Raw genomic sequence first — 72,089 nt, 5'->3', positions numbered from 1 at the left:
CTGTGTGGTGTCTTGCACATTGCCACAATCCTATTGTAGCTCTCATTGTTGAGAGGTAGAACATGTTTTACTTCCTCTTGGATCTGGTCTGACCTTATACCTGCTTTGGGCGTAAAATGTAATGGAAGTAACCTCATGCAAATTCCAAGCCTGGGCTTCCAGAAGCTTTGCATGCTTCAGCTCATTGTTTTGGAGACCTATTCAGCTACCAAGTGGATAAGACCCACCTAACCTACTGGAGGATGACAGGTCATGTAGAACAGAAATGAGTCCTCCTAGTTAAGCCATCCCAGAACAGCCAGACCCCAGCCCACCAAGCAGCTGAGCCCATGAAAGTGAAAGTGAAGACGTTCAGTCGTGTCCAACTCTTTGCAACCCCATGGACTATAGCCTATCAGGCTCCTCCATCCATGGGATTTTCCAGGCAAGAGTGCTGGAGTGGATTGCCATTTGCTTCTTCAGGGGATCTTCCTGACCCAGGAATTGAACCCGGGTCTCCCACATTGCAGGCAGATGCTTTACCCTCTGAGCCACCAGGGAAGCCTGCATATGTATGAGTAATCAGCCCAGATCAGCTATATCCAGCCCATATATAATTTATTTATTTTAAGGAATTGGCTTATGTGAGGATGAGGCTGCACAATTTGAAATCTGCAGAGCAGGCTGGTAGGCTGAAGACCCAGGGAAGAGGTGATGCTGTCACTCTACTCCAAAGGTAGTCTGGAGGTAGAATTCCCTCCTCCTCTGAACTCAGTGTTTTTTCTCTTAAGGTCTTCAACTGATTGGATGATGCCCACACACTCTATGTGCTTTACTCAGTATCTGCTAATTTAATGTTAATGTTCAGTTCAGTTCACTTGCTCAGTGGTGTCCAACTCTTTACGACCCCATGGACTGCAGCACACCAGGCTTCCTTGTCCATCACAAATTCCTGGAGCCTACTCAAACTCATGTCCATCTCATCAGTGATGCCATCCAACCATCACATCCTCTGTTGCCCCCTTCTCCTCCTGCCTTCAATCTTTCCCAGCATCAAGGTCTTTTCCAATGAGTCAGCTCTTTGTATCAGGTGGCCAAAGTATTGGGGTTTCAGCTTCATCATCAGTCGTTCCAGTGAATATTCAAGATGGATTTCCTTTAGGACTGACTGGTTGGCTCTCCTTGCAGTCCAAGGGACTCTCTGAGGGTCCAACACCACAATTCAAAAGCATCAATTCTTTGGCACTCGGTTTTCTTTATAGTCCAACTCTCACATCCACACATGACTCCTGGAAAAACCATAGCTTTGACTAGACAGACCTTTGTTGGTAAAGTAATGTCTCTGCTTTTTAATATGCTGTCTAGGTTGGTCATAGCTTTTCTTCCAAGGAGCAAGTGTCTTTTAATTTCATGGCTGCAGTCATGATCTGCAGTGATTTTGGAGCCCAAGGAAATAAAGTCTGTCACTGTTTCCATTGTGTCCCCATCTATTTCCCATGAAGTGATGGGACTGGATGCCGTGATCTTAGTTTTCTGAATGTTGAGCTTTAAGCCAACTTTTTCACTCTCCTCTTTCACTTTCATCAAGAAGCTCTTTAGTTTTTCTTCACTTTCTGCCATAAGGGTGGTGTCATCTGCATATCTGAGGTTATTGATATTTCTCACTGGCAATCTTGATTCCAGCGTGTGCTTCATCCAGTCCCGCATTTTGCAAGATGTACTCTGCATATAAGTTAAATAATCTGGGTGACAATATACAGCCTTGACATACTCCTTTCCTGATTTGGAACCACTCTGTTGTTCCATGTCCAGTTCTAACAGTTGCTTCCTGACCTGCACACAGATTTCTCAGGAGGCAGAGAACCTCTGCCTTTTCTAAATCCAGCTTGAACATCTGGAAGTTCATGGTTCATGTACTGTTGAAGCCTAGCTTGAAGGATTTTGAGCATTACCTCGCTAGCATGTGAAATGAGTGTCATTGTGTGGTATTTTGAACATTCTTTGGCATTACCTGTCTTTGGGATTGGAAAGAAGAATGACCTTTTTGAGTCCTATGCCTGCTGCTGAGTTTCTCAAATTTGCTGGCATATTGAGTGCAGGACTTTCACACCATCATCTTTTAGGATTCAAAATAGCTCAGCTGAAATTCCATCACCTTCACTACCTTGGTTCATAGTTATGTTTCCTAAGGCTCACTTGGCTTCACTCTCCAGGATGAGTGATCACAACATCGTGGTTACCCATGTCATTAAACCTTTGTATAGTTCTTCTGTGTATTCTTGCCACCTCTTCTTAATATCTTCTGCTTCCATTAGGTCCATACCATTTCTGTCCTTTATTGTGCCCATCTTTACATGAAAAGTTCCCTTGGTATTTATAATTTTCTTAAAGAGACCTCTAGTCTTTCTTATTCTATTTTTCCCCCTCAATTTCATTGCATTGATCACTTAAGAAGGCTTTCTTATCTCTCCTTGCTATTCTTTGGAATTCTGCATTCAGATGCGTATGTCTTTTCTTTTCTCTGCCTTTCACGTCTGTTCTTTTCTCAGCTGTTTGTAAGTCCTCCTCAGACAACTGTTTTGCCTTTTTGCATTTCTTTTTCTTGGGGATGATTTTGATCACCACTTCCTGTACAATGTCACAAACCTGCATCCATCTATAGTTCTTCAGGCACTCTGTCTATCAGATCTAATCCCTTGAATCTATTTGTCACTTCTATTTGTATAATCAAAGGATTTGATTTAGGTCATACCTGAATGACCAAGAATCATTGTTCAGGAGTGAATGTAGGCAAATAGTTGCCTTTCTTAAAGCAGGTTTTGGGTGCCATGTGGAAAATTCTTTAAGTGTTCTTCTATTGCTCATTAAGTAAATATTAATTAACTTCCTTACCTATTATATGTTAGGCCCCATGCTATACATTCCCTCTCAACATTAATCTCTATTCTCCAGGTATAAAACTAAACTAGAGCATCTTTTTCTCATAGGAGTTCAGCCTCTTCTTATAGCAATTTGCTGTTTTTTATGTTCTATCTCTATTTTGTATGTTTACGTACTTTCAATAGAATAATATGTATTGGCTGTTCTCTTGGAAGAAATTATTCTTTTTTCCCCCACTCCAAGAAACAGTGTAGTATTGAGCTGGTCCAGCACAGTCCTTCTTGCCAAATCTTTGTTGCTTCATTTTGTTCACAGATCTCTTGAGGCAACGATTACAAGCAGTGCATTGTTTGTGTTTCTGCCTTTTGGCAGCAAAGAAGAGCTTAAAAACACTCCAAGACAGGTATTTCCCATGCTGTGAAACAAAAGAGCAACTAGATGAAAGTGCTACTCGCTTAAGATCTGCAAAACTTTCCAACTACAGCTGAATCTTGGCATTTTGACTCGCCTTCAGTTCTGAAACAAGGGAATCAGCCTTTCTCTTTGTAAATTTATCATTTAACTGTGAAGATTCTAAATGCATGCTACTACCTTTGAAGATAACTGCATATTGTGTGTAGTCATTCAGTCATGTCCAAGTCTTTGTGACCCCCATGGACTGTAGCCAACCAGGCTCCTCTGTCCATGGGATTTTTCAGGTAAGAATACTGGAGTGGGCTGCCATTTCCTTCCCCAGAGGATCTTCCTGACCCAAGGATTGAATCTGTGTCTCCTGCATCTCCTGTATTGGCAGGCAGGTTCTTTACCACTGAGCCACCTGGGAAAAACTATATACTAGAGAGTAAATATAATCCTAATAAGTACCATTTACAGGAGGCTTAAAGGTATATTAACGTTTAAGCCGTTAAAATGCTTAAACGCCATTTACAGGTTGGCATTCTTGGTAGCTCAGACAGAACTCCGCCTGCAGTGTGGGAGACCTGGATTCAACTCTTGGGTTGGGAAGATCCCCTGGAGGAGGGCATGGCAACCCACTCCAGCATTCTCGCCTGGAGAATCCCCATGGACAGAGGAGCCTGGAGGGCTACAGTCCACGGGGGTCACGAAGAGTTGGACACGACTGAGTGACTAAGCGTAGCACAGCACTCAGGTAGTAAGCGGAAGACTGGACATGAACACTGGTGTCTATGTGACTCCAGAGCCCATGGTCTTGAACCTGCTTTAGAAAGCCTGACATGGTTAATAAGCCAGTGCACTGTTTACAGAGTGACGAAGCAGTACTAGTTCAGTGACTGAGTGCAGGTCCCAGACCAAGACTGCTAAGTCACTTCAGTCATGTCCGACTCTGTGCGACCCCATAGACGGCAGCCCACCAGGCTCCCCCGTCCCTGGGATTCTCCAGGCAAGAACACTGGGGTGGGTTGCTGTTTCCTTCTCCAATGCATGAAAGTGAAAAGTGAAAGTGAAGTTGCTCAGTCGTGTCCGACCCTTAGCAACCCCGTGGACTGCAGCCTACCAGGCTCCTCCATCCATGGGATTTTCCAGGCAAGAGTGCTGGAGTGGGGTGCCATTGCTTTCTCCAAGACAGAGACTGCCTCGGATCAAATATTTGCTTCTTTACTTACTAGCTGTTATTTAATTGCTCTGTGTCTCAGTTTCTTCTTCTTGAAAATGAGGATAATAGTATTGCCTTCTCCCTAGGGTTATTACAGAGACTAAATGAGTTAATATATGTGAAATGCTAAGAATACCACTTGGCACATACAAAATGCTGCTGCTGCTGCTGCTGCTAAGTCGCTTCAGTCATGTCCGACTCTGTGCGACCCCATGGACAGCAGCCCACCAGGCTCCCCCGTCCCTGTGTTATCTATTCTTACACAAACGTATGAAGCTTTTCCATCAGTCTGTCAACTTTTGGGTTTCCTGCGCAGCTAAATCAATAATATTACATTTAGTTGCTAATGACTTTTATTTTTTCTTTTTCTTTTTTTTTTACTTTACAATACTGTATTGGTTTAGCTAATGACTTTTAGATTAAAGTTGTTTCTACATGACACTAAGGATAAAAAAAAAAGTCAATTTGGAAACATGTCAAGCCAGTTGCCAACTCAGTGAAAATATTAGTCAGAATCATTATTTGGTCTCGAGGAACAAAAGCAGAAACTCTTTTTGTAACAGAGCTTTTAAAAATCTTTCCATTGGTTGGATGATTTTTATATTGAAGGCAAACTTCAATTTATTAAGAAGAAAAAGAAAGGAAAATTCGTGGGCAGGGAAGTCAAGACTTGCAGTGTGGTTCCATACCATTCCCTCTCTAACATGAAGTAGTCAAAATGGTGGGAGAGGGTCGAGGATGGTCTTTTCCCAGGAGCTTCTGAGGGTGTGTGGGTATCTCAGGCAAATCATCAGTTGTTCCATAATTCAGTTTTTCTTGTTGTAATTAGTGAATAGACGTTCCTTACTTAACTGCCCCTTGAGAAGGTCTCAAGTGTACTGGTGAATGTTTTGATGTATAGAATAGAAATGCAGCATCAGTCAGGGCTTTCATCTGTTTTAGAATGTCCCACATAATTACAGATGTTTCACAGTATTAAATGTATACACTTTAAATGTTGCAATTTTAATAAATTGTCTTAATATTCTATAAACTTTGGAAAATATAGAGAAGCAAGAAGAATAAGATAAAAATCATGTGTAATCCCCCCATACAATATCAGTACCGTTGTCTCCAGTAAAATGTTATTGTTTTAAGATGTTTGCATGCCCTAGTGATGTCTGAAGATGAAGGATGAAATGAAAATATGATTATTCATGTCAGTCCCAAGAAAGGTGTTATATGATACTTGATACAATTTATCCTAGCTTTAAAAAATATGTTAATCTGAGCTGAAATAATGGTAGAATTTATTAAGAATTCATCTGAGAGTTATAAGTCAAAACAAGGCTGTGCTATCAAACAGTTTAAATCACAATAATGTGAAGATGAATTGCAATTATACAGCAAAATCATGATGGTGTTATTTTTTGTCGGGCAGTATTTCTCGTTGGGGTGTTGGGGTGGGGTTGCTAAGGTTGGTGAGTGTTTTGGCTGCACCGGGTCTTTGTGGCTGCATGTGGGCTTTCTCTAGTTGCGGCAAGTGGGGGCTACTCTCTAGCTGTGGTGCGTGAGCTTCTCATTGCAGTGGCTTCTCTTGTTGTGGAGTGCTGGCTCTAGGAGTGCAGACTCAGTAGTTGGGGCACACAAGTTTAGTTGCCATGAGGCATGTGAGAGCTTCCTGGACCAGGGAGGGACTGAAACTGTGTCTCCTGCATTGACTCCTAACTACTAGCCCACCACAGAAGTTCCTAGAGTTGGTGATTTTTGAGGACTAGCAACCTTGTGAAAGGGCTTCCCTGGTGGCTCAGATGGTAAAGAATCTGCCTGCAATGCAAGAGACCCAGGTTCTATCTCGGGTTGGGACAATCCCCTGGAGAAGCTAATGGCAACCTACTCTGGTATTCTTGCCTGGAAAATTCCAGGGACAGAGGAGCCTGGTGGGCTACACCACGGTGTTGCAAAGAGTCAGACACACAGAAACACACACACACACACACACACACACACACACACACTCAACCCTGTGAAAAGCAGAGGTATTAAGCTCAAAGATGGCTCCAGAGTTTAGGTGCCCCTGGGGGACCATCTCACAGCACTTGGGGAAATGTCTAACCACCTCCGTGGTATAACCCAAGCTTTGACATAAAAGATGAGTTGTGCTTCCCACTAATGGATGGAAATGTCAGCATTGGCTGCCCAAGTGGAAATAGCAGTGAAGTCATGGTTATCATCTGCAGCCACATCTATCCTGGTGCCTAAGTAATTCTCAATAAACTCTTCTCCTGGGCTAAACAAATGACCATAATTGTGTTTCAGATTAGTTTTCTGAAAAAGAACTCACTTCATGTCTTTTTCCCACAGGCTAAAACTCCCCTGGGAGTCCTTGGAGAAGTTTAACAAACTAAGATTTAGAATGAGGCAGGATGGTACCAAACCTTCCCCTTTGGGGGAGCCTGTGACAAAGCTGGTAATGCCAGCTGGCAGGTACAGCTCCTGTCTGCCTTCCCAGTACAGGCCAAGCCATTTACTTCCCAGAGTCATAACAGTCCAGCCCGTCCATTATGTATCTAGGATGTCTTGGGAGTTCATGGCCACTGTGCTCTTTGCAGCATGCTTCATGTCCATGATCTGGGATGTCTGAGATGCTCTCATAGGCAAATAAATTACAGTGTCAAGTTAATGGTCTGTACCTGAGGAGGATGAGCTGGAAGGTCAGTGCAACAGGTGTGGGCTGTCATTGGATTCAGTGGGTTATGCTTCCTTACACAGTGCCTTGACATCAGCACATAAATTTCTGAATACTGGAGGTAATAAAAGACAACCTACAGCTTTTTGTTTGTTGAGGGAGAGGACAAGTAGACCGTGAACATATTTTTCTGCCTCTTCTTCTTCCAGTCATCCTGACACATGGAAGGAAGAAGGTAGAGACAGTCGGCAAACAAGAGCATGGTCTTCTATCCTGGTTGACTGTTTTGTTGTGTGTCTTTAGCCTGCTTTTCTATTTACTTTTATGAACTACAGACAGGGTCTTAGGAACCATCTGGTAGCAAGTTGAAAGCACCTAAGATAATAGCTGGTTTAAAACTCAGTTGATCGACAGAGAGTCAGGTTCTAACTTGCCTCTGAGCAACTGATGATCAGCCTGTAGAACTGGGTCTACTGACCTCCAGACATTGAATTTTTCATCATGTCATCCCATTTTTCTGAGATTCTGAACAGGAATGGATTTATTTTTCTGTTCAGTTATAGTATTCTTCGGTTCTGTGACACCGCATTGGTAGTTAGATTTTCTCTGTGTTTGTCCATTGTTCTCCCAAGTTCAGCAAACATCTTAATGCCCATTACTTTGAACACTCTGTTGGATAGATTATCTTTCTGCATTTCATTAAGGATTTTTCCCTGAGGTTTTATCTTGTTCTTTCATTTGGAATATAGTCCTTTGTTTCTTCATTTTGCTTAACTCTTTGTGTTGGTTTCTTTGCGTTAGATAAAACAGCCACCTCTCCGAGTCTTGAAGAAGTGGTCTCATGTGGGAGGCGAATCTTATGTTTCATCTCTGCCCTAGCTCTCAGCCATCTCTCAAATCTTTGTGATTGTCCAAGCAGCCGGTCTTATTTTTAATAGCTCTTAGGAAATGAGGGTGTGCCAAGACCTGTTAAGTGTCCCAAAGGGGAGGCTTTCAGGCAACACCTAGCTTCAGATTGATTGGAATCTGAATCAATCTGGAATCTGCTAGACCCTCCGGCAACAACTTTTAAAGTATCCAAATGTATTCAGTCCAGTGGGACTGCATGCATAATAACCACTGGCCACTGCAGTCAGACAATATGGAGGTATCTTCTGGGTGACTTAAAAAAATCCGACAAGTATATAAGCTCCTTTCTGGGAGATACAGGTGAGCTTAGTGAGGCCACGGGAGAGAACAGAAATGGTGGCAACTGGCCCTCACTGTCCAAGAGCGCCTCTGTAGGCCTCTCTGCTGTATGTTGCGGTTTAGTCCCTAAGTCATGTCTGACTCTTTTGTGACCCCATAGACAGTAGCCCTCCAGGCTCCTCTGTCCATGGGATTCTCCAGGCAAATATACTGGAGTGGGTTGCCATGCCCTCCTTCAGGGGATATTCCTGACCCAGGAATCAAACCCGCATCTCTTGCATTGGCAGGCAGATTCTTTACCACTGAGCTACCAGGGAAGCCCAGGCCTCTAGATGGGTGCCAAACCTGAAGCCTTCCCCTCAGGCCAAAGCTCCCAGAGGAGCAACTGGCCTCTTTCACAGAAAGACTGGGGGTGTGTTTCAGTCTGCGGTCTGTGCAGCACCCCGGGGTGGTAGCCCTCCCACAACTGTCTCTCCAATAGTTACAAATCTGTGGCACCCAAGAGCACAGGCCTCCCTGGGCTCCAGACCCAGGAGATCAAAGGGCGCCCCCTGGGCAGCAGCCACAAGACCCCGGGTGCCAGGGGTGAAACCCCCTCTGGGCTATCCTGTACTCTGGAGTGCGGCAGAGGGAGAGCATGGAGAGGGTCCCGTTGGCCAGGGTAAGGTGGGAGAGTACGGATGCGCCCACAGTGGGAGTCAGCAAAGAGGGAGCAAATCAACAGCACCTGCGGGAAAAGCAAAAGCTGATGCCTCTCGGGCAGCAGGCCTGCAGACGCGTGCTCAATTAGCCGCTCTTGCCCCTCAGGCTGAAGCATGAGGATTAGCACATGAGGCTCATTCAGGTCAAGTCTGGACACCTCAGGATGGGCCGCTTCTGCACTGAGCTCTGGGCAGGTGAGCCCCAGCCCTCGAGCCTTTTAAGAGCCGTTTCTCAAATTGTTTTTGCCTTGTGGATCTTGTGGACTTGAACTCTGTTGGCTTTCAAAGCTAGATGTTTGGGGAGCTTATCTTTCAGGTGCAGGTCCTAGAAGTTGGGCTGAGTGACGTGGGGTTTACACTTGGCTGCCTGGGAAGAAGCTCCAGGTTTTGCACTGTGCTGGGGGGTGGGGTTTAGGATGAGGTGGTATCCCAGCCTCTAGCTGCCCAGGATCCTCCAACATGGCCATCTTGAGCTGGAACCTGCGAGGTCATACATTAACTTATATTCATCCATGTATTCATTCTTATGCCTTGAAACCTTCAAGGAATCTACTATTAAGAAGTTTTTCATAAGGTAATTAAGGGAACTAGGTAAATCTGAGAGTTCAAAGGTCATGAAAGTATTTTTGTAGATATCTTTTTTTGACTCTGCTGGGTCTTCATTGCCATGTGCGGGCTTTCTCTAGTTGTGGCAAGCAGGGTCTACTCTTTGTTGCGGTGCTTTGTTGTGGTGTGAGCTTCTCACTGTGGTGGCTTCCCTTGTTGTGGAGCTTGGGCTCTAGAGTACGTGGGCTCAGTAGTTGGTGGCACAAGGATTTAGTTGCCCCGTGGAATGTGGGATCCTTCCAGACCAGGGATCGAACCTGTATCCCTGGCATCAGCAAGTAGATTCTTAACCACAGGACCACCATCCAAGTCCTTGTGTAAATATCTTATTGGAAGAATCATCTCACGAGGAATTAAAGAAATCTAGGATATTTTGGTGGAGAAGGCAGTGGCATCTCACTCCAGTACTCTTGCCTGGAAAATCCCATGGACAGAGGAGCCTGGTAGGCTGCAGTCCATAGGGTTGCTAAGAGTCAGACACGAATGAGCAACTTCACTTTCACTTTTCAGTTTCCTGCATTGGAGAAGGAAATGGGAACCCACTCCAGTGTTCTTGCCTGGAGCATCCCAGGGATGGTGGGAGCCTGGTGGGCTGCCGTCTATTGGGTCGCACAGAGTCAGACACGACTGAAGCGACTTAACAGCAGCAGCAGCAGGATATTTTGGTGTCTGTCTCTAACTTTTTGAGACTGATTTTATAGGAGATAATTTTATCCCTTTGGGAAGCATTTTCAGAGGGAGAAGCTTGGAGGTGGAGAGGTTCAACTGGATGCATGTTTTACTCTCTTTTAATAACTGTTGCTATGATACACAAGCTGGTGTTCATTGGCATTCACTTGTACATCTTCGTGGAGAACAAGTTTTTGTATTTCTCTGACAGTTTATTCTAGAGCAAGTAAAAGCAATACTGGTTTCCTGAAGCAATTCTTAAGTCAACCCTTTTGTGTTATACAGGGCAACACTTTGTTATTAGAGAGGTTTGTGGAATACTGGGGTTCTTAATTAGCCTTACTAAAACACACACACACACTTTATTCCTCCAATGTATGTTGGGGAATAGTATCCACAAAATAACCTTTATAGTGAACCCGACTTCCTGAGCTCTGCTAATGCTGGCAGATCACATCTGGATAGAGACCAGACCGGCGACGAGATGTCTCCCTCTCAATTCATGCAGTGAACTGCTTCATTGGAGGGGAAGGATGGTGGCAGCAAGATGGGGTAGAAGGACCTGTGTTTTAAAAAGTCAACCAGAAAAGAGCAAGAAGTAGAAGCAAAGAGAAACAGCTACTAATCTTCTGAGTAGTTTGCTTTCTGGGGAAAAAGTTAACAGCTGTGTAAGTTTTATGGTCCTGTCCACACACTCAGAGGGCTTGCTGTTTCTGGCGTTTGACGAGATTTGCATGCCCACGGTTCACTTGAGCTCTGCGATTCTGTCATTTACAGCAGACGTTGGAAAGAATCTGGCCCTCCTGGTGAAATCGTTTTGGTATCTAGATTCATCAGGTATACAGACAATAATTTCTGAAAGGATGCCTATGTAATGTGTTGATGGGGGAACTGAAAGGCTGAGCTGTCTGAGAAAGACTCAAAGGCAGAATCCTGGGAGGTGCTGAGTGTTAGCTCAGTCTGCTGGTTGGTACTTTTCATTCATTTCTCTCTAGCACGTGGTGTATTTGCTTTTGCTTTGTCAGAGAATTTGGTGCCAAGTGTGGGAAGCAATTATTAGGGTTGGTGACAATCCACATATGTGGAATTTTGAGGGCTTTTATGGATTTTATAGATTTGGTGCAGCTCCACAGCAAACTATAAAATCACTATTGCAGCTCAGAAGGTTGTAAAAGTTAAAATACAAATATCTGAATTACGGGGCCCAGGAAAGCATGCAAGCAGCAGTTTAGTCACCACATTCATCAACATCAGATAGCGTTCTAGTGATTCACTTGGGTAAATATTTTTAGCAGCTTTTTGCCATAATAATTCCTTGAAATAGACTGATAATTTTATTTTCACACTTGGTGATAACATATGGACCAAGGTTATGTAGGGCTTCCCAGATGGTGCAGTGCTACAGAATCTGCCTGCTGATGCAGGTGACCCAGGAGATTCAGGTTCGATCCCTGGGTTTGGAAGAATCTTTGGAGAAGGAAATGGCAACCCACTCCAGTATTCTTCCATGGAAAATTCCATGGACAGAGAAGCCTGGCAGGGTACAGTCCATGGGATTGCAGAGTTGGGCACCCCTGAGCACACAAGCAGACAAGGTTTCTAAAAGGGTAAGTAGAGTGAGATCTTTACTTTTGAGATAAAGAAGTTGGTGTATTTTATTAGTTATATTATTACTAGTTACATTATTTTACATATTTTACTAGTTACATTATTTTTTGGTCCTTATTTTGTTCTACTTTTGAATTTGAAGTCTGTTACATATTGATAGAAATGGGTTAAAAGTATCAAATTCTGCCATGCGTCTATACATTTTTGTTCAATACATTTTGGGACACTTTTAGTTGGCATATTAAAGTTTATAAATATTATGTCTTTAGTATTAGCTTAACTTTAACATAATACAATGATCTCTTAACTTAAAATACTTTTAAGATTGTGTTGCCTGAAGCGATATTGCCAAATCTGCTTTCCTTTGATATAAGCTTGATTAGTTAAAATATACTCAGTCTTCAATTCATTCTATTTCAGCTTTCTATATGTTTCTAGTAAGCAGCATCTTATTGGGCTGTGCTGTTGGATTTTATTTTAATTCAAATAAGACACTGCAAATGGAGGTAGAGGAATTTAGGCCTTTAACATCCAGCGCAAGTTTAAGGTGTTTAAACTCATGATTGCCTGTGGTCTTTCCTCTGTTGTGGCTTTGTAGATAGAGACTGGGAGCAAAGCTAAGAGAGGTAGGAATGGGGCTGGGACTTCTCTGAGCTCCACGTGGAGTCTTAATTGTGATTAGCAAGGGGCCAGGTGCTCGTTTGTTTTGTCTGCAGGATTATTACACACGCGTCACGTTATGTTCACGCTCTTGTACTTTCTTACTCACTTCACACCTTCACATCTCACATACTCTCACATGTTTTACATTTTCTAGCTCCAGAGCATTTAAAACTTAGCACTGAGGGGTGACTGACACTTCCCGTGTAACCTGCTGAGCAATGTTAAATGACTGCTGGAGATCAAACCCTTTGAGACCCCAGATTCAGAGAAGTGGAGAGCGATCGGGGAGCTGATACCTCGGAGAACACCAAGCATGTCTGGGTCTATCATCTTGGCAGCAGAGGCTGAGATGCTGTCATGTGCACAAAGCAAGCTGAACACTTATTTCCTTCCTCATTTCTGTAACCAGTAAGCAGTGCTTCATCACTACCAGCTATTCCATGGACTAAAACGTTTTATTTCTGTGTAATAAGCCAGACATTGCACATTTTAGGTTACATATTTTAAAAAATAATATTCATCTGTCTCAAGGGGGTACCTGTTCATTTTTACTGAGGGTAATTGTACCAACAATAGTAGCTACCATTTGCTGAGTTTCTTCAACATGCCCACCACAACACTGCACTTAGGGTACATTATCACCAGCTCTTATAATCTAGGACAAGTTTTTATTTCCAGCTGATAGGTGAGGAAACTGAAGCTCATACAGCTAACAGACATCAGAGCACCCAGTGTTTGGCTTCAAGTCTTAGGTCTTCCTTGTTCAAGGAGGGTCCCATCTGGGTCACTCTCTGTCATGGACCAGGTTAGGACACAGCATGGGTTAGAGAATCTGCCCTATTGGGGAAGCCTTTCTCCTCTCCTTTTCCCCATGGGGAAAGCACTAGAACTGATAAGTAGCATGGGTTTGTGGTCTCAAAAAGTGAAAGTGTTAGTAGCTCAATCATGTCTGACTCTTCGGGACCCCATGGACTGTAGCCCTCCAGGATCCTCTGTTCACGGGATTCTCCAGACAAGAATACTGGAGTGGGCTGTCATTTCCTTCTCCAGGGGATCTTCCCGACCCAGGGATCAAACCCAGGTCTCCTGCATTGCACGCAGATTCTTTACCATCTGCGCCACCAGGGAAGCCTGTTTGTGATCTATTTTTGCCTTTCTAATAGAGACTGAGAGCAAACCTGTAGACGAGGATTAATCAGACTCGAGGGCCCAGCAGTCTGGAGGCTGGTGTCATCTGTTTACAAGAGTTGCTGGAGGCCATTAACGGCACCTGGAGATCTTGGACCTGCGGGACATTGCTATGGGGGGAGGGGATGAGACCATTGGCTCTTGGGAAGCTGAACTTGGATGTAGCTGCTCCTTCCAGGGAGAAAGCGGACAGGAGAGTGGTCTCGGCAAGGTGCTGTCCAGGCAAGGCTGAGGGAGCAGCTGGGGCCACTTTGGGCCAATTTGCTTTGAGCACCACACTCTTTCTACAATATCACACTGTTTTCATGTTGTTTGGTAGGTTTTATTTTTTAATATCTCAGTGGGAGAATGTGTGTTTTGTGAAAGAAATGACCAACCAGTAGAAGGCCTTTCATTTGTAATAAATCTTTGCCAGGTTTGAGTGAATGGCCTCCGAGGAAGGACTATTTAGAATAGAACTGGACAAAGTGCTAAATAATATACTGTCCAGCAAATCTACTGCCCTCAAGGGAGGGAATCGAATGACTCAGTATGGGTTTTCCATCTTCAGTTTCAGTAACCTGATGTCAGGATCCAACTGCAGAACATTCGGGCTGCCTCAGCATGCTCCCCGTGTCCCAGGTTCCTCTTCTCATGATCGCTTTTCCTCTGTGATGTCAACCCCAAGGAGCTTAACGAGTACACGCACAGAAGTCTTTCTAATAGTGTTGTGAAGTGAGGGGAGTATAGTGACATGCCAGAGAAATAAAACTGAATTTGGACCACACAGAGATCAGCCATTAACACCAAGGACTGAGTTTTAGTGGTTGCTTTTCTCCCTAGTTGTATTGAGAAATAGTTAACATTCATCACTATATAAATTTAAGGCATAAAACATGATGGTTTGATTTACATATAGTGTGAAATGATTACCCTAGTAGGTTAACATCCATATTCTCCTACAGACACAATAAAAAAAAAAAATCCCTCTTTATAGTAGAACTTAGAACTTATTCTCTTAAAGACTTTCCTATAAATCTTACAGCTTTAATCTTATAGCTGCTATTGTCACCATGTAGTGCGTTAGATTCCTAGGACTTGTTTATCTTATAATTGAGAGTTTTTACTTTCTGACACATTTCCTTTAATTCTTCCACTCTGCCTCTACTAATCACAAATCTGATCTTTGTATCTATGAGCTTATTTTTTTTTTAGGTCCCACATTATTTTTTGTTTGTTTGTTTTTACTTAGTTATCACCATCATTAGGTTTTGATGCAAGTGGAAATTTACAATAAAATGAAAACAAATAGCATCAAGGATCACATACAATTCTATGATAAAGTGATTTGTAATTCAGGCAATGTATTGCTTGAGGCTCACATCTTGATTTCCTACTCCAGTTGCTGGTGATGCTATTTAAGTAAGCAGAAAATACACAGATGAAGAGAAAAATAACTATCACTAGGCTAAAAAATTAAGATCATTATAAGAATATAAATAACAAATTTATAACATATTGCAATACAAATAAACAGTATTTTTAGTATAAAAGCTGCATTTGCATTGTTTAGTAACAAATATGATTAAAATACATCAGAAACATGTTAAAGTTGTATGAGTCACATATATACAGTGTCACAGTTCACACGAAGGTTCACTGAGACTAAACCATCTGAAGGACATGTGTCCTGATCTGAAACTATCAAAGGCCTTTCAAGCAAACTTCCTGGTTCAGGAAAGATGCTCAAAAAGCTGCCCCATCTAGGTCCATCTGACTTGACTCCACTTTTGGTTTTCAAAATAAGCTATAATCTTCTAAAAGGGATCATAACTTAGACTGATGTAAACAGATACTGAACAAGAAGGAACTTTCCCATTGGCATTAAGTGATCTTGTATGTTACTTGTCTTTCTGTATTATCCCTGGTGGCTCAGCGGTAAAGAATCCGCCAGCAATGCAGGAAATGTGGGTTCATTCCCTAGGTCTGGAAGATCCCCTGGAGAAGGGAATGGCAATCCACTCCAGTGTTCTTGCTTGGAGAATTCTATGGATACAGCCTGGCAGGCTATAGTCCATGGGGTCACAAAGAGACAGATACGATTGAGCAACACACACACACACATTATTTCATTTAGCATAAGGCCTTCAAGGTTATTGTTGTAAATGGAGTATTTCCTCATTTTCTGTGACTGAATTATATATATCTCATAACTTCCTTATACATTCATCAACTAGCCCTTAAGGTGTTTCCAAGTCTCGGCTATTGTAAATAATGCTGCTATAAAGGTGCTGTGCTAAGTCTTTCAGTTGTGTCCAGCTCTGCGAACCCACGGACTATAGTTGGCTAAGCTCCTCTGTCCCTGAGGATTCTCCAGGAAAGAATACTGGAATGGGTTGCCACACCCTCCTCCAGGGAATCTTCCCAACCCAGGAACTGAACCCAGGTCTCCCGCATTGCAGGCAGATTCTTGACCTTCTGAGCCACCAGGGAAGCCCATGAATACTGGAGTGGGTAGCCTATCCCTTCTCCAGGGAATCTTCCTGACCCAGAAATCGAACTGGGGCCTCCTGCATTGGAGGTGGATTCTTTACCAGTTCAGCTACTAGGGAAGCCCCGCTGCTATGGATATGGGGGTACAAATATTTTTTTTGAGTTAGTTTTTTTAAATTTCTTTAAATATATTCCCAGAAGCGGAACTTCTAGATCATATGGTAGTTCTACTGTTAATTTTTAAAGGATACCTCATGTTGTTTTCCAGAGGGATCCCTTGTGGCTCAGATGGTAAAGAGTCTGCCTGCAGTGCGGGAGACCTGGGTTCAATCCCTGGGTCAGGAAGATCCCGTGGAGAAGGAAATGGCAATCCACTCCAGTACTCTTGCCTGGAAAATCCCATGGATGGAAGAGGCCACGTGGTCGCAAAGAGTTGGACACGACTTCACTTTCTTCTTTCTTTCGTGTTATTTTCCAGAGTGGCTGTACAGTTCCACCAGCAGTGCACAAAGATTCCTTTCTCTCCACATCCATGCTGGCATTTGTTATCATTTGTCTCTTTAATGTTGGCCATTTTAATGGACGTGAGGTGATATCTCATTGTGGTTTATATTTGCATTTCTCTAATGACTAGCGCTGATGAGGATCTTTTCATCTGCCTGTCACACTTTTCTATATCTTTTTTGGAGAAATGTCTATTCAGGTCCATTGCCCATTTTATAGTTGGGTTATTTTATTTTATTTTTGATATTAGTTGTATGAGTTCTTTACATATTTTGGATATTAACCCCTTATCAGACATGTGGCTTAAAATGCTTTTACCATTCTGTATGTTGTCTTTTTACTTTTCAAATCGGACTCTTTGTATATTTTTATGATATGTCATTTGTATTAATGTGGCTGTTTGTGGGTGAAAGGAGTAAGAGAATGAGCTTTTTTGTTCACTATTCTAGGTGTTTCCAAGACTTGCTGTATAATAAGTGCCTTTATGACCTTTCCTTCTTTTATGGAAGTAGTTTGTTTAAGTACATCGGAGCATTCAAAATTAGGCTGAAAATAGCATCTCTACTGATTTTCTAGCAGCAAGAAACGTGTTCTTTGATGAGGGGGAAATTCTGGTGGGTCAGCAGAGTGTGTTCTGAGGTGGAACTTAGGGGAGGAAATGTATCAACTTATAGATCCTGGGTGCAAAACCAAATTGGTTTCTATTCTAAATGAACAACTAGTTTCTTTTCTTTTTCTTTTCCCAGTAAGTCTGATGATGATATGAGTAAATTGGAATAGAGAGAGAGGGAAGAATGGTAGGTCAACCTACTATACTTTCTAGTAAGTGGCCCTAGCCAGCCTCACTCTAAGTTTTAAAATTTACATTTTAAAAATTCTTTTAATGTACTGTTCTAAATAAGTTTCTGAACATGTATTTTGGAATATCCAGATTACCTGGTACTGGATGGGAAAGGGGATGTTCAGATGTTCACACACTTCACCAGGGCTCCAGTGTTCTGGGAAGAAAGGAGCTGGGTGATCTCTATTTGCACCAGAAGTTCCTTGTGACTCTTACTCAATGGTCTGAGTGGAGATCCTTCATCCTGTGCCCTTTTAGGGAAACAGGAAAAAAAAGGATCTTCACAGGTGGCGCCAGTGTAAAGAGCCTGCCTGCCAACAAAGGAAACATAAGAGATGTGGGTTCAATCCCTGGATCGGAAAGATCCCCTGGAGGAGGGCACGGCAACCCACTCCAGTATTCTTGCCTGGAGAATCCCCATGGACAGAGGAGCCTGGTGGGCTACAGTCCATAGCGTTGCAAAGTGTTGGACACAACTGAAGTGACTTAGCATGCATGCGCAGGAAATAAAAATCAAGCTCCTTTTTTATACGAAAGGAAAGATTTTACAGCTCATTCCATCTTTACTGTCTGTGAATCTCATTCTGATATGTGTTCTGGTATGTACTTAAACACTGACATCTATTAACTTTTATAAATGGCTGATGATGAATGATGGCTCCCACTGCCCCAGGGTAGACTACTGAGAAAATTTAAAATTAGATTTCTGGTCTCATCTTTGGTTAGTAAAACCAAATGCTTGTGAAGAAGTTCAATTACAGTTTAATACATTATTGCTCTCTCTAATGATGTTTTGCACTGATTATTTTTATAACAACTTCATAGTTTATATTTACAAGAATATTGTGAAATTAGAGTACAAAGAGTTTATATACATATGCTCCTCACCATGTCCCCTATCATTAATATATTATTCTATTACATTATTGTGGTGCCTCTATTATAGTTAATGAACCAGTAGTGATACATTATCATTAACTAAGTCCATATTTTATTTATGTTTACTTAGTTTCCACTGAATGTCATTTTTTTTGTTCCAGGATCTCATGTAGGACACCATATTACTCTTAATCGTACACATTACATCACACTTGACACTAAGTTGCCAAATCTCTTTAGTCACCTCTTAGCTGTTTCTTAGGCTTTCTTTGCTATGCGTGACTTAGAAAGTTCGAGGAAGACTGATCAGGTATACTGTAGGATGCCCCTCTTCTGGAATTTCTCTCATGATTAAACTGAGATTAAGGATTTGGGGGAGAAGGCAATGGCACCCCACTCCAGTACTCTTGCCTGGAAAATCCCATGGATGGAGGAGCCTGGTGGGCTGCAGTCCATGGGGTCGTGAAGAGTCGGACACAACTGAGCGACTTCACTTTCACTTTTCACTTTCATGCATTGGAGAAGGAAATGGCAACTCACTCCAGTGTTCTTGCCTGGAGAATTGCAGGGACGGGGGAGCCTTGTGGGCTGCCGTCTATGCGGTCGCAAAGAGTTGGACACGACTGAAGTGACTTAGCAGCAGCAGCAGCAATGTTAGAGGTAAAGTGCTATAGTTTCCATATTGTATCAAGAGTACATACTATCAGTGTGGCATCACTGTTGATGTTGACGTTGATCATCTGGCTAAGGTGGTATTTGTCAGGTGTTCTTAGTCTTCTTTTCTCTCTTTCCATAGTGTACTCTTTGGAAAGAAGTTACAGCCCACACTTAAGGAGTAACTGATTCTCACCCTCCTTTTCCATGAGATTGTTTTATATTACTTATATTACACTTAGATTCTTTTGTCATGGATTGCATACCATTAGTGGACCCCCAGCCTTCTAAGTGATTTAAAAATATTTGCATACATTAAGGTTTACTCTTTGTTTTGTGAAATTCTGTGCTCTCTTTTGCTGTTCTGCTAAGCCATGTCTGACTTTTTGCGACCCGTTAGACTGTAGCCTGCCAGGCTCCTCTGTCCATGGGATTTTTCAGGCAAGAATACTGGAGTGGGTTGGCATTTCCTTCTCCAGGGGATCTTCCTGACCCAGGATCAAACCCACATCTCCTATGTCTCCTGCATTGGAGGCGGATTCTTTACCTGCTGAACCATTGGGTAAAATTTTATGGTTTTACAAATGCAAAACATCATGTATCCACCATTACCATATCAGAATAGTTTCACTAACCTAAAACTGTCCTCTCTGATTTGCCTATTCAGCCTTCCCAAACTCAGTGTAACCACTGATCTTTTTATTGTTGTTTTCACTTCACTAAGCAAAGCTGTAGTTTTGCTTCTTCCAGGGACTTCCCTGGTGGCTCAGATGGTAAAGAGTCTGCCTGCAATGTGGGAGACCTGCATTTGATTCCTGAGTTGGGAAGATCCCCTGGAGAAGGGAATGGTAATCCACTCCAATGTTTTTGCCTGGAGAATTTCAAGGTCAGAGGAACCTGGAGCCTGGCAAGTTACAGTTCATGAGTTGTGAGAATTGGGCATTACTGAGTGACTAACACACACACGCAGTATGTAGCTTTTTCATACTGGTTTGTTCTACTTAGCAATATGTATTTAATGTTCATCAGTATCACTGGGTATGTTGATAGCTCATTTCTTTTTATATGGAATAATATTTTCTTGTGTAAGTATACCACAGTTCGTTCATTCACATATTGAAGGACATCTTTGCTTCTAATTTTGGAAATTGTGAATATACTGAATAAACATTTGCATGCAGATTTTTGTGAGGACTTAAGTTTTCAAACCAGTTGGGTAAATATCTAGAAGTGTGATTGCTGGATCATATGGTGAGACTATGTTTAGCTTTGGAGGAAGCTGACAAGTTTTCTTCCAAAGTGGAAAATACCATTTTGCATTTCCACCAGCAATGAACGAGAGTGCTTGTACATGTTTGCATGTTTTTTTCCAGCAATTGGTATTTTAAGTTTTAAATACTTACCCATTCTAATGGGTAAGTAGCTCTTTTAATTTATTTTTCACTGTTTCAATTTGTAATTCTCTAATGTTATGTGATGCTGACAATTTTTTTTCACATACTTATTTGGTATCTGTGGGCTTCCCTGGTGGCTCAGATGGTAAAGAATCCACCTGTAATGCAGGAGACCTGGGTTCAGTCCCTGGCCTGGGAAGATCACATGGAGAAGGGAATGATAGCCCACTCCAGTATTCTTGCCTGGAGAATCCCATGGACAGAGGAGACTGGTGGGCTATAGTCCATGAGGTCACAAAGAGTTGGACATGACTGAGCGTTCACACAGCACAGCATTTGGTATCTGTATAGTTTCTTTAGAGAGATGTGTTTAGATCTTTTCACACTTCAGAATTGGGTTGCTTGTTTTCTTATTGTTGTATTGTAAGAGTTCTCTGTATATTTTGGATATAAGTCCTTTTTTCAGAAATGTGCTTTGCAAATGTTTTCTCCCAGTTTGTGGTTTGTCTGTGATACTGTTTTTCAATGTATTTGCACACTCTAATGGGATACTTGGTGAGGAAATGAAATGAGTCGATTGTAATGTCTCTATGTGAAAATGCTCAACCTACTCCCTCTAGGAATTTATTTTTCCTTGGCCTTCCAAAGGCATTGTTCTTTTCAAAGTCTTATGCACAGTGTAAGAAAGATATTATGAGAAGATATAGGTACTGAAATATGTAAAGAAAAAGTACATTTAAAAATTTTTGATTCTCCATGTAGAGTTGATTTATAGTGCTTTCAAGGTCTACTATATCCTTCTACTTTTCCATCCATTCTATTAATTTTTGAGAGTTTGACATTGAAACTCCAACTAAAAATCTTACTTTGTTTACTTAAAAAATAATTGTAATATATAATGGAACTGTATATTTTGTATTTTCCAGGTCTCCTATAAATGTGCTATCATACTTTCATAATTAAAAAAAGAAAAAAAGAGAAAGGTAGAAAGAAACAGATAAAGTTCATTTAACTCGTCTATATTTAACCCAATTTAAAAAATTTGATTCTCACAATGACCCTGTGATGTAGATAAGGTGGGTATTTGTAATCACATTTGTTATCAACTTTGATAGGAAAGTTTTGAGATAAGGAGACAGGCACCCAGAAAACTACATGATTTGCCCTGAGTTTCACAGTCAGCAGAGACGGAGCCTTGCCCACACCTCTTTCTTTCTCCTGGCCCCAGATTCTCTTACCTATGTCACATTAGCTGCTGCTGCTGCTGCTGCTGCTAAGTCGCTTCAGTCGTATCCAAATCTGCGCGACCCCATAGACGGCAGCCCATCAGGCTCCTCTGTCCATGGGATTCTCCAGGCAAATATACTGGAGTGGGTTGCCATTTCCTTCAATGCATGAAAGTGAAAAGTGAAAAGTGAAAGTGAAGTCTCTCAGTTGTGTCCGACTCTCAGTGACGCCATGGACTGCAGCCTACAAGGCTCCTCCATCCATGGGATTTTCCAGGCAAGAGTACTTGAGTGGGATGCCATTGCCTTCTCTGTGTCACACTAGAATTCTGTCCAGTTAGTGGGAAACCATTATTGCTTTGGTTTAAAGTGCAAGCTCACGGATAAGCCACATAGGTAAGCACTTATTTTTCTGATGCCTTTGATCCTTGGCTGAGTCAGATAAATAACTTGTTCAAAATGGAATGAGCTAAGGTGCATCCTGAACTTGTAACTCCATCTTTGCTTTCGTGGTGTTTTGCAGCCTCAGTTATAGTCTATCATCTGATTCTTCCAGAGAATCCTTTATTGGATGCAGTGTTTTAGTACAGATAGTCCTTGGCATTTATCAATGTTTTCTTTAAAAGTTTGGGAGGAAAATATCTGGTATTTAACCAAATTGAAAACTGAAAGTTCCTTTAGAGCAGGATTTCTCAACCTTGGCACTATTGTACTTTGGGCCAGATATTTTTTTGTTGTGGAGGGCTCTTGTGCATGGTACGATACTGAGCAACTCTACCCAATAGATGCCAGTAGCATCCCTCCCAGTTGTCATAATGAAGAATGTGTTGGATATTGCCAAATGTCCCCTTGTGGGGAGGAAACTCTTTCTGTCAAACCCTACTGCTCTAGTTTTAAACTGTTTGGTGAACAGTGATTTAGCCATCAGTAGATTCCCTGGTGGCTCAGACAGTAAAGAATTTGCCTGTAATATGGGAGACTGGGGTTCGATCTCTGGGTTAGGAAGATCCCCTGGAGAGGAAATGGTAACCCACTCCAGTATTCCTGCCTGGAGAACTGAGTGACTAACTCAGTGACTAACACACACACACAGATCATATTAGGTTAATGTCAAGAAGATACTGATTATATAAGCTAGCAAAATTCATTGTTCTGTTTTTTTATTACCTTATTGGTGTTGTAATTTAGTATTGTTGTAGTTGTTTAGTTGCTCAGTTGTGTCCAACTCTTTTGCGACCCCATGGACTATAGACCACCAGGCTCCTGTGTCCATGGGATTTCCCAGCAAGAATACTGGAAAGGGTTTTGCCATTTCCTTCTCCAGGGTATCTTTCTGACCCAGGGATCAAACCTACATCTCCTGCTTGGCAGGCAGATTCTTTACCCCTGAGCCACCTGGGAACAGATTCTTTTAATTTAGTATAGCAAAATAAACAACATTTTATTCAAAACTGTTAATAACATGGAAGGAATAGGGCTAAACTAGGGGAGGGTTAGGAAAGATGACATGGAGGTCAATTATGGGTTAAATAAATTTTTGGCAAGGTTAAACAATTTATGGCCCATGGAAAAGTTCCTCATAGGAGCATCTTTTGCCTTTTGTCTTTTCATTGTAGAATCATGGAATTTTATTGTCTGTAGGGCCTATAGTGATGAAGTAGTAAGTGCTAGAACAGAATAAAGGGTGAAATATTATTGCTGGATACAGTTTCTATTTTAACACAGTCTATTACTCTGAGTACTATAATATACATACTTTAATTATAGAAAATCTATAGTTCATTACGGGCTTCCCTCCTAGCTCAGTTGGTAAAGAATCTGCCTGCAATGCAGGAGACCTGGGTTCAATTTCTGAGTCGGGAAAATCCCCTGGAGAATGAAATGGCAACCCACTCCAGTATTCTTGTCTGGAGAATCCCATGGACAGAGGAGCCTGACAGACTACAGTTCTTGGGGTCGCAAGAGTTGGACACGACTTAGCAACTAAAGCACCACTACCATATTTCATTATAGCATTAATTATAGCATAGACATAATCGAGGAATTACACATTATAACACTTGAAAATTGAATTTAAAAACTGTCCCTCTCTGAAACTGGGATCCCTAGAGAAATGGCTGATTCTAGAGCTAGGGGAGGGAAAATTCATGAGCCTGGAATATTTTGTGGTAAAAGTAAGGGGAAAAATGAGAAGTGGGGCATGTCAAAGGAACATGGGTGCTGAATTCTAAGAGTTACCAGTATCCAGAGCTGGAACAATTGAAGCAATAAAAATAAATAATAAATACTACTGAATTACAATCTGAACAATACAATATTCATAAATTCATATTGATATAGAAATAAATGATTGAGTGAATATTTAAGTGGTAGAGAAGAGACAAGTCTTTATTACAGAAAAATTCCAAATAGTAAATATAGAAAGAATGAGGGAAATGGAGAAAACACCACTAGCATGCCACAGTAATAACTGCTGCAGACAAGGTTCATGGATGAAAGCTAAAATGAATGGCTGGAATATTAAGGAGCAACAGCATATTTGCTCAAAAACATGTCTCCCAAATATTCATTAATTGCTATTGTGAATTTAGCACATGTCTACAAATTCTTGGTAGTTCAGTTCAGTTGTTCAGTTGTGTCTGACTCTTTGTGACCCCATGGACTGCAGCATGCCAGGCCTCCCTCCCTGTTCATCACCAACTCCTAGAGTTTACTCAAATTCATGTCCATTGAGTTGGTGATGCCATCCAACCATCTCATCCTCTCTCATCCCCTTCTCCTCCCGCCTTCCATCTTTCCAAGCATCAGTGTCTTTTCCCATGAGTCAGTTCTTTGCATTAGATGGCCAAAGTATTGCAGTTTCAGCTTCAGCATCAGTCCTTCCAATAAATATTCAGGACTGATTTCCTTTAGTATGGACTGGTTAGATCTCCTTGTTGTCCAAAGGACTCTTAAGAGTCTTCTCTAACACCACAGTTCAAAAGAATCCATTTTTTGGCCCTCAGCTTTCTTTAGAGTTCAACTCTCACATCCATACATTACTACTGGAAAAATCATAGCTTTGGCTAGATGGACCTTTGTTGGCAAAGTAATGTCTCTACTTTTTAATATGCTTTATAGGTTGGTCATAACTTTTCTTCCAAGGAGCAAGTGTATTTTACTTTCATGGCTGCAGTCATGATCTGCAGTGATTTTGGAGCCCCCCCCGCCCCAAATAAAGTCTGTCACTGTTTCCATTGTTTCCCCATCTATCGCCATGAAGTGATGGGACCAGATGCCATAATCTTCGTTTTCTGAATGTTGAGTTTTAAGTCAACTTTTTCGCTCTCTTCTTTCACTTTCATCAAGAGGCTCTTTAGTTATTCTTCACTTTCTGCCATAAGTGTGGTGTCATCTGCATATTTGAGGTTATTGATATTTCTCCCAGCAATCTTGATTCCAACTTGTGCTTCATCCAGCCCAGCATGTCTCATGATGTACTCTGCATATGTTAAATAAGCAGGGTGACAATATGCAGCTTTGACATACGTCTTTCCCAATTTTGAACCAGTCTGTTGTTCCATGCCCCATTCTAACTGTTGCTTCTTGACTTGCATACAGATTTCTCAGGAGGCAGGTCAGGTGGTCTGGTATTCCCATCTCTTGTAGAATTTTCCACAGTTTGTGGTGAGTCAAAGTCTTTGGCATAGTCAATAAAGCAGAAGTAGAAGTTTTTCTGGAACTCTCTTGCTTTTGCGATGATCCAACAGATGTTGGCAATTTGATCTCTGATTCCCCTGCCTTTTCTAAATTCAGTTTGAACATCTGGAAGTTCATGGTTCACGTATTGATGAAGCCTGGCTTGGAGAATTTTGAGTATTACTTTACTAGCGTGTGAGATGAGTGCAATTGTGTGGTACTTTGAGCATTCTTTGGCATTACCTTTCTTTGGGATTAGAATGAAAACCGACCTTTTCCAGTCCTGTGGCCACTGCTGAGTTTTCCAAATTTGCTGGCATATTGAGTGCAGCACTTTCACAGCATCATCTTTCAGGATTTGGAAAGCTCAACTGGAATTCCATCACCGCCACTAGCTTTGTTCATAGTGATGCTTCCTAAGGCCCACTTGGCTTCACATTCCAGCATGTCTGGCTCTAGGTGAGTGATCATAGCATCGTGATTATCTGAATCAGGAAGATCTTTTTTGTACAGTTCTTCTGTGTATTCTTACCACCTCTTCTTAACATCTTCTGCTTCTGTTAAGTCCATACCATTTCTATCCTTTATTGTACCAAATTGTGCCAGATTATTGTCCTTTATCATCATCAAATTAATAGGATACAAAATCAACTTACAACAATTGGCTGCATCTCTATATAATAACAATGAACAATTTGAAAAGGAAGTGAAGAAAATAATTTTATTTACAATAGCATCAAATAGGAAATACTTAGGAGTTAGCCAAGGAAATAAAAGATTTGTACACTGAAAACTACAAAACATTGCTGAAAGAAAATGAAGAAAACACAAAATGGAAAGACTTCTTGTGTTCATGGTTTGAAATATTTGTATTGTTTGTGTTCCAGTACTACCTAAAGTGATTTACAAACTTAATCTATCCTTATCAAATCCCAATGATTGTCTGCATAAGTTGAAAAATCTGATAAGGAATTAATATCTACACTATATGGAATACTCCTAAAACTATAACAACAGCAATAATGAAAAATGTGATTCAAAAATTGGCAAAGGGCTTGACATTTTTCCAATGAAGATGAACAAAGGGCAATAAGCACATGGAAAGATGCTTAACATCATCACTAAGTATTAGGGCAATGCAAATTAAAACATATCTGGGAGAAGAACTTTCTAGGCACAAGGAGCTGGTAGAGCAGAGATTACAGTGTAGACACTTATCTTTTGCCTTCCTGAGCAAGCAAGCAGGTCATCGTGGCTGGAGCAGTGAATGAGGGTGGAGTTATAGAACGGGAGGTTGGACAGGTGTGGACGACAGACCGTGGAAGCCTTGCAGGCCATTCAGAGGATGCTGTCTTTTATGCTGAGTGGGGAGCCATGTAGAGGGTGTTGAGCAGAGGAGTGATGTGATAAAACTTAATTGTCTCCCCCTTGGGCTTCCCTTGTGGCTCAGCTGGTAAAGAATCCACCTGCAGTGCGGGAGACCTGGGTTTGATCCCTGGGTTGGGAAGATCCCCTGGAGAAGGGCAAGACCACCCACTCCAGTATTCTGGCCTGGAGAATTCCATGGACTGTGTAGTCTATGGGGTCACAAGCGTACATGACTGATCACCTTCACTTGAGGCATGTAGGATCGTAGTTCCCAGACCAGGGATAGAACCTGCATCCCCCTTCAGTGCAAGCTCAGACTCTTAATCACTGGACCACCAGGGAAGTCCCCAAACTAATTTTAAAGCGATATTTCTGACTGTGGCACCTGGATAGACTTCAGGAGTCAATTGTAGAAGCAGCGAAACTTATTGGAGGCTAGTACAGTATCCGGGTGGGAAATGATGGCTGCTTGAACTAAGCTGTAGCTCTGCAGGTGGTGGCAAGGTCAAGTTCTGGTGGTATTTTGAAAGTGGGATCAACAGATTTTTCCTGAGGAATTGGATATAGTGTATGAGAGGAATAAGAGAATCAAGAATGATGCTCAGGTTTATGGCCTCTTGTATTAATAAAAACCCTTTATATACAGAAATACAAAAGGAAAACATTGTCAAAGATGTTATAACAACAACACCTATTTTTGTATTGTAATTTCATACCATTGTTATTTGAAAATGCCAGTGGAATAACTCTTTGAAAAAAGAATTCGTCTACAACTTATGGTTCTCTGGGAGAAGCCTTCATTTTTCACATCAGCTTGCTGCTAGCAGAGGCACACAGCTAAAGAGATGCCTCTCATGTCTTGTTCTGCTCAGTCTTTGAGACTAAGTGTTGAAAGTATTAATATTTGTTTTTGGTTTTGCTCTGCTTGGAGGAACATCTCATAAGTACTCCTGGTGCTTACAATGATGAAAATAATTATTACTAATTGTGTCTATGGGCATGCAAGGCATAAATATGTACAAGATACTTAATAATAACAGCATTGTGGTATCTATTCTTACTGTTTCAGAGTTTACCTTGGTTAAGAAATTCTAGCAGGAGCACTACACATTGCCTTTTAAATCATTGCAGTAAACGATTATTCTTTTCTTTTTTGGCTTTAAAAAAATTTTATGATTGGAGTTTTTTCATTTCCTAACAGATTTTCAATACTTAAAAACTGTGATTATAGTTTTCTTAGCTTTTATTTTGTATTGGAATATAACTGATTAACAATGTTCTATTAGTCTCAGGTGTACAGCAAAGGGATTCAGTTACATGTATACATAGATTTATTCTTTTTCAAAGTCTTTTCCCATTTAGGTTATTACATAATACTGTGCAGAGTTCCCTGTGCTATATAGTAGATCCTTGTTGATAATCCATTTAAAAATATCCTTTTCTAACAGATGAAGGATCTGAAGTCCAGAAAGATTACTTAACCTGTTTATGTTTGAATAGATACTGAAGAGTGGGGCTGCGCTTCCTAGACTCCAGACCTGTTTGTCTTCAAAGACAATGCTCTTTTTGATTTGCTGCTGTTCAATCTCAGGGACTTAGATGAATGATGTATTTGTAGCATGTTAATTCAACAAACATTAATTTAGGGCTTCTGTATGTCAGAAACTCGGTTAGCTTGACATTGGAGGATAAGAAGATTGATTGATTAGTTGATTAAATGACTACTGAATACCCATGATATGCCTGGAGGTGTGCAGTGCTGTAGGAAGACAGAGATGAATGGTCTTTGCTCTTGAGAAAGAATCACTGGTCCTCAGAGTGATGATTGAATCTTACAAAATAGTAGCAGAAAACTAAATGGATAGGCTTTTGTTTGGGATGGCTGTTCTGATTGATTCAGGCGTTTCAGAAATTTATTAACTTTCTACTTCTTTGAATGGAAAGTCTACACAATAGTATTTCAAGAATGGTTTACGACAGGCCTGTATTTTGCTTTTTTACATATCATTTTCATTCAAATTCTTATTTTTCTTTAAAACTCACTACTAGATATGTGATGAATAAAGATATAGTATTCAAATCACTTGAAGATCTGAATATATCATTTCACAACACAATTATCGGTACTTAAGAATTCAAGTATCATCTCTTCAGAGATCTTCCTTGCCTCTATTGTCTAAATTAGACCGCCTTTCCAACCACTCGACATCACTTTATACTGTTAAATTTTTTCATGGCTTTATTACTATCAGATATTAGTATCCATATGCCCATTTGTTTACTGCCTGTCTTTTACTACTAGAGTTTCATGAGAAATTTTTACAGTGGTAAAGAAATTTAACTTTACTTAGGTAAATTAGAAAAACTGATTGTAGTGTTAGAATTTTTCAAATGCTTTAATTCTGAACTATTTTTCAGGATGTTTGTATACAAACCATAACAAGGAGAATACAACAAACACATTGTTCTCATTCAAGTCAAAGTATTTTCTCAGTTCTGAACTTGTCCCTATCACTTCAGTTTTTAATTTTTAACAGAGGTGTTGTTTTTGTTTTTTTCAAAATATGGAGCACTTCAAGAAGTGCATATCATTCTGAGGGGCCATGCTAATCCTCATTCCAATTTTAGTATATCTGCTTCCAAAGTGAGCACTGTTCTTTGTTTTGAGAAAGTGCTTGATTGACACAATATAACATTTAAGTGGATGAAGGGTCAATGATCACCAAAAAATTAAAAGATATTTTCCAATCGATATGATTTTCTCTTTATATTTTTGTCTATATTAAAATATGTTTCATGTGAAAAAAATCATACTTGTGTTCATAGATAGTCTAAATTGCTGGAACTAAATTGAACACATATAAATCCATGGTTGATCTAAAGACAACACAGAGTCAAATATTTATATAAACTCATTAATGTGAATATTTGCCACAAATTAAAACATGAACATAATTGTTAGGAAATAGAGGAGACAGATGTAAACATCTAGAGGAAGAATGTCTCAGACAGAGAAAAGGCAAGAACAGAAGTCTGAAGGGTGGTAAAGAGTGGAGGATGTGTGCAGTACCCATAGAATGCCAGAGGAGAGAAAAATGTAAAGGTGAGCAAGAACCAACCATGTGGGGCTCTATGGGACAGAGTAAGGAGTTTACGTTTTATCCAAGATAACTGCCAAGTTAGTGGAGGGCTTAAGCAACGAATGACATGATCTGATTTATGATTTTAAAATATTTGTGGTCCGTTGGTGGAAAAGGGATTAGAAGAGGATAAGAATTAAGACAGGAAATTCAGTTAAGAGGCAATTATAATAGTTTAAGAAACATAATTAGGACTAAGATAGTGTTACTGCAACAGGGAGAAAAAGGTGGGTTCAACTGATGGGCTAGTTGTGGGGAATGAAGAGAAAAGGATGGGTCTGCTAGACTTTGGGCCTGAACAACTGGATGAAGAGTACCATTTACTTGGATTGAAAGTCAAGAGTCTTGTTTTGGATATGTTAAGCTTCAAAGGCCTATTAGATATTTAGTTAGTGGTATTGAGAAGTTCTATCCTACTGGCCTGCCCAAAAAGAGACCACACAGCCCAACCTCTCTGGCAAAAAGGCAGGTCTGCCTGTCTAAGCTCCCCAGCAAGAGCAGCCAGGGCAAAGGAAGCACTGAGCCAGACCTTCAGACCTCACTTTCCCGATGAGGACATATGTACATGCTCAGTTGCTAAGCCCTGTCTGACTCTTTGTGACCCCATGAACTGTAGCCTGGCAGGCTTCTCTGTCCATGGGGTTTTCCAGGCAAAATGCTAGAGTGACTTGCTATTCCCCTTTCCAAGAGATCTTCCTGACCCAGGAATAAAACCCACGTCTCCTGTTTGGCAGGTGGATTCTTTACCACTAACACTACCTGGCAAGAAAAATGCCCTTAAAAGGGGATATTTTGTATCCACTTCCTCTCTTTTCCTACAGGATAGAAGGTGGATGTTTCAGAGAGACTGTTCTGACCATGTGGCTTGATTAGAATTCCCTGAGGGATGTTAGAACAATGAAGCAGAAGGCATCCTAGGTCCTGGATGACTTTGCGGAGTGGAATTACCCACCTGCTCTGAACCACTTGTCTACTTCCATAAAGCGATGTCAAAGAGAAGTAAGTTTTCCCTTGCTTGAGTCCTTAATACCACACTGCTACTGCTAAGTCACTTCAGTCGTGTCCGACTCTGTGTGACCTAGTAGACAACAGCCCACCAGGCTCCCCCGTCCCTGGGATTCTCCAGGCAAGAACACTGGAGTGGGTTGCCATTTCCTTAATACCACACAGTGGTTCCCAAGTTTGGGTTCTGAAAATATGATAGTCTTATTAGGCCATGTCACGAGGTCACATCAACCACCATTTAGGAACGTAAAGCATTTCAGCCCCTTTGAAAAACCTCAGATTACAATGGAGGAGGATCGACACTTTGTTGTTACAAGTTTTTGTCAGCTCTCATGACTGTTTTATTTATAGCCAGTGACAATGCATTTTGTGTAATAGGATGTCTAGTCCATATGGGTAGGAACTGATGTGAGAGGATTATCATTACAATTTCAGCATATGTTTTTAACAGTGCCATGGTGTACATTTTGAGTCAATGCTTGAAACCATATGACATTAGGAATGTATAAAGAAAAAGAAATAGGTGAAGGAGATAAAGAGGTGTAAATTTCCATTTGCAAAATAAGTGAGTCATGGAGATGAAAGGTACAGCATGTAATAACGGAATATTTGTGTGACATGGTAACTAGACATGCGGTGATCATTCTGTCTCGTATAGAAATATTGAATCACTATGTTGTGTACCAGGAACTAACATAGTGTTTTAGGTCAGTTACTTCAAAACAAACAACCAAACATAGAAAAAGAGATCAGATTTGTGGTTACCAGAGGCAGGGAGTAGGGAAGGGGGAATTGGATGAAGGTGGATAAAACGTACAAACTTACAGTTATAATTCTTTCACTTTTCACTTTCATGCGTTGGAGAAGGAAATGGCAACCCACTCCACTGTTCTTGCCTGGAGAATCCCAGGGATGGGGGAGCCTTGGGGGCTGCCGTCTATGGGGTCGCACAGAGTCGGACACAACTGAAGTGACTTGGCAGCAGCAGCAGGAATGTAATGTACAACATGATTGTCATAATTAGCAAGAAAGTTGTTATATATAAAAGTTGTCAAGAGAATTAATCCTAAGAGTTCTGTCTTAAGGAAACAAGGAAACATATTTTTTCTTTTTTTTTTTATGTGATTTTTTTTTTCATTTTTACTTTATTTTATTTTACAATACTGTATTGGTTTTGCCATACTCTTTTTTTCTTAATATTTTATATCTATATGAGACGAGAGATGTTCACTAAACTAATTGTGATAATCATTTCATGATGTATGTAAGCTGAGTCATTATGCTGTTTGTGAAAGTGAAAGTCTTTCAGTTGTGTCCATCTCTTTGCAACCCAATGGACTGTAGTCCATGGAATTCTCCAGGCCAGAATACTGGAGTGGGTAGCCTTTCCCTTCTCCAGGGGATCTTCCCAACCCAGGGATTGAACCCAGGTCTCCCTCATTGCAGGCAGATTCTTTACCAACTGAGCCACAAGGGAAGCCCTGTATACCTTAAATTTATATAGCATTGTACGTGACTTGATGGGCTTCCCAGGTGGCCCTAGTGGTAAAGAACCTGCCTGCAAAAGCAGGAGATGCAAGAGACACAGGTTTGATCCCTGGGTCAGGAAGATCCCTGGGAGGAGGGCACGGCAACCTACTCCAGCATTCTTGTTTGGAAAATCCCATGGACAGGGGAGCCTGGGGGCTATAGTCCATGGGGTCTCAAAGAGTTGGACATGACTGAAGTGACTTAGTACATAAGTGAATTACATCTCAATAAAACTGGGGGAGGGGGAAGAAAAAGAAAAAGAGCTTCTTCTAAGACAACTCATGTGATAGCTATTAATATAATATTAATTATAATATTATTATAACATAATAATTATAATTATAATAATTATAATTATATAATATATAATTATTATATTATAATAATTCAATAAATAATATTGAACTATTTAAGCATATAATTAAGGGAGGATGTGGATATATAATTGATGCCTTCATGAATGCTCTTTCTGTATTTGTATCTTTAAATCTGGCCTATGCTAGTGAAGTCTTTCAGAAACAGTCTTGTAGACCAACAGATGATGGTCAGTCAGTCAGTTCAGCTGCTCAGTCGTGTCTGATTCTTTGTGACCCCATGAATCGCACACACCAGGCCTCCCTGTCCGTCACCAGCTCCTGGAGTTCACTCAAATTCATGTCCATTGAGTCGGTGATGCCATCCAGCCATCTCATCCTCTGTCATCCCCTTCTCCTCCTGCCCCCAATCCCTCCCAGCATCAGAGTCTTTTCCAATGAGCCAACTCTTCGCATGAGGTGGCCAAAATACTGGAGTTTCAGCTTTAGCATCAGTCCTTCCAATGAACACTCAGGACTGATCTCCTTCAGAATGGACTGGTTGGATCTCCCTGCAGTCCAAGGGATTCTCAATCTTCTCCAACACCACAGTGCAAAAGCATCAATTCTTCGGTGCTCAGCTTTCTTCACAGTCCAACTCTCACATCCATATATGACCACTGGAAAAACCATAGCCTTGATTAGATGGACCTTTGTTGGCAAAGTAATGTCTCTGCTTTTGAATATACTATCTAGGTTGGTCATAACCTTTCTTCCAAGGAGTAAGCATCTTTTAATTTCATGGTTGCAGTCACCATCTGCAGTGATTTTGGAGCCCCAAAAGTAAAATCTGATATGTTTCCATTGTTTCCCCATCTATTTGCCATGAAGTGGTGGGACAAGATGCCATGATCTTAGTTTTCTGAATGTTGAGCTTTAAGCCAACTTTTTCACTCTCCTCTTTCACTTTCATCAAGAGGCTTTTTAGTTCCTCTTCACTTTCTGCCCTAAGGGTGGTGTCATCTGCATATCTGAGGTTATTGATATTTCTCCTGGCAATCTTGATTCCAGCTTGTGCTTCTTCCAGCCCAGCGTTTCTCATGATGTACTCTGCTGCTGCTGCTGCTAAGTCGCTTCAGTGGTGTCTGACTCTGTGCGACCCCATAGACGGCAGCCCACCAGGCTCCCCCTTCCCTGGGATTCTCCAGGCAAGAACAGTGGAGTGGGTTGCCATTTCCTTCTCCAATGCATAAAAGTGAAAAGTGAAAGTAAATTCACTCAGTCGTGTCCGACTCTTGGCGACCCCATGGACTGCAGCCCTCCATTGTACTCTGCATAGAAGTTAAATAAGCAGGGTGACAATATACAGCCTTGATGTACTCCTTTTCCTATTTGGAACCAGTCTGTTGTTTCATGTCCAGTTCTAACTGTTGCTTCCTGACCTGCATATAGGTTTCTCGAGATGACGGTATGGCTCCTATATTTGCCAATAGCTGGGGCAAGTTCATCCGGCTTCTCTGGAACTCCACATTCTCACCTGCAACAAAAAGCATTCAGGTGAGGATAAACATCTACAAAAGTAGTATAGTGGTGGACATGCAGTCAGCTCGCGTTTTCTTTTCTACCCCCAGAATCCCATGTCCTGGTGCATAGTTCTAGTTTAGCTCTGTTCAGAAGTAGTAGTATGAGGTCATAATGTGCAGTTTTAGGGGCATTAAGAATAGTTTCAGTGAGATAAAGGCATCTTTATATTTTTTATAGACCATTGGGGTCAACTAGGTTTAAAAATCACTGGGCAAAATTTTGCAAACGATCTTAATTATTTTAATGTTTAAAAGCATATAATCTTGTACTTCTGATGTCTGGGTAATTAAGCTTTGAACACCAGTGACTTCTAATCTTCCATAGTTTCATAATCTTGCATTTATTTCACTGCAGATTGGTCATTACTCATCACCACCTTCCTGCTTCAGTTGAAATCATTTTCACTGAGGCCAGGAGGGGACAGGATGGCTTTGATTATAAATTACTGTAAAAACAACTTTTATGTGTTGAGCTTCATGGAATTTTTATTTGCTTACTGAATTTTATTTTATTAAAGAAGGTAACTAACAAGGCAATTGTATTTAGCAGATGAAAAGAGACATATGAAAATGATAAATTTAGCTGTGGCTATCTCTGACCTAATATAACAACCGTCTCGGTTTCTAAAGCCTAATTATGTTTCATAGAAACTTTTAACTTTGGTGATACAACTCAAGAAGAATTCAAATAACTCCTTAGGTTTTCCCAAAATATAGCAACTTTATTAATCATTGTTTAATAATTGCTTTTTTAGGTTAAAAAAATGGTAAAGAAAGTTTTAAAAGTTTAATTCATTAAAATAAAATGGAATTTGACATTTAAATACTTTACCCTTATAAATTATGGGCCATTTTATGCATTACATAAGTTTTCTGGAGTTTTTGAAACATCTTTAAACAGAAGTTGGTTCTTTTAAGTTTATTTTTCGAGGAAACTTTGCTAGCTAGTGAGAAATAGTTTATTTACTTGGTGTGCATGTGTGTGCTCAGTTGCTCAGTCATGTCTGACTCTTCGCAAGTCCATGGACTATAGCCCACCAGGCTTCTCTGTCCATGGGATTTCTTAGGTAATTTCTGGAGTTTTCTCCATGGGATTTCTGGAGCGGGTTGCCATTCCCTACTTCCTGGCGTCTTTCTGACCCAGGGATCAAAACCACGTCTCCTGCACTGGCAGGCAGATTCGTTGCATGCACCACCTCGGACACGTATAAATACTGAGTGTTAAATGTTTGTTTTGGAAAGATAGACAAGGCATCAATGCATCAGTCGCTGTTCAGTTCAACATTTTAAACATACTGTTAAAACAAATTGTCCAAACATACTATGATTTTCAAAATTATAACAAAAGTATGTCATGTCACTGTAACTCTCATAAAATATTGATATATAGATTGTGTGTATTATATAATATATAAGCATATATTATCTATTATGCAGTGATATATATTTTATTATATAAAATGTAATATTTTATAGGAACTGCTTTTTCAAGCAGAATGCCATCTTTTATTGAGAGTTTATATAAACTGTACCCTTTGAGTATTATTTACCTTTTAGAAATGATATAGCCCTTTGGACAAATAAATCTGGACAAAATTTTCCCTTCTGTTTTCCACAGAGCTGGTTTAGTTGAAAACATTTTAGTTTTTTAAACTGACATAGATATTTTAGCATGGATTTTATCTTGATTTAACCCAAGTTTGGGATTCTTCTGTTCTTTACTTTGGAGTTGGGAATTAAGCCTCAAGAATGATCTTGTGTGATTGGAAAAGTTGTCAAAAGCAAATGTATCAGCAAGAATGGCAAAACAGGGGGTTGTGTTAGGGGAGGGTGCTCAATCAACTGGCCATTGCACTCTAGGAACACTTGACGAGTGCAGCTGCCATGGAACAGAGCCAGGGTCATGTCCAGGAACACTTGACTGCATTAAAAACCTCAGTCAAAACCCAAAACAAACCAGAAACAAGTACATCAGACTCATGCATAACATCTGCTACACCTGCCTGACATATCACTGCCTGGAACATGCTAACAGGTCAGTCAGGTCAATTACAGGTAAATATCATAAAGGCGCATTGTCTCTGCCTCTTTCATTCCTGCTTTAACGGCCTGGCCTGCCCATTCACCGTCTTCCAGGAATCTACAAGAGCCTGTCCTGGGCACTGGGCTCTGTTCTGGAGTCTTCCCCAGATTGCCCTGACGTCTGCTTCCGTGGTTCAATGTTCCCCTTCCATGGTCATTTCATCACCTGGTTTAGTTTCAGTGTAAAGAATACAGGGGCTTCCCTGGTGACTCAGTGATAGAGAATCCACCTGCCAATGCAGGAGACTCAGGTTTGATCTCTCAGTTCAGTTCAGTTCAGTCACTCAGTCATGTCTGACTCTTTGCGACCCCATGAATCGCAGCACGCCAGGCCTCCCTGTCCATCACCGTCTCCCGGAGTTCACTCAGACTCACATCCATCGAGTCAGTGATGCCATCCAACCATCTCATCCTCTGTCATGCCCTTTTTCTCCTGCCCCCAATCCCTCCCAGCATCAGAGTCTTTTCCAATGAGTCAACTCTTCGCATGAGGTGGCTAAAGTACTGGAGTTTCAGCTTTAGCATCATTCCTTCCAAAGAAATCCCAGGGCTGATCTCCTTCAGAATGGACTGGTTGGATCTCCTTGTAGTCCAAGGGACTCTCAAGAGTCTTCTCCAACACCACAGTTCAAAAGCATCAATTCTTCGGCGCTCAGCCTTCTTCATAGTCCAACTCTCACATCCATACATGACCACTGGAAAAACCATAGCCTTGATTAGATGGACCTTAGTCGGCAAAGTAATGTCTCTGCTTTTGAATATACTATCTAGGTTGGTCATAACTTTTCTTCCAAGGAGTAAGCGTCTTTTAATTTCATGGCTGCAGTCACCATCTGCAGTGATTTTGGAGCCCCCCAAAAATAAAGTCTGACACTGTTTCCACTGTTTCTCCATCTATTTCCCATGAAGTGATGGGACCGGATGCCTCTAGGTCGGGAGTATTCCCTGGAGGAAGAAATGGCAACCCATTCCAGTGCTCTTGCCTGGGAAATCCCATGGACAAAGGAGTCTGGTGGGCTACAGTCCATGACGTTGCAAAGAGTCAGACACAACTGAACAACTGAACACCACCACTAATAAGGAATTCAAACTTCAGGTCAAGGAAATGGCAACCCTCTCCAGTATACTTGCCTGGAAAATTCCAAAGACAAAGAAGCCTGGCTGGCTACAGTCCATGGGGTTGTAAAGAGTCAGACATGACTGAGCACACATACCTTTAAGTCACAGCTACCACTAGGGTAAATTCTTTAATTTCTCTGTGCTTCAACTCCTTTATCTCTGAAACAGTTTATTACATTAGCTAGTTAAAATCCCAAGCCTTGCTAGGAAGGTTTATGGATCATGGGTCTTTCTATTTGCAAGGAGTATGGAAGAAAGGAAAAAGCAGAGAGAATTTAAAGATAAAGGGATAAACTTATTTAGATGACAATTATGTTGTTTGCTTTGAAACGGTTTATTTTATTCGTTCATTTTAGAAATTCTTGTTGGTTAGCTCCAGCTGTTTACCAGATACAGTGCTAGGCTCTGGGTCTAAACAAACACAGAGAACACAGCTCCATGGGCTCCTGTTTTCATGGGGAGGGGAGTGGTGAGATATGTCAGCAAGGGGAAGGCATCCACGGTAGCATAGCATTCTGTCTGTGACATGAAAAGTTGTCATAAAGAAGGAGATATTTGCCCTGAATTTTGCCAGGGTAAGGCTCTTCCTAGACTGGAAATGGTGGCGGCTGGCCCAGGATAGGCTTGTATGAACAGTAGGGCTTCTAGGAACAGAGATAAGGGAAGGGATGGAGAAATCGAGGGTGATTAGGATAGTACAAAGTAGGAGGATGTTGCAAAGGATTTGCTTCCAGCAGCACTTTTGTTGCACTAGTTGGCTGTGGTAAACTGTCTAATGAGGACCTGTCTATTGCTCCTAGTACCCCGTTCTGTGCTAGGTGCTGGCAGACACGCTTTAATAACTCGAGAATGGCTTTTAGAATCAAGATTTAAAATTTGCTTTTGTCCTTATAATTAGCAAAATTTTTATATGTATTTTGGTTTGTATTTGAAATTATGAGAAATATGAGGTGTTTCTATGTCTTGTGAGATTGAAAAGATGAAACAGAGATGATGAGGGTTTTTTTTTGTGGTGGTTGTTCAGTTGCTTAGTTGTTGTCTGACCCTTGTGTCCCCGTGGACTGCAGCATGCCAGGCTTCTCTGTCCTTCACTATCTTCCGGAGTTTGCTCAAATGTTCATTGAGTTGGTGATGCCATCCAACCATCTCACCCTCTGTTGTCTGCTTCTCCTCCTGCCCTCAATCTTTCCCAGCATCAGGGTCTTTTCTAATGAGTCGGCTCTTTGCACAGGACATGGAAGGTAGCCAAAGTATTGGAGCTTCAGCATCAGTCCTTCCAGTGAATATTCAGGACTGATTGCCTTTAGGATTGACTGGTTTGATATCCTTGCTGTCCAGGAAACTCTCAAGAGTCTTCTCCAGTACCACAATTCAAAACCATAAATTCTTTGACTCTCAGCCTTCTTTATGGTCCAGCTCTCACATCTGTACATGACTACTAGAACAACAATATCTTTCACTATAAGGACCTTTGTTGAAAAAGTGATTTATCTGCTTTTTAATATACTATCTAGGTTTGTCACAGCTTTTCTTCCAAGGACCAAGTGTCTTTTAATTTCATGACTGCAGTCACCATCTGCAGTGATCTTTATCATCCAATGTTTATATTCTAGTCCTATGTAGAATAAGCTAAGGTTTTTATTCGGACGTTCAGTTCAGTTCAGTTGCTCAATCGTGTCTGACTCTTTGCGACTCCATGGACTGCAGCATGCCAGGCCTCCCTATCCATAGTCAGCTCCTGGAGCTTGCTCCAACTCATGTCCATCAAGTCGGTGATGCAATCCAACCATCTCAACCTCTGTCATCCCCTTCTCTTCCTATTTGGACATTGATCATACATAATTCCTATAGCATTTCATTTTCATTAAGCTGGGTAGTTATCTCTCATCATTTCTTTGAAGCATCAGATTTTAAAATCACTTTTTTCCTCTGTAAGCCCCCTAAAGTTGTTTTGATTTGAATTTTATTACATATGGGAATGTTAAAAGAAGCCTTGTTAAAAAGGTTTATCTCTTTAGACATTTAAAAATTTTCCCTTTTGTTTTAAAATGATGACTGTGTACATATAGTAGTTATATTTCCCACTGAATGCACACTGGCTGTGCAGGTGGCATAACTTTGCCATCCTAAGGGTTAATAAAAACATTAAATAACTTGCATCTGGGAAACACTGATTTAATAGATAAATTGCTTATTCGCATTTCTGCTGGACATGTTAAGTTTCATGCTGCAAAATGAAAACAGATGAGAAAATCAGAGGCCCTGGGTTACACAACCGATGTGAGTGAAAATGTGAGCAGCATCAATAAAATCTAGAGGTCACGGTAGAGAGATGGAATCTATTAATTGGGAATTCATAACAAGGGAATGAGCTTCCCAGGTGGTACTAGCAGTAAAGAACCCACTTGCCAATGCAAGAGACTTAAGAGACATGGGTTCAATCCCTGGGTTGGGAAGATGCCCTGGAGGAGGGCATGGCAACCCACTCCAATATTCTTGCCTGGCGAATCCCATGGACAGAGGAGCTTGGTGGGCTACAGTCTATGGGGTCGCAAAGAGTTGGACAGAGCTGAAGCAACTTAGCATGCACAACAAGAGGATAGAGGGCATCTGCAAAGGAAACCTCAGTTGGCAAATAACAGGAACTGAGGGGTAAAGCATGTTCAGCAGTGGGATTCTAGCTAGTCAGGTAATCAAAGAACACGTTAAATATCTGTTGAGAGATTTTCACAGGAGACCATTACAAAAAGTTTGTTTTGGTTTTTTGGCTGTGGATACAATTTTACTTAAGCAGAAAGATCACCTATGATTTTTCCAACCCTCCTTATCTCTTTTAAGTACTGTACTGCCAGTGAAAGTGAAAGTGAAGTCGCTCAGTCGTGTCCGACTCTTTGCAACCCCATGCACTGCAGCCTACCAGGCTCCTCTGTCCATGGGGTTTTCCAGGCAAGAGTACTGGAGTGGGTTGCCATTGCCTTCTCCAGTAGAATGGTATAAGTAGAAAAGCCAGAATCCTGTTTAATAGATTTCCACCCAACCAATGTCCTTCAACTAAATTAAAAATAGCTCTTTAACTTTTTTATTCAGATCTACCAAGTTTTATTCCACTCCGTGATCTCCTTGCCTAATTGCTCACTTCATCAATATTTACCTATTTTTCTGAAATTTTAGGTATCTAATTTTGTATTTCCATGTTTTCATCTGAATTTCTTTCAGATTTTAATTTTCAGTAATTCCCACATAGTATAAATTTGCAAGAGAAATAAATCAATATTTGATAGTGATCTTAAATTGCATCTTTATTTTAACTCTATCTACCTCAGAAAGGATTTGAGAGGTTTTAAAAGAATGAAAAAATAAAAACCCCAAAACCCCCAAGTCATAAAAAGTGTGGAAAATTAGAATCAAACACTACTTTTGCAGAAGCCTGCTAAAAATTTTGTCTGTCTTGTTGACAGGTGTAACAGCAAATTGGTTTAATATAATAGGTGCTCAATAAATGTTCACCAAGTGAATGTGAGTTATAAGATGGGGGAATGATGATTTTTTTAAATATAATTTTCTTCCATTTTGCTTGGCCTCCTGGGAAGGAATCAGGTAAGGCAGGTGAAAAGGGAGACACAAGGTTAGAGACTGACACAAAGACAGAGGGATTTCTCTAACAGTTCTCATCACAAGGAAAAAATTTTTTCTTTTTCTTTTCTTTGTATACATACGAGCTGATGGATAGTCAGTAAACCTATTCTGGCAATCATTTTATGATGTACATAAGTCAAACCATTATGCTCTATATCTTGAATTTATGCAGTGCTCTATGTTAATTAGATCTTAATAAAACTGGGAGGAAATACAGGAATAAGGGGATTTAAAGTGTTTGGGTGGGCAGCACTGATTGTACTGTTAAGGTTCTACACTGAGTCTCTTTGGATTCTGGAGAAAGTTTCAGAATGAGATTCTGAGCAAGGAAGACCTTGTTGGTAACCCTTCACTTGCAAGGTGAGCACTAACCTCTTGTGGCTCAGCTGGTAAAGAATCTGCCTGCTATGCGGGAGACCTGGGTTTGATCCCTGGGTTGGGAAGATCCCCTGGAGAGGGAAAGGCTACCCACTCCAGTATTTTGGCCTGGAGAATTCCATGAACTGTATAGTCTATGGGGTCACAAAGAGTCGGACACGACTGAGTGACTTTCACTTTCCACATCTGTAAAACTGGGATATACTTAGTTCACAACATGATTATGAAAGTAAATTGAGTTAAGAAATTTGGAAGCATTTTGAAGACTTCAAGGTAAAAATATTGTAATTAATAAAATCTCAAAATGAAGGACCTTTGCTTACTTTATAAGAATAATTTCACAAATGGATCCCAAACACAAAACAAAGGTCCACATTTTATATTAATAGAAGAAAAAGCTTTATATTTTGTTTGAATCAGAATCAGTTCTAGGTAATCTTAAGCAGCTCTGCACAGATAAAACTAAACCAAAAAATGTTTCCTATGAGAAAAAGATTGGGGAAAACTAACTCACACAAAGTTGATGAGTTTGTTTAGAGTGTGTGTTAGTCACAACAAAGCTGACAAATTAATTTACAACTTAAGTGAGAAAATTCAATTCCTCATTAAAAGAGTGTTGTAAGGCCCAAGAAACAAATACTATTTCCTATGACAAATATTTTTTCTAAACTTTGTGGTTATCACGAAACCATATCACATGGGAGCTGAGCCTCATGGTTAAACATTATTTGACTGCTTGCCTGGGAGAAGAAAACAAAAATGGAAAAGAAATAAAACATACACACCAAGGAAATTAGAATTGAAAGAAACATTTGTACCCCAGTGTTCATTGCGGCACTGTTTACAATAGCCAGGACATGGAGGCAACCTAGATGTCCATCAGCAGATGAATGGATAAGCAAGCTGTGGTACATATACACAGTGGAGTATTACTCAGCCATTAAAAGAATATATTTGAATTAGTTCTAGGGAGGTGGATGAAACTGGAGCCTATTATTCAGAGTGAAGTCAGTCAGAAAGAAAAACACCAATACAGTATACTAACGCATATATATGGAATTTAGAAAGATGGTAACAATGACCGTCTATGGGAGACAGCAAAAGAGACACAGATGTAAAGAACAGTCTTTTGGACTCTGTGGGAGAAGACGAGGGTGGGATGATTTGAGAGGGTAGTGTTGAAATGTTTATATTATAATATGTGAAGTGGATCGCCGGTTCAGGTTCGATGCATGAGACAGGGTGTTCAGGGCTGGTGCACTGGGATGACCCTGGGGGATAGGATGGGGAGGGAGCTGGGAGGGGGGTTCTGGATGGGGAATACATGTGCGCCCGTGGCTGATTCATGAAGATGTATGGCACAAACCACTACAATATTGTAAAGTAACTAGCTTCCAATTAAAATAAATAAATTAATTTAAAAAACAATAACAACAACAACAATAAAACAAGCCACAGTCATTTCTCTTTCCTGAATGAGAGTAACATAAAAAAGAATTGTAATTATAAGAAAAAAGAAAGTGTGTATCGATCCAAACTTAAAGTAGGTCTTTGACCTACAACAGTTCATAAATCATCAGAATAGTGTCTTCAACCTTCTCTCTTTTATCTTGCTGAGAAAACTATGACCTGCACACCGCTTGATTCTTCAAAATAATTATGATCAGAATAATTATTTCCTTTTTAGTTTTCCCATCAAATATCATTGCAATATGTAGCCTTCTTTTCACTTAATCCAAAACATTCAAAATATCAAGACATAATTCTAATGCCACACTTGTCATGTATCTTTTACACCTTTTACAGTAAAAACTAGCAGTACTTTTTGATACCCAGTGACTAAAAGTGTTCAATAAATCTGTTGAATAGAATGTGAAATTGACGTGAAGTGAGCTTGGTAGACTTATTATTCTTACTTTTTTGAAAAAAAACATCAATTTTTTGCATGTTTTTAGAAAGTTACTTTCAGTTCAGTTCAGTTCAGTTCAGTCAATCCTATCCAATTTAATTATACTAAGCCCCCACTGGCAGATGGAACTTTCAAGGTATTATAGAGAACAGTAAGATATTTGGACACAGCTCTATATTCAAGTAGCTTTCAGACTAATCAGTGAGAAAAAAGCTGAACCTATGAAACAAGGGCTACAATTAGTAGAGACCATAACTTTATAGAAACTCACAATGGGGAGTAAACTTAAAATCAATGACAGTCATATGCACACATTTGTCAAACTCACTGATACCCTACCAGCATTTTGAAAAAGTGAAAGTGAAAGTTACTCAGTTGTGTCCGACTCTTTGTGACCACAGTCCATGGAATTCTCCAGGCCAGAATACTGGAATGAGAAGCCTTTCCCTTCTCCAGGGGATCCTCCCAACCCAGGGATCCAATGTCTTCCACGTTGCAGGCAGATTCTTTACCAACTGAGCTACCAGGGAAGCCCAAGAATACTGGAGTGGGTAGCCTACCCCTTCTCCAGTGGATTTTCCCAGCCCAGGAATCGATCAGGCGTCTCCTGCATTGCAGGCAGATTCTTTACCAGCTGAGCAGTTTGAAAAGACTTCATTAATTGAGGAGATATTAAAGAGCAACAATAAATCTTTATATAGTAGATTGATAACTGAAGGAAAGTTAAAATATAATTTTTTCAGATGGAAAGATTCTTTCAGATCATATATCCCAATGCTTTAATTTAAAGATAAAGAACTAAGGCACAGAGAGATTCATAACTACCCTAAGGTCACACAGCACATCATAGACATTGGAGCAAAGCTCATTAGTCCCCCTTTGTGTCCAGAAAGATATGATATTTCTTCTAGAAGGAAATGGGAAGGGATGGTGGTGGGGCCCATATGACCATGTCTTAGGTAATGTGATCATTTTAACAACTTTTAATTCTTCCAGCCTATGAACATGGAATATCTTTCCATTTATTTGTGTTGTTTTGTTAATATCTTTCATCAATGTCTAATAGTTTTCAGAGTACTGGCCTTTCACCTCCTTGGTTAAATTTTACCTGCTAGGTATCATCTCCTAGGTATTTTATTCTTTATGATGTGATTGTAAATGTGATTGTGTAAGTGATTGTAAAGGCATTTTCTATGTATGGTATTATGTCATCTGCAAATAATGAAAGTTTCACTTCTTTCCCTCTAACTTGGGTGCCTTTTATTATGTATTTTTGTCTCATTTCTGTGGTTTTGCTATTTCTGATAAGATGTCAATAATATTAGTAGCTCTAGGTTCATTTGTGTATAATATATTTTTTCCTCTGGTTGCTTTTAGGATTTTTTGCTTATCACTGTTTGAATTAATGTGAGAGAATGTGCCTTTTGGGAGAGGATGTGTTTATCCTTTTCAAATAAGCTTTTTACTAAAGTATAGTATGCATGCATAAAAGTGAACAAGTCAAATGTATACAGATGGATGAATCATCACAAATTGAACATGGCCATATAAATACCATGGATTCCCTGGTGGCTCAGCTGGTAAAGAATCTGCCTGCAATGCGGGAGACTTGGGTTTGATCCCTGGGTTGGGAAGATCCCCTGGGAAGATTTCCTTGGAAAAGGGAAAGGCTATCCACCCCAGTCTTCTGGCCTCGAGAATTTCATGGACTGTATAGTTCATGGGGTCGCAAAGAGTTGGAAACAGCTGAGCAACTTTCACTTCCGTATAAGTTCAGTCCAAATCAAAACATAAAGCATTACCTGAACTGTAAAAGCCCTCTGAAGCCCTCTTCGGGTTACTGCTCTTAGCATCTACCTCAAAGAAACTACTCTCTTGATTCCATACACAGTAGAATTTCAAATAACTGAAATTATACCACGCATTTTATTTGTGGCTAGATTCTTTTGCTCTCCATTATATTTGTGAGATTTAATACATCTTGCTGCTTATAGAAATAGTTTTTTATATTTATTGGTGTTGTGCAAATATTCCCACACAGTTATCTCTTTATTGGATTGATGGACATTTCAATCCCTCATTTTTTACTTTTTAAAAATAATGCTGCTATTAACACTCAGGTACATGACTTTTGGTGTACATATGTATGAGCATGTATTTATTTTTGTTGAGTCTGTCCTTAGAATTGAAATTGCTGCACCATAAGATAAGAAAAGATTCAGTTTTCGTACCAACCAATAGTACTGTGTTACAAAATGGTTTATACTAATTTGATTTTCACCAGATGTACGTGAGTTTTCCAGTTACTCCACATCCTTATAAACACTTGATATTTTCTTTAAGTTTTTGTTATTTTGGTAGATGTATAACATTATCCCAATGTTTTCTTATATTTTTCTGAAGACTAATGAAAGGGAATCTCACTCTAGTCTTTTTTTAAATTTTGAACTCCTAGTCTCCCTAGATCATATCTAGGGAGTGACTATCCCTAGATAAAATGGATGACTATCCCATTTTAGTCACCTTGAGTTACTGTGGTAATATATGAATGAATACATACTTATATATATATTACTGTGGTAGTATTTTTAAAAGTTTAAACCAACTATAGAAACTGCAATCACTGCTCACAGTTCTAAGCTCACAGAGGAAGATTTCTTCCTCTCAGCTTCCTTTTTATTTTTTGCAAGCTATCCCTAAGCTGCTTGAATACATTTTTTTTCTTCATGTCTAGGAAGAGCAGGCAGCAAGGAAAGAGAGCTGTGTACTAATACGGGTGAGGGCATCCTGGCTAAAAAGGGTTGCTGAGCAGTTCTTTCAGCATCGTGTTGCTGGTGGCTCTGGGCTGTTGTCCACTCATGGTCTGGTCTCTGGAAATGCAGGTATAGGCAGCTGAGACTTGGTCTTTTTTCAGGAAAAGTGGTCTGTAGTGGAAAGCTAGGTACCAATTTCATAGCCTTATAGAAGGTATAGCTCTGTTGCTCCCACCAATAGGCAGTTCTATTTGTAGATTCTCCATGAAAGTCCATTCACCTTTCTTGAAACCCTTTGATGAGGGAGATTATTTAGCCGCCTGAAACCTTGCTGTCTTCTGTGGCTACACTGGGTCCATGAATGGCCTGAGAATCTCTGACCCACCAGTCTTTACTCTTTGAGATGGTCATGTCCAAATTTCATAGACTTTTTGAGCATGCTGGCCTTATACTTACTACCTTTCTTATAATCACTCAGATTGTAGGAAGGATAAGAAGGCTAGTCTCTGGTTTTCTGAATAGTCTCTTTTAAACTCTCTTTGTTCCTTATTATATCCTTTTTTAGTGGGCAAAAGTATCCAACCAGTCCTGTCTGGTCCTGATATAGTGTGGGAGAGTCTGGCACTAGAAATATAGCTCCCTTTCAACTTGGCAGTCAAAAATATCATCCCTTTTATGTGACCTATGAATTGTCTCCATGATAGTCCTATACTCTAGCTCAGTCCCTAGACTTGGGGCTGGGAAGGGGCGAGTAGTTACCCTGAACTCCTTCCTTAGCTGTGGCTCACTTTTGGTCCTTGAAAGGGTCTGTCTCATAACTTTTCCATTTTCGTTTCTATTGCCAAGTACCTGATTTCTATATGTTACCAATTTAAATCATTAAAAAGAGAATCCCTCTGGTTCATCTTGTTCCTGTTTGTACAGAATTTTATTTTATTTTTGGCTGTGCTGTGTCTTTGTTGCTGTGTGAGGGCTTTCTCTAGTTGCTGAGATTGCGGGCTAGTCTTCACTGTGGTATATGAGCTTCTCATTGCGGTGGCTTCTCTTGTTGTGGAGCACAGGCTCTAGGCATGTGGGCTCAGTAGTTGCAGTTTGCCGGCTGTAGGATGCGGGCTCAGAGTTGGGGTGCACAGGCTTAGCTGCTCCATGACATATGGGATCTTCCCAGACCGGGAATAGAACCCTTGTTCCCGGCATTGGCAGGTGGATTCTCAACCACCAGACCACCAGGCAAGTCCCAGTGCAGAACTTTTAATGTCAGGCCCCCTCCTAAGTGGCACCTCTATGGATTGGCCTAACTGTATTCTGTTCAACTGGTAGCCCTCAAAGAAGCTAGGACAAGTGTCAAGTGGAATTTTTGATGTCCCAGAATCATTGTTTTGCTCTGAGCAGCCATATGTGGAATGTGTCTTTTGCGCAGTACTTCTGGTTATACTGATGAATTTGCACTGCCTTGTGCATCTTGTGACCAATAGTCTGAGAATGCAAAATCCTGGGGTTAAGAGTGCGGTGGGTGGCACTATGACTGGGTGTTTCTTTGTGTAAGACTATGAAAAATGCAGCCAAGACAATTGGATGTTACTGCTTTCATTTTGTTTCAGGATAGGCCTGCCTGGATGATCAAAACAGATGGAGAAGAGGCATATGGGGCGATAAACCTGTTCCTTTGCCTCCTGTAAGTCAAGCCTTACATTGAGAGAGCTAATATCTCACTACCCTTCTTCCCTGTTTTCTCTCGTGCTGAGGTCAGCTAGAGTTTACCAGAGATGTTCCTATGTATATTACCTCTATTCTTGAATAGGCTTATATCTCGGTGGCAGACAACATTATAACTTTAATGTTCAGCAGCTGGTTAAGAATTTTTTTTATTAACTTGATAATGCTCAACTTGATGTCTTTTCTCAGCACTGTCAGAGATTGCTTGTACTGCCTTTTATCTTTTGACTATGAGCATCCTGGATATTTAGCCACATGTTCTACATGGATTTTTTGATAGGAATTTAAGTCTGACATTATTATGATCACAAGCATAAACAAGTGTATAAAGATGTTGTGATGAGTTGCAAGGCTGCATTTATTTGTGTGTGTGTGTGTGTGCTTAGTTACTCAGCTGTGTCAGACTCTTTGCAACTCTATGGATTGTAGCCCACCAGGCTCCAATGTCCATGGGATTCTTCAGGCAAGGTACTGCAGTAGGTTGTCATTTCCTTCTCCAGGGGATCTTCCTGACACAGGGATCAAACCTGGGTCTCCAGCATTGCAGGCAGTTTCTTAACCATCCGAGTCACCTGAGAAGTGTAACCAAATGAGGATGCAATGAATACTTGCGTAAAGAATTGGAATAATGTCAGTCTAGAAACTGCAAATTTTAGGAAGGTATTTGGTATTTGAGAGCAGCGAATTTCTACAAATGTAATGGTTAATCATTCTGATGCATCTTGGGGGAAAAAATTGGGCTAATTTTCAGCAGGAGCTGCTTCTTAGCATTATCCTCATAAGGTCTTCTGAGATAACACAGCAGTTACAATTGCTAATAGGCATTATATCTATTAAGTTGTTGCCATTTTATCTTGATACACTGATAGAATGAGTTTCAAGAATACTTAATAGAGTGCAATAGCCTCCAGCTGCCAAATGCTAGATTTAATTATTTATCAGGACCAGTGTGAGTGTTTAGACATACTGCTTGAAGTGTAGCACGTCAGCATTATTAAAACTGAAATTAGAGATCCAGTAAGACTCCATATAAAGCCAAAGAATGCCAGTATTTGGGGACCTTGGAGATTTCCATTCTATTTTGTAGAAAAGAAAACTGAGACTCAGGGAAAAGGAGTTATCTCAGTTTATTCAGTAGGTTTAAGGCAGGAGCACAGTTCAATCTCAGCTCTTCCACTTCTCTGTCCCAGGATTTCTCACAGTACTGGACCATTTTATTTCCAATTCCTTTATTTTGTCTTCTTTGCTATGTATTTTGCCACTGCAACCTTATCGATAGCCTATCCTTTACCCAAAATGTTTAATTTTTTATCATTATGTCTGTTTATAAATAAAAATACTAACTGCTTTTGGAGAGAAAACCTACACCACTCCTCCTTGTGTTTTTCTGTTACTATCACACTCACAACATTTCTGACACCAGTTGTGTATGTGTGGTTTTTTTTTCTCCCACACCAAGCAATTCTGTGCCACCAGCAGGTTGCCCTGCAGTGTAACTCGGTTATGACACTAGTTACCTGGAGAAAGTGTCATCTCCCACAGGACTGTGCCCTCTCCTTCAGATGCCAGTCGCAAGTCCGTGTTGTTGTCTGTGTCTCTGACTGATCAGCTGTAAGTTGGGGGTTCCTGCTAGAATGGCTTACAGAACTCAGAGAAATACTTGTGTTCACCTGTTTATTATCTAGTGAAGGATGCAGATAAACAGTTAGATTGAAAAGAGATGTAGGGCAGGGTCTGGGAGGTCCTGAGCACAGGAGGGTCTGAACCCATGGAGTTGGGGCTGCATCACCCTCCTGATACAGAGAAGTATGCACCAACCCGGAAGTTACCCAAACTGTGTTGTATTAGGACTTTATATTGGCTTCGTCACAAAGGCACGGTCAATTATTAACTCTGTTTCCACCTCTTTGTCCCTCTCTGGAAAATAGGAGATAGGGCTGAAAATTCCAAGTCTCTAATCCTGGCTTGGTCTTTCCCATGACCAGCCACATTCAGGAGCCACCAAGACTTACCTCCTTAGGACAGAAGACACAGCTACCAGGAAATTCCAGGAGTTTAGGAATGGTGTGACATGGATGGAACCAAAGACCAAATGTTAGAGCAAAAGATGCCCCTAGCATTCTCATCACTAAGGAAATTAAAGGGATGTTTAGGAGCTCTGTGTCAGGAACCAGAGGCAGCGATACAATTTTTATTTCACAGTTGATAGAAACAATTATTCTATCATTTTGCATTTTGGGTTCGGTGCGAAGTCAGTAAGAAATAAATGTTATAAAAAGTACTCTAGTCCTTTAGAGCACAATAGAAGGAGCTAAATGGCTCTCTTATGGACGACCACATTATCTGACATTATTAACAGATCTGTTAGTCCTCATTGTTTTTTTTTCTTTTTGAGAGTGATGGATTTTAGGCCTTATGTTTTAAAAGGTATTTTGAAATATAAATTCACAGAAACTTACAAAAAATGCACTGGGACATTTTGTGTACTCTTGACTCATTTTCTACCAGTGGGGACGTCTTGCATCTCTGTAGTACAATATCAAAACCCAGGATGGTTTACATATACAGTTTTATCACATGTGTAGATTTGTGTCATCACTGCTACCACAATCAAGATAAAGAACTGTGCCACAGGGCTATCCTGGTGGGTCCAGTGGTTAAGAATCCATCTTGCAAAAAAAAAAAAAGAATCCATCTTGCAATGCGTGGGACGCAGGTTTGATCCAGGAGGATCCCACGTGCTGTGGCAACTAAGCCCATCCCCCTACAGCCCATGTTCGGCAACAGGAGAAGCCACCATAATGAGAAGCCAGCAAACCACAGCTAGTGAGTAGCCCCTGCTCACCACAGCTAGAGAAAAGCCCATGTATAGCGATGAAAACCCAGCACAGCCAAAAATTTAGAAAGTAAATATTAATAAATTAAAAAAAGCCTTCATCACAATGCTTCCTTATATATCTCTTGGCAGTCACACCTCCACCCTTTTCCGCTATAGTTCTTACCCTCGTTAATCACTATTCTGTTCTTCGTGTCTATAATTTTATTTCAATAATTCTTATAAATAGAATCATAAAGTATCGTAGGTTCTTTAAGTGGAAGAAACAAGTCAGACTTTTAGCTGACTACAAAATAATTTAGCTCTGCAAAATAATTTTTAACAATCATTTGTTTCAAGTCCTATCTGTCTTGAAAAATGTACTCTGTCTTTTCCCATATTTCCTGATATCAGGATAGAAAATCAGTAAGAGACAAAAAAAAAAATTCTATTTTCTCCACTTGAAATATATATTGTTCCATTTTCTCTCTCTCTGTTTTTCATCATAAAAAGTAACTTACTGCTCTTTCCTTCTTCTAAGAAAAGTTAATAATGAGTCTTTCATATAGTCTTTAATGAAAACCCAGATTATCTTTTAAACATTTTTCATTATATGTGTTCCTTTCTGGGCTTTTACAACAATTAATCAAGATGGAAATAGATACTTAAAAAGCAAAATACAAAATGATCTTGCTCTAGAAATCCATCATTTCTGAGAAGGTACCCCCCTCTTCCAAATTGTCTGTGAACATTATTCACATTGCCATTCACTTTTATTCAAATTCTGTATTTTTTGCAAGTTTCTATAGCTGATGCGGGTTCATAACTAAGGTAATGAAGTGTAGAACCAACTGACTGTCTACCCATTACAACTGATATGAGTGATGGCTACTGGGAAGCTCCCTATATAACCACTGCACCATATATAAGATCTTGCAAGCTTTGCTGAGTTATACAAGGGATTGCCTAAGTGCTAAATGTAAACCTATTGATGCATATAGGAAGCCATTTGTATTAATATGATTAAGAGACCCTACCTAACTCTGATGAAAGATTACTTGAAAGTAACAGAGGAAAGAGTCCTTATTTTAGAGTAAATGAACTATTGGGAGTAATTATGATTAGTCCAACCATAATTGGATTTAATGAGACTTAATAGAAACAAATTAGACATAATTGGAAGTGAAGCAAAAGTCAATTAAATCTTTATAATTTTAACTTTATAAAAATTATTGAATTAAATGACCAGGATCAATTAGCAAAGGAAATAAAGCCATGAAATGCATTTCTAGGAAATTGGTATTTTTTTGAGGGGAAAGGCATTGTTTCCTTGAATGATTAGAGTTCAATGAAAATTAATCAGTTTTGCAGGCTTAGCAGTTTAATAACTTCAAATGAAGTAATTATGCAAATTTATAATTTTATCTACAAAGTGCTGCAGAAGTTGTTTTAAGGAATCAAGGAGTAGAATTTATTTGATATAATAAAATAGTGTATTAATAAAATTCAGTGAATTCAGGTGGTTTGGAATAAAGATATGGCTACTCTTACTTGACATTCACTTCAGAACTGGGTTAGCTGTATAAGAATTACAGTTGATCTGTTGTAGAAATTGTGATTGAAAATATATTCACTACTTTGCTCTTTGTAGACTTGCCCTGGGAATCAGTCCTTATTCCTTTAGCTCTGTTGTCAGCTCCAACTACTGTTACACTAAAGATCCCAAGTCAGTTTTTATTCAGTAACTTAAGTGAAGTTCTGTGCAACTGGTCACCTAGCAACTCAATGCTAATAACCTGTGGTTGAGGATGACAGAGGATGAGATGGTTGGATGGCATCACCGACTCAATGGATGTGAATTTGAGTAAATTCTGGGAGTTGGTGATGGACAGGGAGACCTGGCATGCTGCAGTCCATGGGGTCGCAAAGAGTTGGACACAACTGAGCGACTGAACTGAACTGAACTGACTGAAACAGTCTCCTCACAATACAGCCGAGTCGATCAGACTGTTGTGATTCTTGTATCCTTGGTATGCAAGGAAATGTATATCGTGACTCTTTCTGTAATGCTTAATGACCTTCAAAAGGGCCCCTGAACATGTACTAACTTTGAAATGTGATGGAATTAGACTGCAGTTTTGATTTGGTGAATGAACTATAATTCTCTAATGATGATATTAATTCTGTAATGACCAGCACAAAGGAAAAAAAAGTAGCAAATCAAGTTCAGGAAATAAATGTATATATCAGCTGGGTAGATGCAGCGCAGCTTTATAGACATGATTCTTTAAATACATTATGTCTGAAATCAAACCATCTTCATACACTGCAGACATGACAAATGTTTTGCTGAAGCATGTTTCCTTTAGTTTTTCTTTTAAAGACAAGTGCATATTTAATCAGGTTCAAGTCGATGGAATTATGACTCTATTAATGCAGGGGGTAACTCCATCAGTTATTTTATTAGTGAGATTTTATTAAAAGAAATGAGCTGAGAGGTGTTTGAACTCAGAATTTGGAGAATAAAGGATATACATTGGTAAATAAGAAATATCCTCACTTTCATCCCTTATGTACCAGAACACTCTCAGCCCCAACCACTATGATTCTTACATAACATAATGTCCTTCTGATGCAGTAGGCCTGGCCATCTTCTGCATCTCAGGAGAAGTGAGGAGAATCTCAAGATTCATGGCAAGGGGTGCTAATGCTTTTGTGGTGGTGTGTAGTTGAAGTTTTCTGTATGCGTAGAGATGCCATGTTGAAGTTAATGGATTTTTAAGAGAATTGGTTTAAAGTCAAATGATTCAAATACCTATCCCTGATCTCTAGACCTTTCAGGGCTTTGGTTATTTTTTTGTGTTAGAGGATGTTAGAAGCAGTGCTTCAATTCAGAGCAGGTGATGCTTAAATAGGAGCAAAGGTGAAAGAAACTGAGGAAACAGAAAATCAGCACCTAGGTCTGGCCTTGTGCAGGGTGACTCAAAAGTTCTTCTTGGTCCCCTTTTTGGATCTAACCCATCCTCTGTGATTTTCCACCCATTCTTATCCCTTTGAGGAAAGGGATGGAAGAGAGGGTAGAAGTAACTAGATCAGAAAAACAAGGAGCAAAAGGCAGGGATGTAGAAATGGTGGTTGTGGAAGACGGAAACCTTGAAGTGTGAGATAGAATCGAGTTTGAACTTCAGTTAATACTGCTGTGTGTGTGTGTTCAGTTGCTCAGTCGTGTCCGACTCTTTGTAACCCCGTGGACTGCAGCCTGCCAGGCTCCTCTGTCCATGGCATTCTCCAGCTGAGAATGCTGGAGTGGGTTGCCATTTCCTCCTCCAGGGGACCTTCCTGACCTAGGGATGGAACCTGCATCTTCTGCGTCTCCTGTGTCTCCTGCATTGCAGGCAGATTGATTACCGCTACGCCACCTGGGAAGATGCATGGTTGCTGTAGTTCTCCTCAAATGTGCTCTATTTTTATTCAAGTGTACATTGAATGCTTCTTGTGTACATGATATTTTGATAAGATCTGATCTATTTTTGAGGCTGTGAATCATCAGGAGGGAGGATTAAAGGGCTGATTATTTTAGTGGTCTGGATCCATCACCAGTAGGAAATACACCGCTGCTGATGTCTACCCCCTGTTCCCGTGCATGGATAGCCTGGCCCATTATCAATGTCACCCACCAGGATGGTACATTTCTTACAAAGGATGGACCAATCACCCAAAGTTCATAATTTACCTTAGGGTTCACTCTTAGTGTTATGCATTCTACGAGTTCGGATGAAAGTATAATGATGAATATCCATTATAATGATGAATATCATACACAGTATTTTCACTGCCCTAAAAGTCCTCTGTGCTCTATTCATTTCTTCCACCCCCCTCTTTCCACAAACTTGGTTTTTCAAAATTGTCTTCATAATTTTGCCTTTTTTCAGAGTGTTGTAAAAAGGGAATTGTTCAGTGTGTAGCCTTCTTAGATTGACTTCTTTTACTTAGTAATATGCGTTTAAGTTTCTTCCATTCTTTTCTTGGCTTGGTAGCTCACTTCATTTTGGTGAATAATATTCCATTGTATGGATGTCCATTACCTAGTGAAGAGCATTTTGGTTGTTTCCAAACTTTGGCAATTGTAAATAAAAGTGCTATAAACATCCACATGCAGATTTTTGTGTGGACATAAGTTTTCAATGCCATTCAGTAAATACCAGGGATCGCAATTGCCAGATCACATAAGAGGATGTTTAGTTTTGTAAGAAACCACCAAACTGTCTTCCAAATTGGCTGTGCCATTTTGCATTTCCACCAGCAATGAATGAGAGTTCCTGTTGCTTCACATTCTCATCAGTGTTTGATGTCAGTGCCCTGGGTTTTGGCCATTCTAACAGTGTGTAGCGGTACCTCACTTGTTTTAATTTGCATTTCCCTGATGACTCAAGATGTGGAGCATCTTTTCATGTGTTTATTTGCCATGTAGGTGTCTTCTTTGGTGAGGAGTCTGTTAAGGTCTTTGGTGCATTTTTAAAATCGGGCTGTTTATTTTCTTATTGTTGAGTTTTAAGAATTCTTTGTATATATTTCCTGAGGTTTTAGGGGGGCTTTTCTAAACTGCACAAATAGATTCAGTTTTTGAGTCTAGTTTCATTATTTGTGTTTGAATGGCCACTTTAAGGCATTTAAATTTATGGTGATTACTGATATTTAGATTTATTATACTCTCTTATTTAGGTGGTTTTTTTGCCTCAAATTTTTTATGCTTCTTTCCGCTACTCCTTTTCTGATATCTACTGAATTGATGGAGTTGTAAAAAATTCTTGACCCCGTTCTACTTCTACATAAGGAAATAAGCTAATGTGAGCCAGAGTCAGCAAAACCAACACATAATTTATGTGTTTTGGAGTTTTGATTTGTGGGTGATTGTTCAGCCATTCATTATTGGTGGGAAGTTTGTGGGCCCCAGTTGTGAGTGTGTCACTCAAGGCAAGTTTTATATTCGTTTCAGCCTGGTGTTCCAAAACATTCCCTACCTGGGATTTCTTTACATTTCTTTCTTGGCTTAGGTTTCCTTAGACCCTGCTGAAGTATAAACTCAAAGTCCAAACCTGTTTCAGGGTAGGGCTGTGGTTTTTCATTCTCAAGGGGAGGTTTTTTTTTTCCTTTTTCCAGGACTCAGACTCAGAGATGGACAAGTTCTCCTTCCATTTCTTTTCTTTTGTTAGAGGCTTTTATTTCCTGATTCATGAGTTCTGAATTTCTGAATTTATCCAATTCTTTGCCTTGTGGAGGCTCACAGCCTTGCCTTCTGTCCCTTGCACAGCTTTGAGATCCACGTTTCAAGATTCTTGGGATTGGCAAATGTTCCCAGGGCAGTCACAATTTTTGTTCACTTTGACCATTCAGGTTTTCTGCTTTGTGGTGTTATTTCCCCTCAATACCCTCTACCCCCATATTTCTCTCACTCTCTTGGACATACAACTGTGTATTTAAATGGATATTTGCTATATTTCATTTGCTATTCTCTATGTGTTTTATAGTAAGGGCTTTTCAGAATATCCACTTCAACTTACTGCTGCTCCTGCTGCTGCTAAGTCGCTTCAGTCGTGTCCGACTCTGTGCGACCCCATAGATGGCAGCCCACCAGGCTCCCCCGTCCCTGGGATTCTCCAGGCAAGAACACTGGAGTGGGTTGCCATTTCCTTCTCCAATGCATGAAAGTGAAAATTGAAAGTGAAGTTGCTCAGTCGTGTCCGACTCTTCGCAACCCCATGGACTGCAGCCTACCAGGCTTCTCTGTCCATGAGATTTGCCAGGCAAGAGGTTTATTTTAATGTACCTTAGAAACACCCGATTCCATACAATAACATCTTACATAAAAGCCATTCTTTAAAAAAAAATTTATTGAGGTATAGTTTATTTACAGTGTTGTGATAGTTTCAGTGTACAGCAAAATGAATCTGTTATACATTTACAAATATCCAATCACTTCATGGGAAATAGATGGGGAAACAGTGTCAGACTTTATTTTTTTGGGCTTCAAAATCACTGCAGATGGTGACTGCAGCCTTGAAATTAAAAGACGCTTACTCCTTGGAAGGAAAGTTATGACCAACCTAGATAGCATATTAAAAAGCAGAGACATTACTTTGCCAACAAAGGTCCATCTAGTCAAGGCTATGGTTTTTCTAGTGGTCATGTGTGGATATGAGAGTTGGACTGTGAAGAAAGCTGAGCACCGAAGAATTGATGCTTTTGAACTGTGGTGTTGGAGAAGACTCTTGAGAGTCCCTTGGACTGCAAGGAGATCCAATCAGTCCATTCTGAAGGAGATCAGTCCTGGGTGTTCATTGGAAGAACTGGTGCTAAAGCTGAAACTCCAGTATTTTGGCCACCTCATGAGAAGAGTTGACTCATTAGAAAAGACTCTGATGCTGGGAGGGATTGGGGGCAGGAGGAGAAGGGGACAACAGAGGATGAGATGGCTGGATGGCATCACTGACTTGATGGACATGAGTTTGAGTGAACTCCAGGAGTTGGTGATGGACAGGGAGGCCTGGAGTGCTGCGATTCATGGGGTCGCAAAGAGTCAGACACGACTGAGCGACTGAACTGAACTGAATCATTTTTAGATTCTTTTTCCATCTAGATAAAAGTCATTCTTGCCTCTTCACACTTGAGGCCCTCAAGGGTTTCTGTTGAGCCACATGGTGGTCAATTGCCATGCTCTCTTAATACAACTGTACTTCTTTGAATTAGTTTTATAATTTTGATTATTCCTTATGGATGGGATATTGCCTTCTATTAACATAAGTATACCTAGGTGTCACTCATGCTGTCAATTAATGGGACATTGAAATCAGCTTTTATTCATGCTGGGCTAATGCAGGGTAAAAATAAAGATTACTGAGACCTTAATGAGATCATGGCTCTAGTGTTCTGAAACAGTTCTTTATTCTATAAGCAATTTAGACATGGCCTGAAGTGTCCTAAATGCTCAGTAGAGCAAAATGAGCTACGTTTCCTATGAGTTGTTTATTTGACTCATTCTTTCTCCCTCTCTGTGGTTCAGTGTATTCTTCTTTCTTTTGTAGGAACTTCTTCTCTTTCCTAACTCCAATCATAAATCTCTGCCCCTCACTTTAAGGGTAGGCTCATGACCCAAACCGGGCCAACGATAGAAGCTACACTGTCTACAAGATTTGCCTGAGAGTAAGCAGGTGGTTCAGTTGGACTTATCACAGAAGAAAGTAAATGAAGGGAAACTATTTATCTCAGTGCACAAAGATGCTAGCAGAGAGTCACTGCCTTTGTGTTTCCTGCTGTGGGGAAGAAGTGGGTCTCAGGTTGGAGGGGAAAAAACCAGCACACCAAGAAAGTGGCAATGAAAGGCCTAGGGATAGGGAGCCTTGGCCCATTACAGGCTCTGGTCCTAGCGTGAGGCCTAGCTTTGCCCATGATTTTCCTGAAGTTTTGTTAGGAAAGCTGCCTTATATCGGGTACCTGTTTCTTCCAATCATGAGTGCTGATCCCTTAGCATCTTCTGAAAAAAAAAAAAAAAGAAAAGTATTTAAATGCTTTAGTATTATTGATATGGTTTTGGTGCTGAACAAAGTGACTTACTCAGATATAGTCTCTGTATTTTAGGGTTTGCATTTTAAGAACTGTATTTCTGGCACTCTTTCTTTAGAACTGCTAAGTTCAATGAATCTTTAATGTCCACTTTTTGAGCACACAGTTAAAGATTAGTTTAATAGTTGACAGTCATACATCTTTCCAAGAGGTTCAGACCTATTTCAGTTAAGCGCTAAGTTACTTTCAGGCTTTGGTGTGTGCAGAGCTTTTGCTGTCAAGGTTAAACTGTTCCCTTCTCCAAGAGGTAAGAAAATTGATGCATAAAAATTTTCAGTGTAACAGCTATCCTTTTAGGCCCCCAGGCATTGGGAATTTGGTTATCTTTTCACTCCACAGACAATTGGCCCATTGTTTGCACTAGATAATCTGGCTTTGTTCAAGCACACTGCTGTTTGTGTTTTTAATTCCAAATCTTACCTCATTATGAACAATTTTTTACCCTTTGCTCTGGGGAAATGCTAATGCTGCTTGTTTATATAGAAAGTAAAGTGAAGCAGTCAGTGTTACCATTTTGGCTTGCTTTCATAGGCAAAAAAGGGTAGTTCTGTATTCATTTGTTGAAGTTCCTTTCATTTTCTCCTTTTTACGTTGGATGTGCCTTTAAACATAAGCTAGTAGTTCAGCCAATTTGCTTCATGCATTGGTTACTAACCACCATCAGCAATGTCTCTAATGAGTCTTTTGTTCCTTTTATTTGTCTCTACTTTCCTTGTTCTAAAGCCCATAGTGAGCAACCATGTTTTAAGTGGATATCTGGAATAACAGTGAAGTTCACCACTGTGTTTCCTGGGCTTAAATCAAGATTTATCTCATGTGCTGAGACACTGGGACAGACTGTTAGCACTTGGAGGGCCTGTCAAGTACCCATCAGTGATGGGAGGAGTTAAGTAGACTCACACTGTCATATTACCACATGTGTTCCTGACGCTGTCAAAAACACTACCACTGGGCCACCAGGAGCAGCCACAGAGAGTCAACTATTATTTTGTTTTGTAATGAGTCGTTTTATGTGTTTTCAATGAGCTGAAACATTTTCTTTTCCCCATAGAGTTTTTTCCTTTGAATTATGCTGTTAACTTATGTTGTAGAATTTTATAAAAACAGTCCAGTGATATTCATCTTTGCATCTCTTATAAAGTGGTTGAAGATGCTATTTTTATGCTTCACAGTGACTTCTTGATGAGAATCTAAGGAAAAATTGCTTTTGGGACTCACTATTCACAAAATCTGTGTTCTGTCGAAGCAGTTGTTTTATTTACACTAAGTAGACGGTATGAATTGTGTTACCTTCTTTGGACTGACTACAAAGCATAAAACAGGATCTGTTACTCATCTCTGGAAAATGTGGGAACTGGTTGGCACTGTGATGAGTCTTTCCCCTGCCTGTCTTTTCTTTCCCTTGCTTTACATTACACATCATTTTTTCTTTACTTTAAAGCAGCTTTTTATCTTATGATTTTGTATGCATTTTTAATAAATTTTTTAAATAAGAAAGCAAGGCATAAATAGAATGCAGTAGGCATTTCTTTTTGTGACCCCATGGACTGTAGCCCAACAGGCTCCTCTGTCCATGGAATTCTCCAGTTAAGAGACAGTAGTCATTCCCTTTTCCGGTGGGTCTTCCCAACTCAGTAGTCAAACCAAAGTCTCCCACATTGCAGGCAGGTTCTTTACCATCTGAGCCACCAGGGAAGCCCTATAGTGATGCCTAATCTTGCCCCAGCTCGTATGGTGATACAGTCTTCTGATAGAGGTAGCCTAAAGCAATAAGCAACAAAGTTCTGTACAGAAGCCAAAGTAGATATCTCTAAGTGCCTCCATTAAAAATCCCATGCCCATGGCTTCAAGTGATTCCTTTAGTTCTTATTTCAGAGCCTAATCTTAACATTTCAATTTCTTTAAAGAACCTTTAGTGTGTGATTTCTAAACTCACAGTAGATATAAAATGAGACAATTAGAAAGAGGGAGAAAAAGTGCTCCGAAGAAATAGGGAGAAAATAGGGGCACTGGTAGTAATGGCAGGGAGAGAAAAACAAGGATTGGTGAAAGGGCTAAACTGTGTAAGTAAAACCACATATTTCAATAGGCCTTTTTATATCTATTCTGCATGAATGTATACCATGTCTACTATGTATCTATATAACAGATTCTATATTAGACTAGAATAAATTATATATTCACTTATATACATAGATTTATATAATATGATATATGATCTATTACATTTTGATATAAATATATAATACTCATGATCTAATATAATGATGACTAATTTAATTATCTAGAATTTTTGACTGTCCAAAATTCTCATATTTCAGACTAAGTAATTGAATTTTATATTATATAAATTACTGTGTGTGTTAGTCACTCAGTTATGTCCTATTCTTTGTACGCCTATGGACTGTAGTCTGCCAGGCTCCTCTCTCCAGGAATTCTCCAGGCAAGAATACTGGAGTGGGTAGCCATTCCCTTCTCCAGGGGATCTTCCCGACCCAGGGATTGAACCTGGGTCTGCTGCATTGCAGGCAGATTCTTTACCATCTGAGCCACCAGGGACGCCCGTATAAACATTATTATCCTATATTTGAACTTCTAATTCATGTGAATTATGAAATATATTGAAGAGCCACACATGGAAGTGTTTAATCTCTGAAGCTCATATGGCAAAATTGATTAAGTGGATTAGAAATTACATTGATAGAGGCTTAATATCTTCTAGTTTCACTAGAAAGTGTTGATTAATAGTATGCAATTGATGGGATAGATCTGTTTCTGGGGTGCAGTTCGATCCCTGGGTCAGAAAGATACACTGGAGAAGGAAATGGCAACCCACTCCAGTATTCTTGCCTGGAAAAATCCCATGTTCAGAGAAGCCTGGTGGGCTACAGTCCATGGGTTCACAAAAGAGTTGGACAAAACTTAGCAACTAAATAACAACAAAAAATACTTTGAAAGGCTTTCCTCCTGATCTCACACTTGTCCCCATCCAGTTCCCGTGACCCACATTATTAAGATACTATTATTATTAGTTCCTTGTATGTCCTTCCAGAGTTTCTATTTGTATATGCAAACAAAAACAAATATATACACTTAGGTTCTCACTTTTTACAAAAAATATAGTATTACACACACTGTTCAAATCCTTGCTTTTTCTCTAAACAATATTCTATTTCAGTTAGTATGGAGAGTTTATACAGTTTTTAAAAATGACTGCGTAGGTATACTATAATGACTGCATAGGTATATCCATTGAATAGATATACTGTAATTTATTTGACCAGTCCCCTACTGAAAGATAGTAAAGTTATCTCCCAATCCTTTGCTGATAATGCTTCAGTGAATACAGTTATGCATACATTATTTTGCACATATTCAAGTACTTATATCTGTTGTATAAACCCCAAAGTAGAATTGCTCTGTCAAAAATTATATGTATTTGTAACTTTGATTTGCCTTCCATGGGGATAGTAAAACATTATACTCCACAGCTCCATGGCTGGCATATGTCATGAAACTTTTTTTTTGCCAGTCTAAAAGGTTGAAAATGGTATTTCAAGGTAATGTAATTTGCATTTCTCTTTTTATAATGAAGTTGACATCTGTCAGAGTCATTTGACAGAGAATTATCTGTTTATACTTTTAGACCCTTTTGTTTATTGTTGCTAATCTTTCCCTTATTGTTTTCTAAAACTTCCTATTATTAGAAAGATTAACCATTTATCTGTATTATGGTTACAGATGTTTCCTCTCAATTTGTCATATACCTTTTAATTTTGCTTCTTACTTTTTGCCAAACGGAAATTTTTTTCTTTATGTAGTAAGTTGCTAGTATTTTATGGACTTTGGGTTTTCAGAAACAGAAAGGCTGTATTCACTCTAAGGTTGTAAAGGAATTCTGTCTTATTTTATGTTACTTTTATGATTTTATTTGTATTTAAATTTATGTTTTATTTGGAATTTGTTATTCTGGAATGCAAAATGAGAAATGGATTCAATTTCACTTTTTAATATATCTATACTATTTATGGAAATATTTCCTCTTTCCCTCATGATTGGATTAATCCTCTTTACTTGAAGGGCTGGTGACTGAGCTGAGAGATGCTGGCAACCCGCCTCTCCTGGGGTGAAATCATAACCTTTTGGCTGGGAGTGGTGTTAAAAAGGAGCTCCCATCCTCTTGGCCTCGAGAAAGAGAGGAGACATTCTGTAATATGTAGCTGGGGAAGGAATGGGAACCATTTCTGGCTGAAACATCTTAGATTCCCAGTGTTCTTATAGACATTTAGGAGTTTTCTTGAGTAAATGCTTATGGATTTGCAGTATGCCTTTAGGTCAATTTCCAGATATTTTAAATGTTTGTGTTTTGTAATTTTTACCAGTTAAATGGTTGTTTCACTGGGGAGAGACATGTATGCCAAGTTTGTCACAGTTATTCTGGAAATCTGAACATTCTTCAGTGTGTCCTTCATCAAAGGTTTAATGATTGTTTGTTTGTGCATAACATTTGTTTATATTTATACATATATATATCACATGTGGTATATATTATTTTTATATTTATTAGTATAATAGTTATGTTTGTTTCTTCATTTGCCTTATGACAGATTTTATACATTTATAAGTTTTCATAAGTTTCTCACTATGTGGCCTAATTTATCAGTTTATGAACAGTTTTTCTTTTAGCTAAGTTTGGACAATTGCTTGGTGGTTACCTGTCAAATGATAGTTCTGTGTAACATTTTTGGTCATCCCTTAATTTACATGGTAGTTGTTGCTTCCTTGTTTGCTCAGTGTTAAAATTAGGTGCTTTCACTTTCTGCTTGTTTCTCCCTTCTCACCACTGGATTTAATCAGTAGCATTATCAATGTTTCAGTATTTGCTATTTGACTCTTAAATTTGCTTATATTTCTAAAATTTTTTTTTGTTGCTTTACATGATATACCCTGGCTTCCAGGTAATATTATAGAGAAGGTGATTGCGGTCAGTCTCCTCAGGTCTGCTACCTGTGGCTGTGTGCATTGTGTCTACACAACTCAAGGGGTTGCTGTTCAGGTCAGAGTCCAAGTGAACGATGCCCCTCAGAACTGTGCACTGTAAAGAAAAAGTAAAATATGGTGACATAAGGAGGAGAAAATTTGTTTTGGATGTTATCAGGAAAGATTTCCCAGAAGAGGTATTGTTTGAAGGTTACATAATGTGTGCTGATTTCTAAGGGAGTAAATGACTTATTCTTAAGAAAGATGAAAGAGACTTAAGGCCCTTCAACAATATGCAGAATAGATAAAATGCAATAATCTTATGGAAGATCATCTTCCACACAGTGTGAATGAAGAAGTAATAAGTAATAGTAAAACTCTAGTTTCTGTGTTTAATAGAATATTATCAATGTAGTATTTTCACTAGTTTTCAGTATTGCAAGGGAAATATTCATATGTACTGCACCTTTTATTTGTTTATTTACAGGCTCAATAGTTGTGACTCGCAAGCATAGTTCCCCCATAGTATGTGCAACCTTAGTTCCCTGACCAGGGATCAAACCCATGCCCCTTGCATTGGAAGGTTGATTCTTAACCACTGGACCTCCAGGGAAGTCCCTACAGCACCTTCTTAAAAATTGCAATCAAAGAATGCTCTCAATGATTATGTTAAAATTGATTTAATGATCACCATTCAACTGAAATGCTAATGTCAGGAAGAAGCTGCAAATAGAGCAAGAGTTTATACTACTAACAAAAATGCTTCAGAGTCACACCTGGTCATACTTTTAAATGACAGGCACACGTACACAAAGGGAATTTCAAATAAAAGAGGTTTGTTAATGTTCTTTTATTTAAAATAAATGACAGGAGTCTGGATTAATGATTTGCATGGTGATCACTCCACTTGTATTGAGAGCCAATTAAGATTCTATTGGCATTTTCCTTGTACCAACCAGTGTTGCACGATGTAGGAAGCACAAGGACTGGAGAGATCACATCCTGATGTCCTGAAACTTTGAGTGATTACAAAGCACAGAAGTTCCATGAAGAAAGACTATTACCTGCTGTGTCCCTTGTCTTCAAAAGTCGTAATCAGATTATCAGCTGTAAGAATATTTTCCCCTTTGATTACCAAACAATGAAGCTTTTATAATAGCAGATCAGCCTAGAATAGCATCAGCCAACATTAATAAGTTAAAGGCACCATTGGGGCAAGAGAAGAATTGGCAGGATTGCTGATCTTGTTTATTCTCCATGTTAGTTTTTTTTTTTTTTCTTTCTTCTAGGTTCATTTCCAGACAATCTCTTTCATTTCTTGTGTGTTCATCTTTGCAGTATAAAATGCCTTAGTGGTAGCATAAAGTAATTAGCACATAGAGCCTGGAATCTCAACTTTTAAATTTTATTAATGAGCCGATTTGAGTTCTCCTTTATCTTTTAACTGACCCCAGGAGCATTAATGAAAAGTATATAAATATGAATACAGGTGTAGTAATAAAGGAGAATTATCTGTCACCCTTAATTTAATTGGTGTCACCTTAGCCTTTAGTAGGGTAATAGGGTAGTATTGCCACCCAAAATCATTCAAGACTACATTGCTCACTAATTAACTCACTTAAAAAAATTAAATGACCTTTCAAAAATGAGTAAAACAGGATCTGTTAGGAACCATTAAACTATGTATTTGTGAAATAGCATTGGTAGAATATTTAATCATAGACTCTCAGAGTTTTGAGGGACCTAAGTGATTCATTTCCTACAACCTCTACGCATGAATCTCCTGACACACCCTCTTGGTACAGACTTTCTGAGACTCTAGTAACTGGAAGTAATTTCACTGTGTCTGACACGCCAAAATCTTTTATCTAATTTCATCAATTCTTAGATTCTTTGTATGAAAAATACCTTGTAGAAATAGTTAATGATTGGGAACAATATTTCACTCTTTTGGATAAAGGTGCAATTTATTCAACCCAGTACTTGTGGCGTATGGCTTTAAACTCTATTACGACTACTTTTGGCACATAGAGAAACACAAAGCATTGTTGTGCTGCCTTTGAAGAGTTGTAATTTGGGATCTAGGAAGAAACATACAAAGAACAACTTCATATAAAGTTGAATATGACATCATCCAAATTAAACACATTTGCTAAGAATTATGAGTAACCATGCACAATTAACAAAAATAGACATAACTGCAAATCAAGCCAGTGGGCATGGCATCTCTTATTCCTTAGGAAAATTTTCCATATTAAAGAAGCTTTCAAAATGACAGTTTTACGTAGGAAATCCACAGGTCATTTTTATTTAGGAGACATACCAAGCAGTTCACTGCCTTTGTTGTATATGTTAGTTGAAATGCTTTAACAATGAATGTGATTTTGGCTGTTATCTGCTGTATCAGAAATGGATTCAAGCTAGGGTTTTCAGCTTTTTCACTTTAATGAGCATGAAGCAAAAATTTACTAGCATTCAGTGCCTCCCTCAAGTGCTAATCCAAAGCAGGTTTTCCCATTAAAAAAAGTGTCTCCTTCTCTTCTCTCTGATGGTACATCTCCAAGTGAGGAGGGAGTGTGTTTAAGGGTACATGACGATGAGTTAACAATGGGCACAACTGATTTTTCTTAGGACAGTTTGTCTTCTGAGCATTCTTCTAACATATCCTTGAGATTTCAGTAACCATTTCAGTAGATTTGATGGTATACATTATACCATCACTTTACGATTGGACCCAGCTGATATCAAGTGGCCTCATCCTGCAGCACCTTGAAGCAGGATTTCAGCTCCCGGCCAGAGATGAAGTGAGGCTAAGGCAGTAAGGGTGTTCAGTCCTGGCCACTACACCACAGGGGATCACTGGCCAGTGACAAACCCTGGCCTGTCAATTTTGTAGAGATGAGTTTCCACATTGAGATGGAGAGTAGTGAGACAAGTGTTTATTAGGAGGAAAAAGACTATAGTACATGTGGATAGATACATGGGTGGACTCAGAGAGAGTCATGTGCCCATGGCAATTTTAATTACTTTTGGGGGCATTTCTTCTGGGTATCTTCTGGCCAGTTACTTTGCTTTGCCTGGTTCTGAGTCTGTATTTGGTATATTTCACAACCAGTTACTATTACGTGTTCTCTTGTTTCTCTATATAAACTGTGTACTGTAGCAACTAATAATAATTGTTATAATCACTTATATTTGTTTACCTATTACTATTTGCTAGGAACTGTTAAGAACTTCATATTCATTTATTTCATCTTTGCTACCACACTATAAGAATTCTTATTCCCACTCTACAAAACAGAAACAGAGTCAAAGAGGGGTAAATTTCCTGATACAAGGCAGAAGTGCACTTCAGACTCTGATCTGTTGGACTCCAGAGCCAACACTGGCAGTGGAATTTGCTCACCTGGAACGTGTTTCCAGGAACAATTTCTTGGAACATAGCTAGTAATTTTCCATTTCTATGCATTTGTTTTATATGTTGTTCCCTCCCTGATGAATGCTCTATGCTGCCCATTTAACTTTTTATCTTCAAATGCTTATTCTTGTGCCTGTCCTACTTTGGTGAGGTCAGTAAGAGATATTCTAGAATTACCAAAATGCAACTGTGCTATGAAGTAGTAGTATGAACCTAGAAAGCATATTAAAAAGCAGAGACGTTACCTTGTTGACAAAGGTCCGTCTAGTCAAAACTGGTTTTTCCAGTAGTCAGATATGGATGTGAAAGTTGGACTAGAAAGAAAGCTGAGCACCAAAGAATTGATGCTTTTGACCGTGGTTTGGAGAAGAGTCCCTTGAGAGTCCCTTGGACTGCAAGAAGATCAAACTAGCCAATTCTAAAGGAAATCAGTCCTAAATATTCATTGGAAGCACTGATGCTGAAGCTGAAGCTCCAATACTTTGGTCACCTGATGTGAAGAACTGACTCACTGGAAAAGACCCTGACACTGGGAAAGAATGAAGGCAGGAGGGGAAGGGGATGACAGAGATGGTTCGATGGCATCACCAACTCAATGGACATGAGTTTGAGCAAGTTCTTGGAGTTGGTGATGGACAGGGAAGCCTGGCGTGCTGCAGTCCATGGGGTCGCAGAGTCAGACATGACTAAGAGGCTAAACTGAGCTGATGAAGTATTAATAAGTGTAAAAGTCTATTACCCTCTTTCTCATTTTTAACACAGTCTTAAAACTTGAATTTTTCTATTGAAAGAATAAAGGGTTATTCTAGAAATACATACATTATTAAAATTTTTATGTTATTTTGGAGTATAGCTGATAAATATACTGGAGTACATTAATATTTTATATTGGAGTATAGCTGCAGCCTGGTGTGCTGTAGTCCATGGGGCTGTGAAGAGACAGACAGACTTGGCAACTGAACAGCAACAGTGTAGCTGATCAATAATATTATGATAGTTTCCTGGAGAGCAAAGGGACTCAGCCATACATGTGTATGTATCCACTCTCCCCCAAACTCCCCACCCATCCAGCAGAATTATATTTGTAAAGAATCTTTGAAACATGCCTCGATGTTTCTCTGACAGCTTTAAGAGAATCTGCAACCTACAAATGCTCTTTCCTTTTTGTATTATGAGCTTCTTTCTATCCAGATAGCATGGTGGGATGTGTCAGATGAAAGGAATAATAGTATTAAAAGGTACCTGTATTGGAATTTTGATTTAAGTTGCTATGGAAAATAGTCCATGGACATTGGTTAGGGAACAGGAACATTTTTCTTTCCTTTATTGGATAGTTTGTTTTTTTTTTTAACTTATAACTTGCTTCTGTGGAATTGATGGAAACGGTCCACTGAAATCTGTTTTTTCTTTAATCTATAATATTTTTGGTCTGACATTTATTGACTGAATATATTAGATTATATCTGATAGGTCAGTCTTTCATACGCCACTTAGCATCAGAGATAAAGGTGCTTTTAAGGAAGTCCTGCAGCTATTCTCCTTGTACCAATATAGACTGTATTGAGGATGGAGACATGTCTCCCATGTGACATTGTAGGGCATATCTGCCAGCAAATCCCTGATTAATAAATTAATTGGCTTTACCAAAGTATTGTGATCAATGCAAAGAAATAGAGGAAAACAATAGAATGGGAAAGACTAGAGATCTCTTCAAGAAAATTAGAGATACCAAGGGAACATTTCATGCAAAGATGGGCACAATAAAGGACAGAAACAGTACGGACCTAACTGAAGCAGAAGATGTTAAGAAGAGGTGGCAAGAATACCCAGAACTATACAAAAAAGATAATCATGATGGTATGATCAGTCACCTAGGGTCAGACACCCTGGAATGTGAAGTCAAGTGGGCCTTAGGAAGCATCACTATGAACAAAGCTAGTGGAGGTGATGGAATTCCAGTTGAGCTATTTCAAATCCTGAAAGATGATGCTGTGAAAGTGCTGCACTCAATATGCCAGCAAATTTGGAAAACTCAGCAGTGGCCACAGGGCTGGAAAAGGTCAGTTTTTATTCCAATCCCAAAGAAAGGCAATGCCAAAGAATGCTCAAACTATTGCACAATTGCAATTATCTCATCCACTAGTAAAGTAATGCTCAAAATTCTTCAAGCCAGACTTCAGCAAGACGTGATCTGTGAACTTCCAGATGTTCAGGCTGGTTTTAGAAAAGACAGAGAAATCAGAGATCAAATTGCCAACATCTGTTGGATCATTGGAAAAGTAAGAGAGTTCCAGAAAGACATCTCAGTTCAGTTCAGTTCAGTCGCTCAGTTGTGTCCAACTCTTTGTGACCCCATGAATCACAGCACGCCAGGCCTCCCTGTCCATCACCAACTCCTGGAGTTCACTCAGACTCACGTCTATCGAGTCAGTGATGCTATCCAGCCATCGTGTCCTCTGTCGTCCTCTTCTCCTCCTACCCCAAACCCCTGCGAGCATCAAAGTCTTTTCCAATGAGTCAACTCTTTGCAACAGATACTGGAGTTTCAGCTTCAGCATCATTCCCTCCAAAGAAATCCCAGGGCTGATCTCCTTCAGAAGGGACTGGTTGGATCTCCTTGCAGTCCAAGGGACTCTCAAGAATCTTCTCCAACACCACAGTTCAAAAGCATCAGTTCTTCGGTGCTCAGCTTTCTTCACAGTCCAACTCTCACATCCATACATGACCACTGGAAAAACCATAGCCTTGACTAGACGGACCTTTGTTGGCCAAGTAATGTCTCTGCTTTTCATCTACTTCTGTTTTATTGACTATACCAAAGCTTTTGACTGTGTGGATCACTACAAACTGTGGGAAATTCGGAACCAGATGGGAATACCAGATCACCTGACCTGCCTCTTGAGAAATCTGTATGCAGGTCAGGAAGCAGCAGTTAGAACTGGATATGAAACAACAGACTGGCTTCAAATCGGGAAAGGAGTATGTCAAGGCTGTATATTGTCACCCTGCTTATTTAACTTATGTGCAGAGTACATCATGAGAAACGCTGGGCTGGAAGAAACACGAGCTGGAATTAAGATTGTTGGGAGAAATATCAATAGCCTCAGATATGCAGACACCACCCTTATGGCAGAAAGTGAAAAAGAACTAAACAGCCTCTTGATGAAAGTGAAAGAGGAGAATGAAAATGTTGGCTTAAAGCTCAACATTCAGAAAACTAAGATCACGGCATCTGGTCCCATCACTTCATGGGAAATAGATGGGGAAACAGTGGTAACAGTGACAGACTATTTTTTGGGGCTTCAAAATCACTGCAGATGCTGACTGCAGCCATGAAATCAAAAGACGCTTACTCTTTGGAAGAAAAGTTATGACCAACCTAGATAGCATATTAAAAAGCAGAGACATTACCAACAAAGGTCAATCTAGTCAAAGCTATGTTTTTTTCAGTAGTCATGTATGAATGTGCAAGTTGGACTATAAAGAAAGCTGAGCGCTGAAGAATTGATGCTTTTGAACTGTGGTGTTGGAGAAGACTCTTGACAGTCCCTTGGACTGCAAGGAGATCCAACCAGTCCATCCTAAAGGAAATTAGTCCTGAATATTCACTGAAAAGACTGATGTTTAAGCTGAAACTCCAGTACTTTGACCACCTGATACAAAGAACTGACTCATCTGAAAAGACCCTGATGCTGGGAAAGATTGAAGGCAGGAGGAGAAGGGGTCAACAGAGGATGAGATGGTTGGGTGGCATCACCTACTCAATGGACATGAGTCTGAGTAAACTCCAGGAGTTGGTGATAGACAGGGAGACCTGACGTGCTGCAGTCCATGGGGTCACAAAGAGTTGGACATGATTGAATCATTGAGCTGACTGACTGATCAAAGTATTGAGTTGGACTGGAAGTCAGTAGACCTGCTTAAGCTCTTTGTCTATTATCTGCTAGCTGAAGACCTTCTGGGACCAGATGCCGTGATCTTAGTTTTCTGAATGTTGAGCTTTAAGCCAACATTTTCATTCTCCTCTTTCACTTTCATCAAGAGGCTGTTTAGTTCTTTTTCACTTTCTGCCATAAGGGTGGTGTCTGCATATCTGAGGCTATTGATATTTCTCCCAACAATCTTAATTCCAGCTCGTGTTTCTTCCAGCCCAGCGTTTCTCATGATGTACTCTGCACATAAGTTAAATAAGCAGGGTGACAATATACAGCCTTGACATACTCCTTTCCCGATTTGAAGCCAGTCTGTTGTTTCATATCCAGTTCTAACTGCTGCTTCCTGACCTGCATACAGATTTCTCAAGAGGCAGGTCAGGTGAGCTAAACATGATGTTCTAATTGAAGCCATCTTCCAGAAATTAAGTTCTAGAATTGCATATCTCCTGTTCTACCTGCCAGCTTCTTTCTCTGTGTAAAATGGTTCTGGATGGTCATTCTGATTTCTTATTGCACTGAAGGGTCTACCTAGCTGATCAGAGATATTTAATCTGCTGCTTGTGCAGTTCATGAGAAGATTCTTGATCACTATAGTCACTCTGCCCCTGGGGCTGAGTAGCATCACAATATGCCACTTTCAAATATGCCATTTTGACATGTGGATTGTTGAGCTGAAGGCAATTGAGAATCAACCGATTCAGAAAGAAGCCTTCTCAGAACTTCCCTTATTTGACTAAATGCAGGAACTTCTGAGAAATGAGAACTGCCATCAATCTCCTCTCTGTGGGAATTCTATAGTCAGGAAGAAGATGGCAAGTCGGCACCAACAGTCTGCACAAAACCAAGCTTATTAAAGTAGCTGTGTATTCCATTAGTTTTCACATATTTTTCTTTCCACAATTGGCTGTTCCTAGAAGCCCAGCCCCTCCTTCCCTTTTTCTAGGCACATCTCCATAATTTATTATCCTCTGTTAAAATGGCATATAAGCTACCGAGTCTAACCATTCCTTGGAGGTTTTACTTCTTTTCTGTATAGACCCTGTGAATGTAAAGTTAAAAACATCATTTAAAATTTCCTTTTTCTCCTATTTATCTGTCTTGTATCAATTTAATTCATAGGTCCCAGATACGGAATAGAAGAAGGTAGAGAAAATCTTTTTTTCTTACCTCACAAAATGCTGAGGATGAAAATATTCCTATTTGGTTTACAGTAATGAGGGATATAATTCTTTGCTTGCTCTCTCCTTCATGCCTACAATTTGAGGATTCTGTAACTCTAAAAAGCTCCCAAGCTTATTAGCACCCTGACACAGCTAGCCCTGGACTGCAGCCAGCACTTTAAAATTTGAAAACTTACAAGCTACTCATATTGTCATAAAGTAGGCAAGGTAGAAAT

Source organism: Budorcas taxicolor, chromosome 24, assembly GCF_023091745.1.
Source record: "Budorcas taxicolor isolate Tak-1 chromosome 24, Takin1.1, whole genome shotgun sequence".
NCBI lineage: Eukaryota > Metazoa > Chordata > Mammalia > Artiodactyla > Bovidae > Budorcas > Budorcas taxicolor.
Note: the sequence above shows the minus strand (reverse complement) of the source record.